Consider the following 56002-nt stretch of genomic DNA (forward strand, 5'->3'; position numbering starts at 1 on the left):
TAACAGCACATGGCATAAGCAGAAGCCAGGCAGCTCATATCTATTGCAGGGACAAGACGGGATCTCCAGACAGGAGTTTTGAAGCACAGCCATGTTTCTCAGGTAGAGATCTGGGTGGTCTTTGATGCAGCTTGTGCTGGTAATTTGCAGTAAAACACCATCTTGGCAATGCACCGCAAACACCTTCCTACTAAATGAAAGCCCGACTTTGTCCCTGGAGCATACTGTTCAACCTGACACAGCTGCTCTGAACACAGTCCAAATGCCCCACAGAGGGTGGGAGGTACTTGGGAAAACCCTACAGAAGTATAGGTGAAGCAACCTCCTCATTCCCTCCAAACTGCTCAGCTTACAGCCCAGGCACTGCTTCTGCACTGGTGGTTTAACCACACCACAGCTGCTCCATGGGTTTATTCCCAGCTGATCATCCCAAAGGATGGAAACATCTCTCTGTCTGAACTGCATCCAGAGCCTCCCCAAAGCTGAGCTCTGAAATGACAAGTTTGGTGAACAGCTGCTGGCGATTTGCCCAGGACCCCCCTCAAGCTGGGTGCTTTACACCCAGGGAACAGGAAGCAGGAGCCAGCCAGAGCTTTAGCTCTTCTGTGTTACTGCCTGTTGTGCTTTAGCAATCGATCACTGGCCTCCTCCATGCTATCATGGACCTCTGAGTACACCGTTACAGATGGATCTCAAGACCAACAATATCGGCATTCACAGGTGTGGGCAAAGACTAATCTGAATGCAATTCCCCCTCCTCCAGATGGCATTACTGTCACCAGTTAGCAGACACTTATTTCACATCCAGCAAATTCCCCATCTGAACAACAGGCTGGATTTTTAAAAGTGTGCAGCTGTCGTAACTCAGTTCCCAGCTATTCAGTTTTTGGGAAGATCCACCTTCATGCTTTCTAACCCGAGCATTTCACAAGGTGTACTAAAGGAACAAGATTTTTGAGAGAGATGTGACTTCCAATCCAAATATGTACATTGTAAAATGGTTAGGTTTTGAGGTAAACTATGAACTTCTGAGGATCAGACATGTCACACCAGGCACTCCAGATCAAGAGCTGTGTTCAGAAGTGCTGCACTGCATGCAAAAGACAGAAAAAAAGGATCCCCCAGGAATATGCTGAAATGCACAGAATGACAGAGGGTTGCAGTTCTGCCATTTAACGATGTTGCTTCATGGTCATAGCTTCCTTGAGAACAGCACAGCAGAACCAGCAGTAAATCCCCAAATTCTTTGACTAGGACATGCATCCTGTTACACTGCTTTACATCTGCAGAAATTAAGGCAAACAATGGTCATGTCATTTACACAAGGTCACAGTGAATCCATGCCAGATTTCTTTCAAAATAGTTGAAAATCCTCCACGAACATCCTCACCATCTCCAGACAGGAAGTTTGAAAGGAGATGAGCTGGGGAATAGTACAAGCTCCACCAAAGAAAAGGAATCCTTGCAGAATTCCTCAGGCATGCCGAAAAACCTTACAACTCATCCCAATATTTTTTCTGCTCTCTTGGTGATTACTAATCTTTATGGAGTTTACATTCCAGCTATCATTTTTATAACCAGAGATCAGAAAGGGATTATGACCAGGGGGCTGCAAGCTATTCACACAGGGACCCTGCTTATCTAAGTGAAGAGAGCAGGTCTTCTACTTTAACCATTTATATGATGGCAGAAACATTACTGTCCTACACCAGCAATTTAGGTGGTGCCATTTGCATCAGCAGAAGCATCTCTAAATACACAGCAGTCACAAACAACAGCAGATTGTCATTTCACATCCAGTTTACATCCAGCTTTTTTTTTTTTTTTTTTTTAATTAATATCAATACTTACATCCCCTCTCCCACACTACTGGAAATGCTCTGGGAGCTGGAAGTGCTCTGACGATGGAGCTGTGACCCCAAGACCTTTGGCAGGCACAATTTAAAAAAGTCCCAGTGCTGATCTAAATTCATACTAAAGGTCAAACCATCCCCTCGGGGCTCGCTGCAGCCAAAGCTCAGCTACAAGAACTGGTCTGCTCAAATTGACCAGAAAGTAACAGTAAAAGTCCAGCCCACGCTGCTGAGTTGAGTGTATTTCAATCACCAATGCCTGCTCCCTTGCATGAAAAGGTTGGTTATTTAAGATGCAGCTGCCACCTCTTAATGGTAACAAACAACGATGTCTGAAACAGTTCCTTTGATCCTCAGCAAACATCACAGCCCTGATATCAGAAATAGTGTAGCTCTGAGCCAGAAGGTTAAACAATAAAAATATCAAACAAAAAACTACAAAAATAACCAAATACAAAGAGGAGCAAGATCTTAAAAAAAACCACCAATATATCTGTAAATATTCAGTGGCTAAGAAATGAAATTGATTCCTTGATTCATGAGATCATCTTCTTCAGTGTCAGGAAGATCAGCATCTGCTCTAATCTAGAAACTTACATGTAATAAGAACACAGCAACTGGTAAAGGGAAGGAAAAGGGACCTCATGAGACTTTTTGGAGCAGGAAGGTGTCCCAGGTTTGAGCAAAAAGAGAAAATCAGGGTTTAATGCTTAGAAGGTCATATTGCAGACTTTGTGGGAATCCAGATTCTTCCCTAGTATTTCCTTGCAGAGTGCCCTGATACCTTTGAAATATTGGAGAAATTATACAATAACTGAGAAGACTGGGACTTGATGGCCTGATAGGCCTTTACCCTGGTTTGAAGAACACTCCCTCTGTACAGATACTCACATATTACTTAAAAAAAAAAAAAAAAGCTGGCATCCACTCATTTTTCCTACCAGGTGTGTTTTTCACCTCCTGCCCAGCTGTTGTCTCTACTAGCACATTGCAGCTATATCCTCAGCAAACATAAGGCCCATGTATCCCACTGTCACTCTGAGGGGCTGGATAGCAGCTGACCTGCCAGTGCACAGCACAGGACCTTGCTTTTGTGCTTTGTTGTAAGATAAACCACCCAGACTAAGCTGCTGTAACATCTGGAAACAAGCATTAACAAGAAAATCTGAACATGCACACCCAGGTTCTCAGTTGATGTGGACAGGAAGAGAACAACAAACCAAAACCCAGTAGCCCCAGTCTTTAGACAGGAGCTGTCTGCTTGCAGACATCAAGACTGGGAGGTGCTCTGCATCCCCAGAAGGTGACCAGCAGTCTTCTGAAGCAGCTCTCAACCATCCCCAGCATGATCAAATCCAGCACAAGAGGTCCCTCCCCAAAAATGACTCTGCTGTGGGTTTGAGTTCAGCTACTGTTGGTACTTTCAGAGCAGAGATGAGCTGTGGTGCTGCTCGCTGTGCAGGACAGTGCTCCTTTGGCTACAATACACCCTGCCACAGTAGAGCCAAGGCTTTCCAGGGCACCCTCTGCACACTCCCACCCCTGCAGGTAGGAGCGCCCACTGAAATCCACAGCCCCTCCCCATCTCTCCCACAGCCTATTGTTGAATTTGCAGACAAAAACAAGCCTTGGGGACAACCGCAGACAGCTCTGGAAGGCAAAGGTTACAGGTGTGCCCCGTGCTCCCTCCTGGGTGAACCAACGTTGGGAGAGTGATATCCAGCCCCCGGGTGACAGCTTGATGAATGACATGCCACATCAAGGCTGGCAGCTCCTTTGCCTGGGAGGAGCAGAGGGGTTCATGAGCATTTTTCTCCTCTGAAATCATTCCCCTGCCTGACTACCATTTTTAGACCCTGTAGCTCAATTTTCCCTAACAAACTGTCTTAAAGGTAAAAGGTATCAGGAGAAGATCCCCTCCTTGAGAAGATGACAGTCAGCACTCCAGGGATCTCCATGCTTTGTGGCAGGTGGTTTTATCAGTCACCTCCTGGCACAACAGGTGGCTGTGGCAAAGAAGACAGCTGCCAGAGGGGACTGGCACCATCTTCTCACCACTTTCATAGCTGTGCAACATGGAGAGATGGGACAGATCCCTATCCCACAGATCACTCCTGATTCTTCAGAGCACTGTAGTTAGTGGGTGTCTGCTTTGTCTTCTTCCCAGCTTGGACAGTGGCTCCTTTTACTTCTGAAAATAAACCTGAGGGGCTGTTGTGGAGGCTGGTGACTACCCTTCATTTGCAGAACCAGTAGGAGCAGAAATCACTGAAGCACAAGCTAGTAACTCCAGTCATTCTCTTACTTCAGGCAAAGCAGAGAGATGCTGCCTTCTCTAAATATAATTTTTCAGAGTCCCTTTCTGCTGTACACAGAGGCACTCTAATGGCAGCAGGAGACTCCCCAACCACATCAGCAGCTATGAATGAAACCAAGAGATCTATCAGCCCACAGTTCATCCCTAACAGTGTTGGATCCTAACCCAAGTGCAGTGCAGTGCCATTGTGACACAAGTGTCACACAGCACCATGGGCATCCTCACAGTTCCTCACCTCAGTTCCCGTGCTCAGTAAAAAAATTGCATAAAAAGCCAAGTCAGTGTGTATATATATATAAATTTTTTTTTTCTTAAAATGAAGATGCAAAATCATCAAGAGTGAAGAATTATTTTTACTAAAGAAAAGCAGACAAGGCAAGAAACATCAAGGAAGAACCCAGACACCTGAAACTACAGGCATCACTCAGCTCCCTTGTGGCATGGACACCAAGCGGATGGAAAGTACAGCCTGCAGTTCTCCACCACATCCAGGAAGGGCCAAGGCCCATCCCCCCCCCTGCTCTGGCAGTCTCAAGTGACATATCTGACTATGGCTCATAAATCTCAGCTAACCAGGGCATTTCCTTAGGCCCCCGTATCTTTGTTTAATCACTTTCTCTAGACCATGCTGACTTTCCAGATCTTACATGCAACAGCTCAGCAGTTCCAGCAAGTGACATGAGCAAATGTGCCAGCACAACAGACCACCCCCATGGCTTGGGAGGCTGCTGCTGCCTTTGCTCATGGGGAAGAACAGGCATCTGCAGCCACCCTGTGAGCTCTAGCAGGGCTGCTCCACAGCAGGGCTCCCCGGTAAGAGCTGGCCTGGACAAAGGTTTACTGTTAGGTATGTCCGCTTGTGCGGTTTAACATGCACCATCTACCCTGCTGACAAAGATTAAATGAGTCATCCTTTAGCAAGTGTTCAGCTGGCCAAATTCAATCTCATGGGGATCTTTGACTGAAACTCAAGCTACTTGAATCTGTTCTACATTAGGCTCCCATCAGCCCAAATGGCTTAATTTCAAACGTATGTTGGGGTGTAATCGCGTCTTTCAAAGTGAACTTGATGAAGCCCAAAGGTGCCTGAAAATCCAATGTGGTACAACTGACTTCCTAAATGTATCAGCCAAGCAGCCTGCTCTTCTGAGAGGGCAGAAATCCAACTCAAAATGCACCTCGGTTAGATCATGTCTCTGTCTGATACTGATCCATGGGAAAAAGTTGGTATTAGTACAAGACACAGTAGCAAAGAGTTTAAATTGTCCATGTCTGGGGGCTGTTCTTTGAGTTTTCAGTGAACGCCTGCTATTAAAATCCCTGTGCTGTAAATAGTCCAAAATCAACTATAATTTTAGTCTGTGACTCAAGCAAAACTTTTTAAAAGCAAAACAAAAGATGCTTCACTTTCATTTCTGAGTTACAAACCAGCTGAGTTGGAACTGGGGGAGGGGACACTAATTCACCCACAGAAATAACAAATGAGACAGTAGATTATATTTCACAGCTTTAAACATTGCTGGCCTTGAAACTCCAGAGAATACAATGTCCCATGCATCCTGACATTTTCCATCATTGGGAAAAACAACCCTAACATTTAAAAATTAGAGGTAGGTATTTGAATGGAATAATAGTTTAATCTTTTTATCAATGAAACTGCCTGGCTGGCAGTGGTGGCGAGGATTAGGTATTAAGACGCGTTTTTATAAATGGGGACAATCAGTCAGAGCTGTCAGGATGGCTTTCCTTAGGATTACCAAAGTAATATCCAGAAGTGAAAGTGTTCAAAGGAAACCAGATGCCAAATGCAGCTGTGCTTTGCATTGCAGCAATTGGCAAACATGGGAAGATTAATTACAAAAGAGACTCAGCACGTGTGCACAAATATTCGCAAACAGAAAAATATACAGTCACAAAATTTACTGCCCTAATGACACTTTCAGAAGGCATCTAGTACAGATCTCATTCTTATGCCAATCCCACTGGCTACCCTAACCCATGCTGAATATTTACACCAACAAAAATCCATTAAAACAATGCTCTGTGTGTTATTGAACACCACATTATGACTTGGTGAGTTACTTCTACATGCAAATGACACATTTGGGCAATAAACTGCAAAGCAGTTGTATCTCCACACTTGCTCCTCCCTGGAGCAAATGTGCTTGGAAGGGGCTGTGCTGTGGGCAGCAGTCCCAGCTAAGACACAGCCATACCAGGAAGAGGGGGAGAAGATTTTGGTCTCTGAAAGCTGTCCCCTAGACCAGCTCCTGAAGTTGGCACATCTCTCCATTCAGTTTAAAGACACCACACTTGTCTGAGCATAAGTTAATCTTTCAGAACACTTGGGGGGAAAAAACCCACCACAGATGGTACAAAGGGGATATTCTCACTTGCCTCCATACCAAACACTGTAGCAAAACCACAGAAACACAGACACAGGGTGAAGTCAGCATTCACAGGCAGCCACTGTCTGTCATCAGCACAGCAAATGGCCCCTACAATTAAGAGCACAGGCTCTGTCTGGTCTTGGCATCATTCATTCCTAATGGCTGCTGCCATATAATATACAGATGCTGTAGGTGAAACTAAACCCGAACACCACCACAATTTATCATTTTTATCCCCATATCTGAAGTGAAAGGTATTCTCATGCTGGAATGCAACAATTTCAGTGTTGTTCCTGTCAATTTCAAAAGCATTCGCAGTCAAATTGAGCTGCCCAAACTAATCTAGTCCATTTGAAAAATTATGAGTAATAAAAATAGCGTTAGATGATGAGCAGAGGAGACATGTGATCCTGAAATGAATGAGCATGTTACGTCTTGGGGACTTCTCTCTGTCTCCTCATGCTGTAATAAGTTGCTCCTTGTAATATTTTGATGTATGTGGTCTTGACTCAGGAGAACAGAGGCCAGGGGAAACAGTAGGAAAAAAGTGATGTAGGAAAAAAGTGGTGTCTGAGCAAGTCTATGTCTGAACAGTGGGAAACACTGGGGTGGAGGCAGGGAATAGAACAGGTTTTGTACAGGAGAACCTGATCTCTGAGGGGCTTCTGGTGAGTGACCTGCAGAGCCTCTTCTCCATGGCTGTGGGAGTCAAACAATTCCTTTTATGTGGGTGAGTGACTCTTTCCCTCCCCATTGCCCTGACCAGCCCGGGAGATATGAGGAGCAGAGAGCACCCTGTGTTCACAGCCCTCCCATTCTCACACACCCTTTTTCCATGTGGGAAGCCTGAGGGAGGCCGAACAAAGGGATTTTTCAGATTTCATGTACTGTACGTACCACAACTACAAACAGGATAAAACCAGGGCCCAGCCTCTCTCTCACTCAAAAGACACTTCTGCAGAGGCACTGCCTGTGCCAGTACAGCCGCACGTCCTTCATCTTTGCAAACAGTGTCCCCATATCCTCATTCAGCCTGTTACATCCTACACAGGATTTAGTTAATCATATACAGCAAGAACACAGCCCTCTTTGTCACAGCCTGCAAGTGTAAAGACCATTCAGGCACTGGGTGGGCATCATCTGAAATTATGACACTAATGAGGGTCAAACGCTCCTTGTTTCCCTTCCATTAGTCTCATCAAGCCTGTGTAATGCAGTGGAAAACCTGTATCTGGCCACCTCCACACACAGGGCAGGGCAGTGCCCATAGGGGGGGTCCCTAAGAATGCTGGGGCTGGTCTCCAGAGGTGGGCAGGCTGGAAGGAGTCTTGTGTGGATGAGCACAGGGATGCCTGAACTCTTCCCCAGCAAAAGCCACCTGGCACATGGTACCAGGAGGCTAGGACATGACTCCTGGCCCATCCATCACTTCCAAGACATTTGTCTTATTTGTCTTGGAAGGTAACTTAACACATCTGCCACCAATGCTACCAGACTGGCTGTCACTGAATCTGGTGCCTCAGGTTTACAAAAGTGTGTGCCCAGCAGCATCCTCCAGCACAGAGGAGATGGAGCAATTTGGATTCCTACCATAAACTGTCACAAACTGCAGTAAGTTACTTCATCCCTCACCTTCCCACTGGGTATATGGTCTCCCTGCTTTTGGGGTGGGTCTTCAATGCTTAAGTAACATAAAGGGGGGTTAGATGTAAACGTCACCAACCTCCTCTCAATCAACTACATCCTGACATCTCAGCTCCTTAGCCCAATCTCTGCTTGAAAACTTAATGGATTTTGTCTGCTAGAGAGGCAGCAACTCAAGCAGTGGATTATAGAAGTGCCTTTGTTAGGACTGAACCTTAAAACAGCCAAAACAACTCCACAGATGCACCTCACACCCATTTTTGTTTAACCACAAAATTTATGGGGAAAGCCCATGATTGCCTGAGGTAAGCCCAAAGTGGATGTGGTGACCAAAAGGTTCTGTTCCCTATACTCCCATAATGGTGTTTTCAAAATAAAAAATTAGGAATTAGGTTATGTTGGCTTGGCTGGTACATGGCCACAGGCAGCCCTGTGTGGGCCAACCTACTGTCATCCCAGGACCTACAACAGCCAGAAGAAATGTTGCGTGGGCAGAATTCCCAAGTCCACAACTGGTCTCAAAATTCATATAATACCATGGGAAAACACAGGGATGACCCCTGGGGGAAGCAATCCTGCCTGCCCAACAGCCTTCTTGAAAGCAGCTCTAAAGCTGCCTTCATTGCACAGGATACCATTAGTCTCTGTAACTGCAGTAGATACCCAGCTGCTTGGGAGCTGACTGCCAAACACACTGCCTAGATCTGAGCAATTAAAAAAGTATATTCTTGTAGCCAAATGTTTAATTGTCAAGGGTATTGAGCACAGCATGCTACTAATAGAGAATCTTTAGATTTTCAGAACAAGCTAATCTCTCTGCTCGCTTTATTGGAAAGAATCAGGGTACATAAGGGGACGTGAGCTTGATGTATTCCTGTTGGTACCACTCATTCCATGGGCTGTGATGGAGATGCCACAGGGCTGGGGATGTGCTCTTTGGCATGTTCCTGAGGGAAAAAGTGGGCTGAACTCCTTTTAAGAATTGGGCAAGATTCTCATAATGGAGAGAATTCCCTTGGCAGCTTTGGACTACCCTGTTACCATAGTTGGCTTTATGTCATCTCTCTGCCCTCCCTGATCTGCAGAGAAGAGTTTTTGGTGGTCTGGAAGAGGGCAGTGCTGAGCCCTGCCGTTTCTGGGGGATCTCACACTCCTCCAGCACTGGAAGCTCTCCAGGGAGATAATGCTGTCACTGACTGATGAGCCCACTGGGATTGCTGACACAGCATTGCTTTTCAAGTGTAAACAGTTATTCATGGTCCAAGAAAGCATTTCACACTGCCCAGCCCAAAGATTTAAAAAAATTCTTTCTCTCCCTGAGTCTTGTTTAAGAATCTCAATTTAATTTTCATTAAGTTAATGAACTCTGCTGTTTTCATCTGCCTTTTAGTTTCTGGGCCATCTTTGGGGTGTACTTCAAGTTTTTCCCTACAGGCTTCATGGGTAGAAATGCTATTTAGAAAAAAAAAAAAGGCAAGTAGAAAAGGAAGCTGCAAGTAAAACATCTGATATTGCAAGACATGATAAAATCACAGGAGCTGGCAGAACTGGCAGGCTGCCCTCTGCTCCTCCATCCATGACCTGGGTCCCTTTCTGAATTAGCCTTTGTTTGTTACAGATTCACTCTAGCAGTTTCTCACACCAGAAATTAAGCCCTATTTTATCCAAACCTGGCCCAGAGGGCCTTTGGCTCCTCGCCAGAACATACACAGCATTTATTTTTATTTGCTCTTCTTTTCTTAGTCTCTCTCCCTTCAGGGTCCTGTTATTATTTTAAAAATATTTTTTAAAAATCTTGGATTTTACTGATTAAAATGCTTACTTTTATGTTGATAACATTTGTTTTGTACTGCCTGTGGGGTCATTAGGAATTACAAATTCATTTGGATTTAAAGGGAGCTGGGAGAAAGCTGAGGAAAAGAGGGGATGTTATCAAGCATTCCTTTGGCACTGACACACAGGCACTGATATTAGCCCGGTGGTGATTCAGGACCAGGGCGGGAAATGGTATTTGGATAAACCGAGATGGCCTGTGATGTGCCTGCAATGGGCTGAGGGAACACGCTGTTATCGGCTGGGCCGTGCCAAAGGACGTGCTGCAAGTGTGGTGGGACATCAGGCCCTGTCACAGCTGCTGCAGGGCTGGGGACAGGCAGCATGCCTGGGAACAGGCCCCCAGAACAGAGTGTGTGGCCGCCTGGTCCCTCTGCCGGGCTGTGCTTCCTGAGCCTACCTCAGAACACGCTGCCCTTCCCGTAGTGCCAGAGCTGTGACATTACAGGGAAAACAGCACCCAACAAGCTGGTCCCAGCACAAGCCTTGCATTCCAGAAGGGAGAGAGATGCCTGACACCAGGGACCATGACTCTGCCAGATGTAGTTGCCTGCATCTGGCACACACATGCAGCCAGTCTGGGCCAGATTCTTGTCCTACCTTGCTGTGTCCGTACTGCAAGCTGCTTCCAACGGGGCTGCTCCTCTCCTGCTGCAGAACATTGGTTTCTTGGCTTTGTTCCTAATGAACTTCTAGGTGGCTGCTGCCGCACACCATCCCCTTTCCAGAGGTGGGCACAGAGTCCCTTGCTGTTTTGCTGCTGCCCTGAAAGTTAAGAAAACATCAGGTGAGGAATCTCTACATGGAGATGGTCTGAGCAAAGACAACTTGCCCTCCCAGCTGGAGGTAAATGGCTTGACAGTGGGATGGAAATCTGCATCTGAGAGACAACCAATTCTGCCTGTCTTCCATGTGGAGGTCTGTCATCAGAGGCTTTTCTGGTGCTAAGCTCACAGATGCTGTCAACTCTCTGATTCCCCAGGTTTGGGGAATACTGTGCAAGTGCAGTCATAAGCATCCCAGAAGCCACTTACTGTGTCCTGCACGCTCACTCCATACAGGCATCTGTGCTCTTCAGAGATGCCAGCACCTTGCTCTGACCCTGGCCTACCTTTGTGGCTCTAGTTGCTCTCAGAGACACCAAGACGTAGGGTAAAACCTCGGAGGGGGGAGAATAACCAGAATCAAATGGGGAAATATGAAAGGATTGGAGGACAAGAAAGGTCTTCCTGAAGATCTATGGGTTTTCCTTCCCATTCTCCTCTTGTGTGCTCAGTTCCTTCTTCATATCTTGTTACCATTTCCACCTTCAAGTTCTCTTTCCTGATCTTAGATATTTGACTGTGTGCAGGCCACTTCCAACAGATAACTAACTCCTACCTAACCCTAACCTAGTCCATTTCCTTCCTTCTCTCCTGCCTGTGAGACAAGACCTTGTGTAATTGTCTGGTTGCTCTCCCCTAAGGGCTGTCTGTACCAACTTGCCTCTGATAAGACCTGGCCCCTGTAAGCATGTGCTGAGAAACATGGAAAAACACCTACAGCTACACAGACCTCAAGCAGACTACAGATGGTATCCTTATCCAAATGTGGAGTCAATTGTCTTCTAAAATCAATTTAAACTGAAATAAGATCCATTCCCTCCTTGTTCCCTCTTCAAAACTCAGCTGTAACCACAGGGCATTCTCAGTCTCATGGAGACTGGAGACCAGAATGTGCCTCTGAAACAAGTACTGGGCAATTTATCACAGGAGATTACACACAGGGAGGGTGCTCATGTGATTTGGATTTAACAGTCAATTAAATAACACCAACATTTCTAACAACGAAGCTGGGATTAAGGAAAGACTTCAATATGACTCCTTTTCCTTCCCAATTCTGATACCAACCTTGGGAATCTCCCTGTTATTAACCCAGGTGTCCAATTAAAGCCAGCTGGAACAAATAAAATTGCTTCTGAAATTTCTCTGTGATGGGAATCAGACAGTCAGGTCTGCCCTGGAGGCAGCCAGGCCATTAGGAAAGTGTTCATAGGAAGCTGTCCTGTGTCTTGGACTTCATCAAAAGGATTCCAGCTATGTGTTCAGTGCAAGTGATTCTGCTGTTGCTGCTCAGGTTATTCCTAAGGAGCAGAAAGGAAAGCACTACTTCTTTTCAAGATTAACCCCTACCAGACAGTGCAGATGAATGTGGTGCTGCTGGTTAGAAGGTACACATGCAGCTGTGACTGCCCATGCATTTACCAAGAAGAGGTGGCAGTGCCATGCGTGCAAGGTGACCTGAATGTCTGGGCCCCATATCATGTAAAAAGGCACAAAAGCTCTCCCTTCCCAATCTCTTCCAGCAGGCAGCAGTACCTTCCTCCAGGTCTCGGTGTGACTTTCCTTGAAATTCTCCCCAAGTCAGAACAACTGAGCTCACCCCACAATGTGGAGACAGAGGCATGAACCTGTGGGACTTGGTGTCAACCAAGCAGATGTATCAAATCTCTGTGGCAGCCTGCAGTGCATGGGGGTGGGGGGGTGGAGAAGGGAAGGTGGTTTATTCTGCCATATGAAGCTCAGTCTTGTTTTGTAGGTTCATCCAGAATGTCAGAGTTATTCCCAAAATGTCAGAGTTATTCCCAGCATCCTGTTCTGGACAATTCTTCCCAGCAGTGTATGACGTGGTGTTTTCCTAAGAGAGTATTTTATGAGCTCACTTCAACATCTAGTCCTTGTTCTGCAAGGTCATGCAAACGTCATAAAAGAGGAGGCAAAATCCCATTATGCTCTTACTGGTGTGTACTGGAAACTCTTTGCTGGAAGAGATAAAATGTGGCTGAAAGAAATCCACAGATTTCTCCCTAATAGAGTTGTTAGAATTATAGCACAGTCATGACTCCCTCTCACTCCTAATAATTGTTGCAGCACAGGGTGGCTGTTCATAATACAATTTTTATTTATTTTTTTTTTTTTTTCATGTAGCAGGTAGGAGTTGTTGAGAAATCACTTGGAGCATGTGAGAGTCAGCTTAACACCATACTTGGGATGAACTACTTGCCAGGGATGCCCATCTTCTCACATGCACATCATTCTTTAACAGCAAATCCAGTTTTTCATAACAAAGCTCTGGGTTGTTTTTTTTTCCAAACAGTAAAACTAAATTTTCTCCCAAAGGTCTGCTGAATATTTTTTTTTAAGCCGTAGTACCTCAAAACAAATGCTTGAGTCAAAACCAGAGTTAAGATACAAGATTACCATGGTGTGGTCTCATGTCCTTCTCCTCAAGTAATCTTTATCTGCCAAGATGCAGGGTAACTCTGCCACTGCACTGATGACATCAAAAGGGTGACATTGATGCAGCAAAGGTGATGTTATCTGAGCGTTCATGCTTCAAGGAGCATGGGGCTATGAGGTGGCTAGTGACAAGTCCCAGGAGAGACACTAGCACTGTTTCTTAATGGAGACTTTTTCATGTTCCAACAGACACTTCAGATTAGAAAATCAGATCACAAAGTAACATTTAAACATCCTTCAGACTTCTGGCGAGTTATTTTTGTCAATATAGATTGTTTTGCTCATTATTGCGCTTCCCAGCCACTTGAGTGACAGCCAACCAGTAATTTGGGGCTGTTTATTGGAACAGTAACAAGTTGTGTTCCTTATCCCTAAGGCCACACAGGCAATCAGAATTAGCACCCCCCGAAATATTTTCCAGGAAATAGTGACTTTTGGAAACCCAAAAGATAGAATGGAAGTTGTTGATCAGAACAAGCAGCTGTAGGTCCCTTGAGGCGACGCACAATGCAGAACGGGATGCTGCCTGACACTCTGTTTAAATTGGGTGGATTTATGAGCTTCTCTGATAACAACTGTTATCTTGAGTTGAATCAGTTACCGCCCCCTTTGTTGCAATCTCCCTTGGTTTCTTCTGTTCCCAGCTCTGAGAGCTTCTGGAGAATGTTCCTGTAGCTTTGTCTTTTGCAGATTCATGAAGATGGGAATCTGAGTCTAATGGGATCCTGTGAATTTGCATTCAAGGCTCCATTTACCTCAGAGATGCAAAAAGTCTTTAGACTGGCCAGAGCAGTAGGACAAAACATGGCAACTACAACTGTGTGTCCTGGAGTAGCAGTGGGTTGTACAATGGTCAGTCCTTTGTGCCATCCATGACTCCTGGGTCCCAGCTACTGGTAGAAAAAATGGTGACTGAGAACAGGCTTCCCAGGAGCATTGCTTTTTGTGTTTTGGAGTCTCCAAATACCAGAGGTATTATCTCAAGCTGCGAGGATTGTAAATCAAAGTCACTCTTTCCAGCAGCCAACTTTGATATGACCCTCCCTCTCATTACCCATCCCCTAAAGGAAGAAAAAATACTCAGATGGTCCTACCCCCATACATGGTACTGGATTCAAAAAGAGAAAAAAAGGTACCTATATTATTTTACTTGCGTGTGCAGAAAATTGATGGTGTAAAATTTCCCTGCTGAATAGAGAGAAAAATCAGGGGTTAAAATACTAAGCTAGGACACCTGGCTCTGACTCAACTCTACTGAGTTTACTGCAGATCTTATTTAAATTATATATTCCTTGTATTACAGTTACTTGGAGAACTGTGCCGCCCCATGATTGCATTTTCTGAGCACTCTGCAAATCAATTCCAAGCTTCCTACTTTTTTTATTACATTCATTTTAGAGACAGGCAAATTGTCAGTCTTGCTCAAAAGAAGTGTCACTATCAGAAGTAGAAACCAGGTCTCCTGAGTCTTGGCCCTCGTGCTCTAGTTCTCCTGAATGCCTGTGATGCACACTTCATGGGAAGCCTGCTAGGAACAGCTCTCTGCCAGGTCTGGTATCAACCACTGAGTAGCCAAGATCAGAAGTGAACACTGGCTGTAGTGTCACTGGCAGGTAGGGACACAGCCACCTGTCCCACTCCTGTAAAGCCTCCTGTTGCCTGCTCAAGTGCAGTATTTGGGAAGAGGTCAGAAAAACCTAATGAGGTTGCCTTCTTTTACCCTGAAAGGCTCTGTACCAAATGTGCTCACACTTTGGCAAGAATGTGACAGCAGAGCCATTGATTCCCTCTTTGATCAAAGGAACCAAAGCTTGGCACTGTTATCTTCTGCAGGATGCAGGCTCTCCAAAGGCAGTGCTGCCCCAAGATGTGCTGGGTTTCCAGAAACATGAGCTCTGCGCTGCAATGATCAAGCTCCCTCTCAGGTAATATACTTTGCAGCCTGAAAGCTGCTTCCTTAATCTGGCTATTGTGGTTCAGGTTCTAATCAGCACCATCTGGGATTAGCTTCCTTTCATTTACTTATTTTTGGGTACAGGCAGTTTTAGATCCTCAGATTTTGTTCAGCCTGCCTGGAAACTCTTCCAAGTTCGAGATTACCAGCTAACACACCGAACTCCGAGGTGATGGTTCCAGGCGCTTGAGAGCAGACAGCAGCAAAAGTGACCCATCAGCAGATGCTGAATTTAACTGCAGAGCTGACTTTTTAAGGTCGTTGTTTCCTCAGCACAGCTGGCTTGTGGGCTGCACAGTCACAGACTCAGCTCATGCACTCGGCTGAGTGATGCGGCACAAATGCCCCATTTTCCCAGGAATGCAGAGGGAGTTCTCTGTGAGCATGGCTCCATTGGCCAGGACAGAAATCAGGCGTGTAAATCCCTTTCTTTTAGTCTCAAACTAGTCAACGGGAGAATTAAATACCCAGCTTTTCTAGTCCTTGTAGAGGAAAGAACTGAATGAACCAGGGACAAGCTGCAAGTAATGATCTCTGCCACCTCCCTAGTGCACTACCCAGCTTATTTTGAAGTGCTATTTTTATTCAGCCTCAGACATTTGAAACACTGCCTAGAGCATGAACGATCACATTTCCCAGCTCAATAAGCAATCCATACTGCGTTGTGCTAAACACTTTATGAAAAAGCTGTTTTGTGACATAAAGAACACAGTATCTTAGCATTTTTGCTCAACTTTCCTTACCTGACAGGCACTGCTGCTCATGAGGGTGAATCACAGTATGAGTAACTTCACGTCAGGATCCCAGTGGCTTCATTCCCTTTTGGTATGCATCAAGAGGTGGATCAAGGCTCTTCTCAGAACTTCGATGCCCTGTGAACACAGTGGAAAGATTATTGCGTTTAAAGCCAGATAAACAACAGCTTAATTTCTATGGATGTGGGGTGTCCTAGTGCACGGTTTACAATCAGCTCATCAAAATGCAAAGTGTGACTTTTCCTTCCATCCCTGCAATAATTCCCCATGGCCAGCCAGCAAGCCTGGCCTGCCTGCACAAGGATCTTCCTCCATCCTCTCAGAAGAACATCTGCCCTGGGTTAACTAACAGATAATATACCTACAGCTCTGGAGCTGCCAAGATCTGCATTTTAATCCTGTCTGACAGGTGGCCATACCTCACTTTCAGAGCGATGTCTCTTTCCCAGAGGCTACACATGGACAAATGTTGGAGGGTGGTGAGACACTGGCCAAGGTTGCCCAGAGGAGCCGTGGCTGTCCCATCCCTGGAAGTGTTCAAGGCCAGACTGGACAGGATTTTGAGCAACCAGATCTAGTGGCAGGTGTCCCTGCCCATGCAGGGGGTTTGGAACTAGGTGATCTGTAAGGCCCCTTTCCACCCAAACCATTCTGTGATCCCATGAAGTAAACCCCACGCTGGTGGAAATCTGCCGCGGGAGAAGCCCGACACAAAACCGAGGCACCGCCGAAGCCCCTCGGCAGTTGTAGCACCACAGGTTTGTATTTTAATTACCTTTCGGTGGAGGTGAGAGTCCTGCCGGGTGCAGGTGCCTGGGCGGGAGGGTCTCTGTGAGGAGAAACGAGAGGGTCTTTGTGAGGAGAAGCGGGAGGGTCTCTGTGAGGAGAAGCGGGAGGGTCTTTGTGAGGAGAAACGAGAGGGTCTTTGTGAGGAGAAGCGGGAGGGTCTCTGTGAGGAGAAGCGGGAGGGTCTTTGTGAGGAGAAACGAGAGGGTCTTTGTGAGGAGAAGCGGGAGGGTCTCTGTGAGGAGAAGCGGGAGGGTCTTTGTGAGGAGAAACGAGAGGGTCTTTGTGAGGAGAAGCGGGAGGGTCTCTGTGAGGAGAAACGAGAGGGTCTCTGTGAGGAGAAGCAGGGCTGCCTCAAGCTGGACACAACTGGACCTGGCCGCTTCCAGCCGCCCCGCCACAGGGCACAGCTGAGCCCCTCGGCACTGCTGGGGACACTGCTGGGAAATCCTGTGGAAAACTGGGCAGAACGGTGGGAGTGGAAGGCGGGTAAGGGTGAGAAACAAATGGCCCTGTGAGTGCTGGGGCTGAGGGAGGACCGGGAGGTCCGGGCGCCAGAGCTGCTGTTCCCCTGAAGCTGAGGCTAGGAAAAGGGGGTGGTGGGGGTGGGTAGGGGTTTCTCACCATCACACTCTGTTTTAATAAACACCACATTGATTTTCCTGCTTTGCCCGTGATGGTAATTAACAAGGGGTCTCTCTGCCTTCACCCATGAGCTTTTCCATCTTGTTTTCTGTCCTGTTGAGGAGGGGGAGGAAGGGCAGGGCTGGGTGGGCACCTGGCCATGGTCAACCTGCCCCAGGACAGAGGGTCCCCAACCCTCAGCACAAGAGGCACGTACCTGCTTCTCTGCAGCCCCAGTCCAGTCAAAAGACACCACAGAACAGGATGTATTAACAGACTAAAGCTCGGGTGTGTTCTCTGCAAAACAATATGCCTGGTTCAGCCTGGCCACGTTTGTTTTACTTGCTGTCACCTATCTGAGAATAGAGGTTAAAATAACACCTTTTCATCATAATACATTAAAAAAAAAAAACACACAAAAAACCCCACATTGACCTTCTTAATTCTTGAAATCTCAGTACCTGCAGTTCCTACTGAGGATTTAGCCAAGAGGCACTCCTGTCAGATACCAAATAATAGTGTAGTTCCCAGCAGGAAAAAAAAGCCTAATCAGTATTCTATGTTTTTTCCATGGCTGATTAGTCTAACATACATATGGGGAAGCTGCCTCCCCTGGGACGCCTCAGCACAAAGAGTCATTAATGAATTAATTAAAATCAAAACCTCCCTTATAACCTGTTCAAAGTAATAGTTTCAATAGAGGTGTTTTTAATCTCTGTGTATCACTAAGAGTGATAGCAACTGAACCAAACAGGAGATGGAAATAGACAGTTCTTCCTAACATGCAGCTGAAAAACAAAATTGCTGCCAAATCTAGTGTTACAGCTTAGCTCAGACCTCTAGGTAGACTTTCAGCAGCCTCCAGCATCACTGCAGACTTTTGGAAAATGAATTATATCCCTCACAAGCTGCCCCAGGTTCCTTTCTGTATGGAGCACTCGTGGGACAGCTTCTGCTCACACATTCCTTGGAAGCTTGAGCCAGGAGGCAGAGAGCAACTGTAACAGGTATACGTGAAGGCAAAAGACACTCATGGCCTTTTCTATTCCTCTTCTGAGTTACAGTGCTCCTTTCTGCAGAGAAGCACAAGTGATGTCGGGGAAGCACGTTGCCTCTTGTCTTCTCCCAGCCTTGGCAGTTTTGCCTGTTTGGCACCTTGCAAGCAAGGCTGATGTTATCAAAGCTGCTAAATCTGTGCCCACAGCAACTGAAGATTGAGTGGCCTCCTAACCCTGGCCCTCTGATCACAGCACACAGCTGAGATTGACTAAAGCAGCTTTTCAACACCATGTAGTTCATTAAAAGAATGACAAGGCTTAGAAGAAGAACCAGTATTAAATATCAACATGCTCCTATAAAAAACAAGCAGGTGTTTCAAGGAGTAGTTAAACTCATCTGAGCAGAAAAATTGTAGCCAAAGACACTAAAATAGCCCCAGTTAAGTCAGATGTCTTTAGGATGCCACTGCCAAGTCCTCGTAAGTAACAGAAAAGAATTTCACAACTTGGTGCAATGTAACCATGTAAGGACAACTCTGTCCATCTTGTACAGTACAAGTACAGTCCATTCCCTTTCATGGTTCTACAAGATCTGAACTATTCCTGTCCCAGGAAAACAAAGAACTTTTTTACATCACAATACTAGAAAATGCAACTCAAAATTGATTTTAAAGGGACACGTGTTCTCTCTTGATGGGATGTTGCAGAGATTTTTCTAAGACCTCATGTGGTGTGCAGGCACATGAGCTCCAGGAAGCCTTTGGCACAGCACTAATCCATTTCCAGCTGAACCTGGTTTTAGGATATGGCACCATAACATTTCATAAGCTTACTTTGACAAGAAATCAATGAAAAACTAATTTGACTCAATTCCTTAAAATTCAGAAAAACAAACAAATCAGTATTACAAAGCAAGGAAAGTTTTAAATTACACCATCATTCTTAAATACTTAATCAAAACAGAAGAGTGAACTTGGTGTAGCTGTCTGCTAATGGAGTTTGATTGCTGAAAAAGACATCTGAGAGACCTCAAGCTCATCTTGAACTTTTAAGCTGTCAGTTCACTTTGGCTTATGGAGGAATTCCACTGAAATCCACATGGATGAAAAGAGTCCCAGGGGATTAGAAGTAAGTCAACAGTATTTAAACTCTCTGGTAAACTAGGCATTTATCAGCAGTAAACAGTTACTGATTTTATTTAAAATTCTCCCCTAATACCAGGGCAGAAGCAGCTAACTTAAGACATGGCAGAAAGAAACATCAAGTCCAATTAGAACTTATCTCCTTTTACTGTGTACAAAGGAAAGTAATGAGCATTGGACATAAGCCAAGCAAAAATCTCTCCAGTTTGGAGACTGTATTTGTCTTTCCAGAAAGTGTTTTCAGAGATTTATCTGCTGGAAAAATGAATTATTTCCAGGAGAATCACAACCAACAGTCACATGTCCCCCCTCCCCCCCTTTTTTTTTAGCACAGTGTTCATGGTTGACTTAGATGTCAGAACAGCTCACAAATAAAATGTGGGTTAATTTTTTTTTCTGCTTGTGGTATTTAAAATGTATCTCTCTCATGTGCTTTGTCTGATTAAGTTCAACATTATTTCAAAATGAAGCCTTTTTTCAGTCTTTTTAGCTGAGTTCCCCCATACTTGAAATATCGAGGAGTTTATGGTCTAAAAGTTCTATCAGCTTGAAGGAGAACTGGTAAATTCAAGTGTTATCAGTGGCAAGACAGAATGTGCAACCAGAGATGTTTTAGCTTATATTAAGCTACCAAGGGCCAACAGCCTGTTGATTTTGGTCTTCCCTGCTGCAATTGCTCCTGAAACAAAGGCTTGTAGTTGTGTACTTCATTACACCTATACAGTGTTTTGCACTTAAAATCCTAATTCACTTCCTGACTTGAAAAACCCTCAATTCAAATGAAAATGAACCATCCCACACTGCCACTACACATCGACCCAGCCTGATTTGCCATGCTGAGATTCACTCACTATCCATGGTGCCCAGACAGGATCTTCCCATGAAATAAGCTGCATTTTGACATGTCTGAGAAGTAACAAAAATACAGGTAATGAGAAGGACACTACACTTGGCTAGTTCAGCCATTCCCCTTCCTAGTTGAGGTGATAGCATCCCTGCTCCAGGCTCTACTGAGAGAATCCTGATACTGTGGTTTCCCACAGCCACAGCAAACAAGTCAGAAATAAGCCATGAGGAAAGAGCTCTACATGGGGACAGCTTACAGCATAAACAGGAAAGCATCACCAGGACAGCTTCTACCACTTGAGAGAGGAGCTGTGCAGAGATGCAAGGACAACTGCAAACAATGTAACCTGGATATAACCTCAGTCATCCTTGAGAACACAGGTCAGAATACACCATCTGGAGGGCAGCCCATGTAGAGCTGTAGATATTATGAAATAGGTGCAATGCAGCTGACAATGGGAGTTTTCAATACTACTCATGTCACATGAGCATATTTCAAACCTACCCAAACCATCCATGACATTCTATTTCAGTGATAAGCACCAACTGACAAATAAATCTGCTGGGTGCCAACACAATCCAGCAACATGAAGGCTGCCCCTGGCAGGCACAGCTTCTTGGATCCTCCTGCAAGACACAAGTCTGAGAGACAAGAAACCACCAGAGCCCTTGTGGAATTGAAGCCACAGCATCCTGTCACATCCTTGTGGAGTTGAGAGCCAAAGAACGTTAGAAATCTCTTTTCCCAGGAGGGCTGCCTAGTATTTTAACTAGTTACTAAGACACCCAAGTATGAAGTGTCTGCTCTTCTCTGAACATCCTTCCCCTTCCTCATTCCCAGATTTTAGTGCCAGCAGCTGCTTCTAGCTTAGCACTTACTGCAACCCCTTCCTCCACTTCATACAGGAAAATACTGCAGAGAGCTTTTGCAGTTGATTCAATCTGCTAGCAGGCCAAGAAGTATTTCTGGTAAGTTTCACATCAATTCCAGTTTTAATAATTTGTTTAAAGAATGTCAGTGGCAGAACAAATATTGCCTCTATCAAAAAAAGAGCTGAGCTAAAATAGCAAAACTTATTAAATCTGGAAAAGAAAGATGATAGTGAACAGATGAGAGGGAATTCTTGACTTTCAATTCTGTCTCTGCTTTACAAGCTGATTTAAGAATTCAAAATCAGAATCTGTAAACCTTCTGAAGACAAATTTCTAAGTCTTTTGAGACTAGCTATAATAAATCCACTTATGTTTACGACTTGAACAGAAGACAACACAATATAGGTTTGAACTGTTTATTTTACAACAGATGTTCCATACTGGAGTTTCTTCAGTTAGAAGTTCCTAGAAGAAAATGAAACATTGTTACAAACTTGTTTGCTTTGACAACTCAAGTAAATATTTTTGACCAACTGTGTAATCATCCTATAAATACAGTGTATACATTATCATCCAAAAAGCTGGAATCGGGTATGGGAATTACCCTTGCAAGAGTTAAAAGGGTAAGAGAAACATACATACTTGGAGACAATTCCATCATTTTTTGCCAGACGCAGAATGGAGTCATCTGATTCCCCCTTAAAAATGAGAAAGTGACCAAATCACTGCTGGTTCACACCAAGAAGAGAGGCAGGTGCCATGTTGGCAAGGAAACACACTCCACTGCCACAGAACACTACGTTTTATATGCACAGATCAGGGATTTCAAAACAAGCTGTTAAATTATTTGTAATCCTTTAGGGTAAGAAAATTGTAACTTGGTAAAACACACACTTGCATTACCAAGATCTATTTCTGGGTAAGCAGATTTCTGGCCAGCTCTAGGAAGCTTCACACCATGTTTAACAAAATGAAGCTATGGTAGTACCATCTCTAATGAGCAACAGATAAAAACCAGACATTAGTAACGTGGTACATTCTCAAAAAATTCCACTTGTGTTCTTAAAAAGTATATAAACACACATAACTACAAACCAAAGGATTGAAGGAAAAAACAGGGTGATCCTTGCAAGTGAATTTTAACACATCTTCACTCTTGCTTTCACAATCCCCACGTTATCACCCCAATGTGAAGGCACGTGGTGTTTTCAGGGCCAAACAGACATCTAAAAAATTACTGATCAACACAAACCCAGGCACAATTACTGTGCAGCTCAGGGAAGCACTTACCATTCTACGGATCGGCCCACAGATGGCGTAGGTTTTGAACTGGCCATTTACTCTGCCTGTCACCTTGTCAACCTGTAATTACAAGCAGGTTACTCCATGCAGATCCTTATAAAACTACACTTTACAGCACTTGTTAAGATTCTGCAAGTATTTTTTTGCAAACTGCAAAAACCCAAGGAAAATACTGGACTTAGAAAGACACTAGAGGGTAGTTTCACAGCAAATTCAGAGTTTGTTCCATAGTGCAGCTACAACATTTAATGTAACTGGCAGCAGAACAAGAACACCATGGAAAATGGCAGCTAGAAGAAAATGCTTGAGATCTAATTAAAATAATAAATGAACTAAAAGTCCAATGTAAAGCTTACTTGTGGGTTTTACTGCTTTTGTTATTTTTTTTCCATGTTTCTTTTCTCAAGATGAGTATCAAGGAAAACTGAAGTGAAAATGGGAAGGGCACAGCCTTGCTACATAGGTAGAGAAATGCCCACACATGGGGGTAAAAAAAAAAATCATGCTAAAAAGAGTTTAAATTAACTGGAGTCCATGTGCCTTAACTGGGATCCTGCAGGAGTCAAAGTTCACTGTGGTTTTCTCAGCACATCTGTTAAGCTTGGAGGGATTTGCAATAATGCTACCTTGAGTAGATGAAATTCCAGAAAAAATTCCAAGTGCTACAGGAAGAAAACCAGATGTAGAATATCCAGTCACAACAACCAACCAGCACACCTCAGGAAAATGGCTGTTTGAAAGCTCCCAACCTTTGCAATTACAGTCTCTAGGGGCATGAGAAGCTGTTATGGCTCTTCACCTCTGTCAGAAGCTTTAGCAGTGTGGCTTGTTCTGCAACTTACCTCAGAAATATTGATCTGAATAGAGGCATGATCCTTAGCACCAATTATTCGGTTGCTGGCAGAGCTGAGGAATAAAGTAACAAGACATATTTAAGCAAAAGAAAATGGTGACAATGAAAAAAACCTAATAAAGCAAAATCTACATGCAAATTAAAGCTGCACAAGAAGGTTGGGCAGTAACAGTTTAAGTTTTCAGTGCTTAGCAAGTTAGTTAAGTACATTTAGGGGAGACTTTCATTGGCTGCCATCATGCTAAGTCACCAACTACCCCTTCACTTTGTTTTTCACACGTGTAGCTCCTCCCCACAGTCTGCACAGCAGCACAGGCCTTCACAGCACACAGAATATTGGCTTTTCTTAAGTGTAAAAAATGCAGCCACCAAGAAAATGCATGAGAATGAAGGTTCTATGCCTCTTCACTGGGAGCCATTACAGCTGTCAGAAGACACTCAGGTTGCAAAAAACCATTTGATTGAAACCCACTGAGATGCACACAAGCAGCTGAGTTTGTAGAGACGTTTTTAACACACACACATTTACCAAATGCTCATCACTGTTCACCTGCTACGATCTCAAAGCTGTGTTTAAGATGTGCCATCAAGGCAACAAGCAGACACTCAACAGGTTCACTGTGAGAGCTTGTAGCCCTGGAACACAAAGGTGCACATCGACCCCTGAAAGGCCCCTCTGTGAGCTGCCACTGCCGCCAAACGGTGACAGTTCTGCACAAGATCAACATCATTCCCTTCTCATCTTGCCTCTACCGCCCTCTTCAACTTTGGCCTCTCATTCCCGTAAGACACGTAAAAATAGAGAAACGGGAAGAAAACGGGTTCATTTGTTTCTTTCCCACAGCCACTGGCTACTACAGAAACAGCCGCTTTTGCCGAGCCCGGAGCAGCCCCAGGGCCGCCCTGCCCGGGGCGCAGCTCCTCGGCCCCGCCAGGCCCCGCTCACCATTTCCGCGGGACGTAAAGGTCCACGAACTCCCCGGCGTCGTTCTGCATCTCCCTCGACTCCTGCCGCGGAGGCCCAGGCACCTGGAAGCGGGAGCACCTGGAAGGCGCACGGCGGGGCTGAGGGGCCGGCGCACGGGGCCGGGCTGGCGTGGAGCGCAGCCCCCGGGCCCGCAGCAGCCCCCGGGCCCGCAGCAGCCCCCGGGCCCGCAGCAGCCCCCGGGCCCGCAGCAGCCCCCGGGCCCGCAGCAGCCCCCGGGCCCGCAGCAGCCCCCGGGCCCGCAGCAGCCCCCGGGCCCGCAGCAGCCCCCGGGCCCGCAGCAGCCCCGGCCCCAGGGACGGGCCCCCCCGCCGCCCCCAGCCCCGGCAGCTCCGCCATCCCGCTCCTACCTCGTGAGGCGGCCGGAAGGAAGGGAGGGCGGGCGGCGGAAGCGGAAAGACGTCAGCGGGAGCCGAGCGCTTCCGGCGCGGAGCCGCGGCCTTCCCGGTGCTCCGGGGCGCGGGAGCCGCTCTCGGGCTCCGTCCCGCGGGCCGGGCCGGCCCGGGCGCGGCTGCGGCCCCTCCGGCCCCTCCGGGACCCCGAGCCGGCCCGTGCCCCCAGCGCCGCGCGGGGAGTGCGGGCACCGAGCGGCCCCGGCGGCGGAGCAGCCCCAAGCAGACCTCTGGCTACAAAACGTGTATGAAAACAGGTTTTATTTCACAGCATCTGCATCCCACAAGGCCGTGGGCGACGAGAGAGAAAGGAACAGGTTACAACTCAGCTTTTAAATAATGGAGTAAGACAGAACCGTAGCTGTTCTTGACATAAACACGTACCCGGCCTCTCCGGCTGCAGCCCAGCAGCACCTGCACAGCCCGGGCCCAGCCTGCCCCTCTGAGCCGAGCCCGGGAGACAAACAAAACAAAAACCAACGCCAGCACATCCATCTGTTGTTCTGGGTCCCACGCTCGTTTATTGATGGACAAGGTAGTAATATAGTCCTTTGCCACATGGTGGCAGCTTTTAGGTGAAAAAGCTCAATATTCCCACCCAGGACTGCCCGCAAGCTCTGCTCCAGGGAGAGGGGAATCGACAGACACAGGCAGACAAGTCGCATCTCTGCAGAAGGGCCGTGTGTCTGCACAGAGAGCAGGTCAGAAGGACAAGCTGCACGCACACTCCTCGGGGCAGCAGTGGCTCTGCCAGAGAGAGTGTGTTTCACCCCAGCCTTTCTGGCCTGTGCTCCAGCTTTGGAGCTCAAGAACACTGCCTGCACCCCAGGCAACGTTTAGAGTTACCCTGAAACGACACTGGGCATTCTGTAATTTCATGCTCCTTATCCAAATCTGTTCTTCTGAGAGAGAAAACAAAAGCTTGCTGGTTTATGATGTGAAACCAGAGCTCCTGGGAGTGGAACTCCCAATGGTCACTGCAACAAGACCCACTTCCACTGAATAGAGACTGCAAAGTGTTGCAAACAAAAGAGTGGTGTTTTTTTCCTTAGATGGTTTGAAAGGAAGGTTAATTTTGTTACAGAAAACTCTTTATACACTGAACAAAGAAGTTCCCAGAGAAAGATATTTTCTGATTTAATTCACACTCACTGAAGTGTTTTAGTAGTTCTGGAGATAAAAGTGTGAGAACTTTCTGTGCTCAGTTCTCCCTCTTTCCCCTCTAATGAGGTTAGGAAGTGGAGAACCACTTCAGTTGTCTTCAGCACTGTTTGCTAAGTTGTAGGCTCGTTATATGCTAGATGTTTAGTACAACACTACTTCTTGCATGCAAGGACAGTTATATTCAGTAGAAAGTTTAACTAGTAGGCAGTTTTTTTAAACCTTTTGGAAGATAACTGGCAAGCCTATTGTCTAACTTACAAGCTACCATCTCACTTTTGGAGACTGGAAAGTCCTTCTGTGTTAGAGAGAAGTCACAAGCATATTAAATTTCACACAAATAACTTGAAGCTACATACAGTTGAACACAGTTACAAAGGATTTGATAGTAATTGTAATTATTATATACGAAAAATACATTTTGATCCCTAAAGGGGAAGGGGCTCCAGTAAAGTTTACTGCAATTCTAATGAAGCCCAATGAGCTTCAGACAAAACAGAGCTGAAGAGCAAAGACTCAGCTTTGTTTTTGCCTACAACCAACATTTAAGACAAGGAACAAGAATTTACATTACTTTACATATTAGAGAGCAGGTCCCTCCCCTCAGAACAAGGCCTGGTGTTTCATCTAGGAGTCAAACTCAAATGACACTTCCCCCTGGTAACAGCCAAGCATCAGCTTTGTGCCTTGCAAATGGACAGTTACTTGTATCATAATATTGCTTCAGCACATCAACCCAAGAGCCAGTATCACAGAAGGTTCCACCACACAGAATTCATTCCCAACCTGGACATTTGAACAATAAATAAAGGAACAGCCAATGGTCAGAGAAGTGATTTCACCTCGGCGTGAGCTCGGGGCGCTGCTGGGCACCAGCCACCCAGGGGCTGCTCAGATGTGCAAGAAATGCCAGTTTCATGAGGACCATCACAGTGATGCAATGTTTGGAAGAACAGAGTCAAAAAGTAGCATTTTCAACATTGAGCAGGCTTGGTGTCATTGGCTTGGTTTGGCAGCAGCAGCAGCAGCTCTACTGACAAGTGTGTGCTCAGGGCACGTAAGACCATCTATAGCCCAGTCCTACTGGGAAGGTGCTTCTTTCAGGCAAACAAAAGTCAGAAATGATACATTTGACAACAAACTGCTCTTAGTCGAGTGCTCATCTTCCACTGAAGAGGGAATGAGGATGGAAATCACTTTGCTGCTGCTGCTACCTTGTCCAACACGTGGTATTTAATGACAGATTTTCAGTTTTTTCTTTTTTAAATAAAAAGTATATTCTTAAGGTATTTGTGTTTAACTAAACTGGAACAGCAAAATCTCAATCTTGCTACTTACAGATCTATAGTATAGACAGATGCCCTGTGTACCATTAGTGCAGATAGACTGGAATTGTTTTCCTTATATGCAAGGCCAATGCAGGTAAAGGATAAATGGCTATCCAAATTCAGGATTTCTCACTAAATAACATAACTAACTTAAAAAGCACTGGTACCAGACCAGCCAGTTTTAGGCACATCTTTAAAAAAATAAAGTATGCATTTCATTAATGTAAAAATGCAAGAAGATTCTTAGAAACATTTCAACTTTATGGTGCACTGGAATGGAAGTGATGCTTCCTTTAGTTTCAAGGAGTACAATAAAGGCTTAAAAAAAATAATAATAAACAAACAATACCATAGTATTCTTCATAGGGAAGAACAGTTTTAGTAAAACTGAAAGGATAAATAAGGACTAATAAGCAGCCAGGACAGCTGACTGGTGAGTGTTTGTGCTTTAAATGTCCAAAGGAAAAGACAGTTCAGTAACTCTCCTCGTACCATCCCCAGACTGGGCATCCATAGTGCACACCTCCAGAGTTCAGGAACACGCTGCAGACTCCAGGACTAGCTGTGGCCATGGCAGGATCCAGTTGCCAGTGGCAACTTCCCCAGCAGATTCCAGGGCTGGGATCCCCAGCCCCACTGGCTGCCAGCTGGAGCCCAGCTGGGGTTAGGACTGTTGTGTGAGCCGTCTGTAATGAGGTAACACTTGGTTTTCAGGAAGATAAAGAGCCAGTTCCAAAGCTACAAGGACGGTGAATTCAAAACCAATCAGATCTCTTCTGTTGAATCTGAACCTCTCTTCTAGTTTCTGTGATAGTAGCAAAAAAAAAAAAAAAAAAAAGAAAAAAAGAGGGGAAGAAACAGAACCAGTTAATCCCCAGGATACCAACGCAGTTTTAGATCAGGGCAGCAATGAAGCAGGAGCCAGTGATGCACAGCCAGAGCTGAACCTACAGAATCGAAAGTGTTGCACAGGATCAGCCAAGTAAACCAGCTCATCAGCTCAGCTCTGACACCCACATGAGTTACACGTGTGCCTGAGAGACACTGAGTGCAAAAATAACCTCATTGTAGGATCAGAAGGACATTAGACTGCACCAGTCAGGTAGTTTTAATTAATTAAAAAAACAAACACCAAAACACAAACACATTAAAGAGCCCTAGTGAAACATAAAACGGACTGAAAGAGCTGGTTGTGAATGCAAACATGCACTGCTGGAAATCTGGGCTGTCTGCTGGTCTGTGAAAGGGAGGGTTTTGGCAACGCCTGGAACAAGTCTCACAGTACTCACATCGATAAGGTGTTTCACTTCATGTTTCCTGAGATCACTGCTGATCTTGGCTGCAAGCAGAACACAAGCACCAGCGCACAGTTTGCGGTTCTGTTTGTTGAGTTTGCCTTGGAGGACGAGCTTCTCAAAGTAAACATAAGCCATGGAGACAGTAACGGGCTCCAGGCTGCACTCCTCACTCAGGTTCCGCATCTCTCTCTTCAAGCTGGGAACAGGGAGAGAGAAACCCTCTCAAACATGACAGCTTTTATGAAATGCTCTAGAAACACTGCAGCACAGGAGCTTGGAAGAACATACGGGCAAGACTCCTACTTGGAAAACCATGACAATTATTATCCTAGACTGGAAAAGCCCAGCTGGCAGCAAGCTGGAGCTGATGCACAAACTGATTTAACCTGGCTGACAACATCTGCTGTGGAAGAACAGTTCCTCGTCTGCCCATAAACACCAGGGGCTTAGCTGCCTCACTGACACACAGGCTATTGCAGTATGGTTCCTTCTGGGCTCCCAAACTGGTTTGTGATTCATATTGTAAGACCGAACCACCCTGACCTAGAGAACAGCCCCTCAAAGATGTGCAGATCCCAGCAGCTGCTGCATGGAGACCTGCCTGCCACACACCTCGTGGAGGAGCCAGGTCTGAAGGGGAAGGCAGACTGGATTGCCCCCTGCCCACAAGGGCCAGCCCTTCACTTCAGCATTAGGGCAGACCTCATGGTGGGTGCTGCCCCTCATGGCTGCTGTGCTGCACCTACAAGATCTCTGTGCTAACACTCAGAACAGCAACAAGATGTGTATGGAGGACACCAGCAGGACATACTGCCTAAGCAAGCCTTCCACTTGGAGCTGAGCTACAGGTAGCCCTGGTGATTCAGCAGAATCAGATCTAAGCTATTTCAGCAGGCCCTGATGGCATTAACTGCCCTGGAACACTAGCAAGATTAGAGCTCTCAGGAGGCACAACAGAGCATCTCACTGGTGAGTGGCCAGAAGCATTTCCTGGAAGATGAGCCATTTCATGTGGCATAGTCCTGCCTTTGTAAAATGCTTTTCTTTACTGAAATCCCCCAAACCTAACACTCTTCTGTATCCTAGAATCCTGTTGCAGTCCATGGTCATCACTGAATCTGGTAATTGAAAGGGAGAAATAGCCAAAGGGTCCAGAAAGACAATCCAGTTAGAGTAGGATTGCCCTACAGCTGAACAATCAGGTTACAAGTATTTGTTTCAAGGTTAATGCTGCTTCTCTGTTAATTGGCTATGAGCATCAGGACACCACGGTTGGTGAAACAAAACCCTTCTAGGCTGAACTATAAAAACCAACTGTCACCCTTTCTCAGCATCCTAAAAATTCCTCTACAGCATTGCCATCCTACAGTCAGCTCAACTGGCAACAAGAGATTAGTGCTTAATCATTTATACTATTAATAGATCTAGTATTTGCTCCATACCAGTGGAAGATAAAAGCATCCTTGTAGAGTGTATATGTTCTCATTAGCCAATGCTTGTTTCTTACCTCCTAATTTTGCTCAGTGTCAACTTGATATGAGGAAACTTCTCTCTAAAGGTTTCATTCATATCCTTTTTAAGGTCCGAGGGTTTCACATACTCTATGACTGTAGTCTGGAAATCAAAAGGCAAAATGAATAATTTCTTCTTTGAGTAGGACTGACAGCCAAACAAGTCTTGCAAAGACTCTAATGCAAAGGCAAACCCCAGTTTTACACTTCTCAATTTAATACTTCTATAGTGTCCTAAGTAACAGACCACGTTGAATCTCATCCAAAAGCAAATGGTTACAAGAAGCAAATGACAAGATGGAGATCCATGTCAGGCAGGTCCTCAACAAGTTAAGTACATAAACCCAACTATTTGTATTTTTCCTGAACAATTCTCAAAAAGCCACAGCTTTTTTTTTTTTTCTCTCTAGAGGAAGTTTTCTTCCTTGGGGAAGTTATAAGAGGATCTCCCAGGTACTCATTCACTCCTCTGTTCAGCTGTGCCAGGCACTCACCATGTAAGAGGCAAAGATGAGAACACGTTTGTGTTTTCCACATGGCCACTGAGGATCATCCAGAATATTCGGGTCATACTCTGTAGCTTCTCCAGCTTCAGTTCCTGAGGGAACAAGGAAAGCACATTGGGTCATAAGATACAGAGCTTTAAATTCCCTGTTTCCTCTTTAAAAACGGTTTCAAACAGCAAACATTAAAAGTGTTGGCAGAGCCCATTGTACAGTCACCTGTTTGCATTTCATAAATGCACCAGTCAGGTATTAGAATTATTTTTCTTTTGCCTATAGCCCAACCTAACAGACAGCCGAGTTGTCAGGTTTGCTCTTTTACACACAAGAAGGGATTTCTTGTCACAGGCTGTTTGGCTTCTGCCCTGTTACTGTGCTAGAAGGCAAGGACGACCACCTGAACGCATCTACACCAGATGTTTCTTGTTGAGTAGCAAAAAACGTCACATTTCCAAGGAAATGGCTCTGCGCTCCTTGGAATTGCATAAACAGAACTAGATTTACAGAGGACATTAGGAATGTGTGCAACTCTCCATCTAAAGGCTCATCATTTCTACTTCACTAAGGAGACTTCTTTGCTAGGCTGTGCTAAAAAGTCTCCTCCTCTCTTCCCAGCTGCAGCTCATCCTGCCTAACAACGCACTCCACCACTTGCAATTGTTTCAGGCAAATATATTCCTTTTATGCTTTTCCACTGCGTGCACAAGTGATGACAAGGCTGGTGGCTGTCCTCACCCATCTCTGTTCCTGCTGGTATTGTTTTTGCTGTCACAGGTTTGTATCTGGATCCAGGAAGACTCCGGGAAGCAGTAGCTCGGCAGGAGGGAACGGCAACGTAGCTGTCGGCTTTGCGAACAACCAGGGCATTGGTTGGGTACAGGAAATTTGCATAGGACACAACCTTAAAAAAAAGAGAGAATTGTAGGGCACAATTTATTGAACAGGTTATTTCTGGACATCTAGGATTTTCCAAGTCTGAGTCCCCTGGAGTTTGTATTTGGGGGTGAGGACCTTGAATTTGTGGGACAAACTTGGAGGAGGAATGCCTTGTTTCCATAACTTCAGTATGGAAGTGTTGTAGAAGGCTTGGTGGAGTGGCAAAGAAAAGGGGAGAATCACAACAGCAAAATCTGTCAGTATATAAATTTAACTAAAGAGGTACACATTTCGCCCACATTTCTATCAAAACATCACTCATGTCTTGCCTGAGATACCGGATTCTCCAAAAACAGAGGCAGAACCAGTCACAGGCTTCAACAGCCTCCTCAAAAGCAGCTGTATCACAAACCAAACACTTCAAACTTTTATGATCCAAATGAACTTCCATGATGGAGAGTTACAGTTCTCAATGCATGCAGCAGTGCTTTGCCATCCAGAAAGGCATTTGCCTCAGCTCATGAAATGGTCCCAGGATAAAGCACCTACTAGCTCCAGGCAATGGTTTTGTCATTGGCATTAGAGATCAAGAGACTAAGGAAAAAAATGCCTTACCTTGCCATCAGCACCCAGCTCTACTCCTTCCAGTCCAAGCACCATCTCAGTGGAGACTGAAACTCCCCCAGAAGGATGTCGCTGCTTCTGTCCTTCCATCTTTAGATCACTACATGCAGATAGAAAATGCACTGTTGGAAAATGCAGCATAAGCCAAACTTTCCCTGTGGTGAAGACCAGGTCCCTCCAGCAGCTCCAGCCAACACCACCAGGTCAGAGTTCTGTGTGAACAGTACAATCCTTCCACCCCATCTCCAAGAAAGCACCAATTTTTAAGTACTCTTATTAAAATACAGAAATGTTCATGAACTGAAGAATCATCTCACATAATTTTAACTCAAATCTGTAACTACACCTATCAAATGTAAACTTTTTTTTTTTAAATATAGTCTTTCTGCACGAGACCATACCATTAATTAACACATTAATGCTCAAACACTTGTCAGCAAACATCACATATTTCTAGCTTTCCAGGATTAAAGACTTGCCTTTCAAATGCAATTTTCCAAGCACTGCATGCAAACTGAAACTAAGAATTAAGGCTGCCAGCAGAATCCTGCTTCAGTGATGGCAGCATGCAGCTTTGGCACCCATATTCCAATGCACAAAAGCAGCTTTCAGTTAAAGAGCTGCACTGCCAGCTTGCAGCCAAGCAGCATGACCCAGTGCTCAGAACTGCTCTAAAATAGCTGCAGTGACCTCGCTGCTTTTCTATCAAGTGTGAGAATATTTTTCCCATCAACTATTTTTACAGCAAGTGCATTTGCATACAATGCAACTCCCACCACTAAACATCCGTTTCCTTTGTCCATAAGTTATGTGCAGGACAGAAGTGACAACACTATTGTTTTGCCAAAAGTGGGTGAGAACAAAATTAGTATTTTCTGTGGTCCACTTGTAGATCACAGACCTTCACAGAACCAACTCAGACTTCACAAGGGCCTGAGCAAAGCTGGAGGGAAATCCAGGTTGCTGGGTTGGCTTCTCACAAGGGATCGAATTGACAGTTCTATCAAAGGTGTAGTACAAACACTAAATGCAGTTTCAATCACTGAAAAGTGTTTCTGTTTTTTTCAGACTGAAAATAGTGACATTCACAGCTTAGAGCTGAAGATACAGAAGAGCATCTGAAACTTATTTAGATGTAACTTCACTATAAAATTGTGAAGGTTTCCAGTTAAGGCAGTAGCATCCTTCCTTGATGCTTTATATGTTTGGTTTTTTTGCCAACACAATTGTTTGTTGCACTGAAGGCAGTTGATTTCTGAGCACTTTAGCAGCATAGGAAATGCTACACAGCAACAAATCACATCATCACCAGGACTGGAGGGCTTTAGAATGTGACTAAACAGCTGTAGAAAGCTCTACCTGTTCCACTAGTTTTCTCTTGGAGTTTGAATGAATTCTATGACACTGTGGCCACATCTGATTTTACTGCTCTTATAGCAAGTTATTGCCCTTACACATTAATGGTAAAGTTAGTAAATTCACCTGCTTCAAAGCAGGAGACCTACGGAAACCATGCTAATTTAAAAAGATCTTTTGCAAGTGACAGGCAGTGCAAGACCAGACACCTCACAAAGCAGTTACAGGTGACTCACCTGATCCGTAAACTCTCCCCGTAAGGTAGGATAGAAAAAGCCACACACAGAGTTCGTTTAGCACAGATTAACACTATCCTGTGAGCAGATGGGAGAGATCAGGATAACAATTAAGATTCAGACATTACAAAGCAGGTTATTATGGAACCTGAACACAAAGCTCCCCTTAAATTGTTCTGTAAGTTAAGCAGATACTGCTATAGATTGTGTTTTCAGAAAGCAGCACAAAACCAGACATTTCATTCTGACTCTGTAGGTCCTGAGTCAAGTTCTGTGTCAACCCCCAGTGCTCTGTAACTGCCATCACCTTGGGAGTCCTTCAGAGGAGATCCTAGTCTTTAAAAGTTTATCCATGTTTATGTCATTTTTACATAAACCTTGTGAAAAGATGTAGATAATATTTTACATGTAGATGGAAGTCTCACACCTCCATTAATAATAAATATTAACATGGCTGCCTCCTTTCTCTTCTGCCCAGCAACTATGAGCCAAGATTTTGGCTAACCCAAGCCATTCTCCCTAAATGCTCCCCAGCTCTAAGCTCCCTGTGTATTGGAGATAAGAAAGGTGTTAAAAGAGAATGATTTAACCTTCTCAGATTAAATCAGGATGACAGAACCAGCAGAACATTGCTACAGATGCAGCAGATATGAGCACCTACTGCTTTTGAGAGAACTATGTATAAAATTACAAGGATCCCAAGAACAACACCTCATTCCCACTGCCACTAAATGACTAATTGCATTGAACTAGAGTCTGCTGCTGAGCACATCCTATTCCACCTGTGTAGAGGAGGCACCTTGATCTCCAGAAGTTACCTGCTGTTCTTGGTGTCATACTGCCTCATGTTCTTGATGAAGTGCATCTTCTTCAAACTTTTGTGTCGTGGAGACCCAGATATATGCTTGGCTCTGCAATTGTAAAAAAAACAAAAACAAACAACACACAAAGCAGAACAAAACCTGTTAAGTGCTTTGAAAAAAAACAACCCACAAACCACCAGTCATGCCAGTTGTATGATCAGATGGCAGCACTAGCATGCAGGACCTCAGAGATTGGCGTGGAAGAGGGTGGAGGGAGGAGAGGACTGCATGCAACGAGTTGAGATTAATGCTGCTTTTGAAAAAAGTACCTTCGTACACTGGCATATTCCACTATGTCTTCTAAAAAGTCTAGAGAGCAGCGCTGGGAGATAAAACGCCTTCTGCAAAATGTACAACACCACGAAGAGTGAACAGCATTAGTTCATGGCCTCTGAGTTTCTGAATGGCAACAGATCTATGAGCTCTTAGGACCAATGGCAGGGGTTTGGGATTTATCACTTGCTGTTGGAAGAGTGCTTGACTAAGAGTTTCAAGTTACTAAAAAGGCCAAGAACTTGTCACCCCCTCCAGAACCCTTGAAGTATGTATTTATACCAACTTAATTAACAAGAGCATTTACAAATGAATTGTGAAGCTATGACTGCAATTTCCATAGGAACAATGCACTCAGACTCAACTGCCAGCAGCAAAACACTGACACTGCAACTGCCAGATTCCTTATTTTTGTTATGCTTTTGTTTCAGCATACATTATGCTGCATTTTTAGCACAAGCTACAAACATTGAAGTCCAAGGTCTTCTTCCAAAGTGAAACAGTAACTCAACTAATGGACAATACTACCATGGAAGTCAGCATAGGTGCAGCACAAAGAGACCAAAGTTGCAGGACTCTGGTTTGACAAGATCTCTGGAAAAAAATTCAGGCTTTAAGCTGCATGAGAGCTCTGGCAGCCACAAGCAGCCAAACTGCCCAGACAGACCCAGGCCAGGTTCTCATACCTGGAAGTTAACATTCAGCACCAAAGCAAAAACATGGCACCTTGGGGTGGTGCAGGCAAAAACAAGAAAAAAAGGGTGCAAGACAAAAATGGGATTTATTAATTGCTGATATAAATGTCTTTATACAACAAAGCCACTTACAGCTTCAGTTGATTGAAGATTAAAAAAAACAACAACAGAAGATACTTGGGATTTAAGTCTACTCTTGAAGCCCAGCACTTGAGGTTTTGAAACAGCCTGACAATCTGCTAGTCCCAGTGACTTTGCCTTTCATCCTCTCCAGCCTGAGCTGGGGAAGAAACCAAACCACAGTTTTGTTGCTACATAAGAGAAACACCACAGTTCTAGAGAATGAACAAAAACTGGCTGCTTTTTTAAGCATAGTGTCTAGAAATGCAAATTGTTTGAGTGACAAAACAGGCATTTTCATCTCTTTTCCCTCTTCTTGCAAGTTATTACCTTCTGAGCTACTTGGAGAGTAGGGCTGCCTGCCAAAATCTGTGCCCAAAACTATCCAGAGGTTTTGAAAAATGTCACTTCAGTCTGAGTATTCCTGAAACCTCATTCCTCACCACAAGTTCAAGAGAAAATATTTGCCATCTTCTTTGTCTTCAAGTACAAGAAGAGAATGAATGCCAAAGTCTGCTTAAAACCTCCTTAATGAAATCTAATTAGTGCCCTTTTACAGCAAATTTGTATAATTTATACTCCCAAATAAAACTTTATTTTTTCCCCTAGTAGGAAATTGTCTTCAGATTCTCAGCAGTGATGCTCAGGCATTCTTTAAGAGAAAAAAAGACCACAACTCAGGTAGGAGGATGAAAAATTAGTGTCCCTTTCTGTAAACAGAAGAGAGGTAAATCCTCCCACAGGACTAACACCTTCAGTATTGCTGAAGACTGCCACCCACAGATCAACAGTTATTAAGGGTGACACTGGAGAACACTCCTGGTACAGCTTCAATGCCCTTCATCAGCACGTCTGTTTTAAAATTATTATCATTATTATTAGTTTGTTTTTCAGTGAGAACTGCAGAGGGAAGTCTAATGCATACAGACAGTCCTCTTTAACATCTAACTTGCAATAAAAAAAACCCTTAATGAAATGTGGAAACCAGTCTCCAACCTCCTGCCGTGAAGGCAGCTGGTAATGTCCCCAGTCTTTCTCCCTCCTAGGAGAGACCTGGCTGGATGCAAAGACACCAAGTAAGGTGAGCAAACACAGCCAACACCAGTGACAACAGCCACTGGTACAAAACCAGCATGTGGTTCTGTAAAAGGATGCTGGTGTAAGTAACTGGATGGACTGGGAGAGCCATGGCCAGATCTTCCCTAGTAACACCCCAGTGCTTTAGGTCTAACTGCCCTCAGGGGCAACAAGGATGTTCTCACCATGATGGTGGAGACCCACCAGGAGCACTACACCTTCTGAACACCAACTCCTTTTCTCAGTAACAGGGATAAGAGTGACAAACACCTAAACTCACTGCTCTGTATGAGCATATCTGGAATTACAAGGCCGTGGCAGTGAAGATCCTGCCCCTCAACTCAAAACCACAATGACTCATTCCCACTCTGCCAACAGGAAGCTGCATTTTTAGCTGTGCCTCTCAATAATACTTTCTGTCCCCAAGTGAAGCTGTCACCTTGAAGGAATCCCAGATATTAAGCAAGACACTCTCCCTCAAATCTCAAAACACAGTGTACATAAAGAGGTCTCACTAACCCAGATAGAGCACCTGAAAGTTCGTGTGCTCAAGCCAATGTTTCACAGCAACGTGGCTCCCTCACTGCAGTCAGAGACCTGCTGGGTTCCTCCCTACCACTAACGTACAGAACTTGTTCTTAGGTGCTGCAGTACTTGGAGTTTGCTGCAAAATTTAACACTTTTTGAGTAGTCTACACTTATTTTTATATCTATGCACACAGGCACACAGATACACATTTAGTTGGAGTGCTCTTCTCATGCAGCCAACCCACGCTTCACCAACAGGCAGCACAGAATCTCTTCAGGGGCTGCTAGTTTTGATTAAAAAAATGTCAAGTCACGTATCCAGTGCTAAGCTCTTTCACCAAGGCTACCACTTCTCACTTGTGCTCTGATCCACTGGAATTCAAAGGATTTAAAGTCATTTACACCAAAGTTTGTTGCCAAATGTAGCTGAAACACTAAAGCAGAACACCAACACCTGTAACTGCAAGGTACCTTAAGCACACGCTTAACGATGTGCTGCCTGCCAATTAGAAATCTAAGTATCCAATATTAAAATGTTAATGAGTTCTGTGGAGCAGGCTGTAATTTCAATAGTATCCTAAAGAAAGTCCAGACATGTCCATTTGCAAGTACGAGCTATTTCCTTGACAAGCTAGGGAGGGTTTGCTTGTTTGGACGTCCTTGGCCAGGAGCACTTTTGGGTGCTTCCCTCCCGCTATCTCAGGAGCCAACAAAGCAGGACCCTCCCAGAGCTTCAACATTAAAACCAGCAACTGTGTTTACACAAGCCAGCACCTCTGAGGGGACTCACCAAGAGAGAAAACACACACAGCACATGCTCAGAGATAAGGGGCTATCAAGCAGAGGAATTCTGGATTATGCCCTTGGCTTGTTATCTCCATGTGCACACATGGACGTGCACAATCCAACACCACTGCTGAATCCATGATGAGCTAAACATGCACTTAAAAAAAGGCCCACAAAAAAAAATCTTGTGTTCAGATAAAAACCCAACAAATTGCTGTCAGAGCTGCATTTTGACTCCTAATATATGGCAATAGCCACTCATAAATCCCTTCTGATGGGTTCCCTACTGAGGAAACCCAACTTTTGAGTGCTTAGAGCTCCAGACTTGTCCTATTCTGGCCTGCCAGTGCTCCACTGAGCAGAGAAACTCTACACAGAGGGCAAACAACCACAGACAAGCAGCACAGAGGATCCCTGGCCCCAAGGTTGACCCAGCTCTTAAGTGTTCTCAGCAGAACAGGACACAGCTAAGAGCAGTCTATGTATAGCACCAGTAATCCCTACGTCTCATGAATGAAAAGAAAAAAGCTGGTTAAGTCACAGCTCCAGATGAAAGAACGGTAACCTTTCTGATGGCTTGCCAAGGGTATTTTCCCCTTCCCACTCACAGGCTGGGTGACCTGCAGACACCCAAGAGGACAAGGGTAAAGTTTGAGGATGTTGCTGTAGTTGGAAGTGTCCAGGTCGATCATTCTTTAGCACATTTTATAGTTGAATGCAAAATACACCAACCCTGTACTATCAGACATGGCTTCAGGCACATGCCAGCCTTTTCCTACACCTGCTCCTGGGCCAGTGTGTCCTCTAAGGGACAGTGGGGCAGCCCTTTGGACACATGTCCCTTCTCAGCACTTCCAGGCTTTGCAACAGTCCTCATGAACCTCATTTTAACTTCTAATATCGCACTTTAAATGGCAGTGGCCAACGAGCTTACTGAAGCCACCGTGTGTACTGGCCCTTTGGCCGTTTTCAAGCTTCTCTCTGTTTTGCTCTTCTGGCTCCTGCATTTCTGTGAATGGTCTGGCTCGTCTTGCTCCTCCCTGAAGGGTTACACCAGAAGCTTCTAAAAAAATCTTGCTGGGATTCTCCTCCCATCCCAATTAACCCCCACCTCTCACACTGGCAGTTTTGCTCTCCAAGCCAACCAGGCAGCCAGAGTTCAATCAGCAGTCAGCAATTTCCACTCAGGCAGCACCCTGAGTTCATCCTCTGCCTGATTCCTTATCCTCATCACTTCCAGGATCACCAAGCCCTGCAAAAGGAACATTCAAAGATGCTGCAAAAGCCAGAGAGCAGCATGACATGAGACTTCCTCCAGCCAAAGGCCCTGGTGGGGCAGATTGTTACAGATGGAGTCACATCCCTTGCCCTGCTGCACTCACCCACGCAGGGACACAGCCCCTGGCACTGGGCTAAAATTAGCAGCAAGGCTTAGATCCTCTGTTGCTCTTGAGCCATCCATACTGCTAATAGATGGGGGGGATGGGGGAGGCCAAGGATTTTTAATTACAGGGTAAAATTAGGGCCTAATAGAATTTGGTTTCCTATTTCTCACTCAAAAGGGTTTTTATTTTCATATGGATGTCCCTTTGTAAGGTGCTTTACAGGCCTCATTATAATCACAGCTGTCAAAGGACTGAGTTATTAATATAACAAGGACAAAAATCATTTATTGGTTTTTGGAAACACTAGCTCAGTAACAACAGTCAAAGGCAATTTGCACAAGAATCCAGATCCCAAATCCTGTTTACAATAGGAAGACATACCTGTCAGATTTGTTTTCCCAAGACATATTTTAAAGATTAAGTTGTATCATTTCCCTTCCTCCCGGGTGAGCCAACAACCCAATGTGAACTGTGCTTCAGTTTGACGAGGTAAAACAGGCACCAAGGGATTAAGAAAATCAGTCCCAGTATTTAAGCTTAATTTTGCAACAGCCCAGGAGACGTTTACCACTTGCAGGTTTGCATTTCAGAGCACATGGGTGTGAACATCCCTGTTCTTATACCAGTGCCCTGCACCTCACCCCCCTCAGCACTTACATTAATGAGTTTCCTGCTCAAAAGCAGATGGAGCACAGCTCACCAGCAGCAACAAGTTCTTAGTAATTAAAGTCAAAAGAAGCCAGAGAGCACACATACTGAATCACCTTGAAACCACATAATTGGTGAAACAAATAACTTTACTGAAGAAACTATGCTATGAAGTGCACCAGGCAAGCTACTTTCATGGGCAGATGGTTTCAGCTCTGATGTTCAGTAAGAGGCAGTGGCAGAGAAGACACCCTGCTTAACTGACAGCAAGTGTATCCTTATTAAGTCAGCCACTCACTGTTTTATGGCATCACAAAAGTGCAGTTTGCATTTCAGGCCACTATTCTGACATTTGTTGAAGCATCAGACTGCCAGAGAACAATTACAAGTCTCACAGCAGGGCTGGTTTAAGTTATTCCTCTGATAATCTTCATTTGAAAGAGTAAATCCAAATTAGCCACATGAGCGTGGAAAGCGCTTTTATGCTTCAGAGCAGGTTCCTCTGCACAGCCTCAGGACAAGGTCTAATTCCTTCACCTTTCTGTTCTTATTCAAGGTTTATTTGCAAAACTGATGGGGCAGCAGGGCCTTTTCCTGCTGATCTCAAAAGCCAGGAGAAAATCCTGCACCCCTCAAACACAGCAAAGCCATATGCAAGGAAAAGAATGTGTCATGCAGCCTATGGGACAGGAGAGAACAGAACTGAAGCACAACCTGAAAGAGGGTGGAGGCAGAGTAAGTGGGAAGCTCACTAAGCCTAGAAAGTTTTAAATACTAACAAAGAAAGAAATTAGATACTTTTCACAGCAGCTGCTACTTCACTGCTGATTCACAACCACATATGATTCAGTCCTAATGCTACTAAGAAAGGAGTTTTGTATTCATTGCCTTTCATAAATCCCATTGTTTTGGTGCTAAGAGTGTTTATACAATCCGAGGATAAAAGAATGCCTTCCAGTGAGGATTATAAAAGCCATCTGTTGTAATAGAACCACCAAACCAGATGAAAGGTTTGCTCTGCCCAGAGCCCACTTCCTCTAAAGCCCACTCCTAAAATTCCAGCTGCTTTTCACAAAGCAAACTAGATGTGCTGGCCAGGACATAAAAAGTATTTCCTCAAATTTCTACCAGTTTCTGGAGATGTTCCTAGTTCACCAGCCTGGTTCCCTCTGTGTTTTGTGCTCTGCTCACTTAGCACTGAACTACTGACCAAACCAGGCAGGTGTAACGCAAAGTGTGTCCTTGATAACGCTGTGGGAATTATGCTAGAAATATTAATCCACTTCCCTGAGAGATGATACTGTAATTTCATCATGTGCCTTGTTAAAATTAAAGCCTTCAGCATGATAAAATTCACAAGTTAAAGAAAAGAAATCCAAAGAACAGGGAGAGCAGCTTTTAACTGGGAAGGAGAATAAAACCCAAAACAGGTGACTGGAGGAAACACAAAGAAAATGTAGAGGTCTCACAGTGTTTCTACAGGCACTTGGTTCTTTCCAGCACCTTGGTCATCCCCTCCAATCCACAATCAAGAGCTTGTAGCCTCACTAGGGCAAAATTTTACACTTAAATTCAACAAGCCCAAGAGAGCAAGTCTGTCCATGCTGTGAAGCAAGAAGCAGTTCAGCCCGTGCTGTGGCTGGCTAGCTAATGAGATGGCTACCCAGCTCCCAGGCAGGTCTGCAGGTGATGCTGAGCTTGGGTACTGCCATGTCCAGCTGCAGAGCCTGGGTGTTCACAGCTCCTGGGGAAGGGCAGCCAGGATCACAGCCTTAGGCAGGGAATGAGCTGGCAGCAAGCTTTGAGTTGTGGAGGCTCCATACATCTCACCAGTCAGGGGGCTATCTCCTGAAGCACTTCTGCTTTGCTTGCTCTCATTAGACCAGCTAAAAGTTCTTCATTTAGCACATTTTTCAGAGATTAAATGATAAGCATTTACAATAAGTTATATACACAGCAGCTATAAACCAAAGGTGAGGAGTTTAAAGCTCTGCATTTGAAGAGCTAGAGGGACAGAGGGACTTCAGCTAAGCCTCCTCCATCTGCAGTCACCTGCTTTATCAACAATACCTTGTGCTCATTAAAGAATCCAAATTTTATTACGCTCCTGTGCACATCAGACTGTGCATTTTTAAGCTCAAACTACAGACAGAAGACTTCAGAACAATCTTCAGAAAAGGGTTCAAAAGCATCTTCAAGCTTGCTCAGCCCGACAGCTTCAGCTGGCTGACAGATGGAAAGAAGGGGGAGCACAGGACAACTGAAGTTAAGTCTTCAAGATTTAATATAACTAAAAGACACATACTGCAGGAAATAATATTTCATACAGGATTTTGTGATACTCGCTTCCCCTTCCTCCGTAATGTTTTCCCCTTCTAAACTAAGCTAACCATACCCAAACCTGGAGCAGAAGAGCTCATCTGTAGCTCAGAACTACTATTTAAAATGGAAAGCAAATCCCTTCCTGTCTCATCCACAGTTCATAGTAAATGGCAAAAAAACCCACAAGAATCAGTGCTGGAAACTCTTCTGAACTGGTTCAGTCCTGGTGCTCTGAGCACACAACAAAGAAGCTTCATCCCCAGGTAGGTAAGACTGCTGTCCAGCTGGCTGGCAAAGCAGAGGCAAGTTTGGGCAGCCCACATCTCTGCAATTATCAAGAAGGACTTTGGGGTGAAGCAAAGTTATGGCAAGGAGCACAGACAACCTGAACACATCCTTCTCACCAACAGCCCCAGGACTCAGCATACAGCTGCTGCTCAGTGCCAGCTCCAAGTGCTCAGACTGATCAGCTGAGATCAGGAGGAAGGCAAGGAGGAGAAAAACTATTTTAGACTGTGAATCAAAGAAATGATGTATTGAGCCAGCACACCATGATCCTGCAGAATTCCAAGTCAAGAGTGATATTTGAAAATAACGGTCCGATAAAGCTTGTGTTAGTTTTCCTAACCCAAAGGAAGCCTGTGGAGTAAACCTTGCAAGTAAAACATTAAGAGAAGAGCCACAAATGCAGCGTTGCTACGTAAGGTTTTGGCAGCACATTCAAGTCCACACCAGAGAAGCACCAGGATAAGGACAGGAAGCTCCAACTGTATCACTCCTACAGGACTTGTTTACTGGAGGTCTGAAATGGGCCCTCCCATCTCCTCTCCAAAGCTATTTAGCTCTGTTTAATTTCATAGCATTTCCCCTCTCAGCTGATGACTCACTGACTGAAGCAAGGCAACACCAATTCCAACCACCCTCATGGCCTCCTGCAGAGAGGAACTGTGAGCTCACAGCAAGCCAAGATGGAACTGGAGCATCCCCTTTCCCTCAGCATCCCAAAACCCACTGCTGGGACTGCTGTGCAATCACTTGGAAAAGCTACAGAATCTGTCCACAGGTAAAATCAGCTGCAAGTACAAGTAATTCTGTACAGATTACTCCTGCCTGGAGTCCATAGTTACTTTAAAAGCCTCTGGACTCTTTTAAATGAAGAGGTCAAATAACTTTGGCATTAGCTGTGTTTGGGTTCGTTTGACACAGACCTATTCACAGAGGTCTGCACCATACAAGGATGTGGGTTTTCTGACCTCCAAGTTTCCTGCTAGGCATACAACTTCTTCTGGAAAATATACCTGCATGGGAATGTCAGATAATAAATGCTACAAGCACCTATAAATTATAAATATTTAATATTGGACACATGCAATTCACCTGCAATTGCAAATATGAGAGAAAGCTGTAGAAGCAAACTGCTTGCTGAGGAGAAGATTGCAGCCTTAGCATTTCAGCTGAATTTTAAATAAAGCTCAGGTTTAGAATATGTCCATTTTCAGCCCCGAGCAGCACATCCCACTCATGTGTTCATGGCTGAAAGGTCAAAGCTTGTTGGCTCTGACAGATCTTCCTACTTCCTGAGAAGTACCATGTGTGCTCAGGTTATTCCAAATAAGGCTAGAAATGAAAACTAAGACTTTTAAACATTTCATCCATCTCAGCTAAATCTGTTCATTAGTAGAGGGTGGGGTTTTAAAAAAAATATTTGTATTTCTTGAAGTGAAAACAGCAGCTAGGCTGACAGTAGGACAAAGTAACACGTTAACCATCATTAAGAAAAGCCTGACCAAGCATTTCTGCTATTCCACCCAAGGAACTGATCTGATCACACCTATGTCAGCAATCCAACATCCAGTTAACACTTAAAAGCAGAGCTGGTCCAAAATGCTGCTGTTATCAACTACTGTTAAAACTCCCACCCTTAAAATGACCTAAATTAGCTCAGTCGTTTCTGATTTATCAGCAACCACAAACATTCAGTTCAGCTCCCTGACCACTGAACACCAAGGACATTAAAGCATCAGTTGCATATAATTTAGTCTCCATGTTTATTTTTAGATCCAGGGAAATGCAGCAAATACAAGGCAAAACCAGCTGCTTTACATTACACTATGTTGAAACCTCAGAAGCACAACAAGCTTTGACATCCAAGGCTGTTGTTCCCATTCTTCATGCTTTCATAACCTGGCTATTTTCAGGGCCTTCTGTTATCTGTTTCCCCAGAAACTCTGCCAGTTTCAGACCCAACTGCAGAAATTCATTAAAAAAAATATCTGTGAATGCTGATTTGTTCACTATTTGCTCCCTCCCTCCCTCCACTGCTTTTTGTGAGGCTTGTTCTTTGACAGAGCAAAAGAACAGAGCAAGATGGAAAAGGAGAAGGGAGGAGGGATGGCAAGCAGACTGGTATAATGCAGCATTGTGACTGAAGATCCTGTAAACAGAAGATTCCTTAGGAAAAGAAAAGTGGAAGATTAAATCATCAGGTTTATAATGCTCAGCCAGCAGTGCAAGGAAACCCAACATCCAGATTGAACAGTGCCTCCAAGGGAGCCTGCACCACTGAAGTTTCCATCTTAAAAGACTTGTCTGCTACTGAGCAACTCCAAGAAACTCCATGTTACATCAGCTGAGCAGATCACTTACTCCTTGGGCTCACCTGAAGATCCTGCCTGTTGCTAATTAATAACCCCCAGCTCTAGCAGAGGTCACAACCTGCCCTGAGCTATGCTGGTTGGTCTCAGCTACTTCCAACTGCTCAATCAAGATCAAGTTTTGCAATGAAACTCTGCCCAACGAAACTGCCAGTTCTGGATAAAGTGATCTCCACAGATCGGGACAAGCCCCAGCCTGATGAAATCCCCAGGCATGGCACGGGACTGCAGCAGCACTGGTCATGGAACACAGAGCAAATCTGGAGCCCCTTCAGCCGTGCTCCTGGTGCATCTGAGGGCAGCTCCACAGAGGGTGATTGAAACAGCTCTTGACAGTGACTAAAAAAGAACTCTGAGAAGAGCAGCTGCCTTGAGTGGGCACCAAAGATTAGATGTCCAGAGTCACAGCGCAGATTCCACCTCCCCCCGATGACTTCATGTGCCTGTATATTTGAATGATGCCCAGAGTTAAACTATCTGGAGAGCAGCAACTTTACTGTACAGCAAACTGATACCCAGATTCCCAAGTCTCAATAAAAGAAAACCCATTTTGCAACTGTCTGTTGATTTCTGACTCTTGTTTTGCAAGCAGCAGGCCACACGCAGAAGGGGAAGCAGCATCACCACCCCTGTCCTGCAGGATAAAGTCCCTGAAGCACTGCTCATGTATTCACAAGAGGAGATGCTGCCGTTCTGCAGGGATGAAAGGTTGATCTGTCACAGAACAAAACGTGGAACTGTCCAGCAAAAACAGTGCCTCAAGTCCCTCACCCTCTAAGTTGTAGGTGAAATTGTAATTACAAAGGGGTGGTCCCTCCCTCCCACCCGCTCCTCTCCCCAGTGCGACTGGGAGGAGATACATTGGGTCTCACACACCCCCACTGACAGCATAAAACTGTCCTTTTGTCAGAAAATACGTGTATTGCTGTGTAAAGAGCAGAATCTTCTGCCTTATAGTTTCAGCTGATGTTCTCCACCTACTCTTTTCTTCTTTGAAGACAAAAAAACAGACAAATTCTCACTCCAAGTCGTAAGTAATACAAAAACTGATGAATGCAATACAATACACTCCTTCAGCCATCTCTTCCAAGCTGAAAAATCATGGCCTGTTTTGTCATTACTCACACAGAAGCCCTTTCATTCCTCCAAGTATCATCCTCACACTTCACTCTACGTTTTATTTCTGATTCATTGTTTTCAGATGAATTATTAGAATTATCATAGTGGAATGTAACATCTAAAATAAAATGCCAAGGAAAAGGTGGAAAGGACATCAAAAGACAAGATCCTGGACTTGGCATGGGAGGGGGAAGGACTGAACCATTTCCATGAACATCATTAGTCCAGAAGTCAGTATGCACAGAGACACCATGTGTCCCACCTGCACAGGTAACTGTGCTTGTCACACTCTTGATGCAAAACTCACCCTCAAGAGCTTTGCCTACGTTATTAGAACAATGAAACGAATCGCACAGCACCTGGTGTGCTGGCTTTCATGGACCAGGATTGCTCAGAAAGAGCTGTGCCAAAGCAACAGCCTCACTTCAGGCTTTCCTGCACAAACCAACAACGACAGTGCAATCTGTGCACTCAGGGCATCCACAAGGCAGGCCCAGCCTCAGTTTCTCCATGTGAGGACAGAAAGTTCTCTTCCATTACAAGAACTGTCATTTATCACCCCTTGCTTCTCAAGAAGGAAAGAAATCCTAAACAACAGGAGAGATCAGGAGGCCCCCGCACCACAAACTACTTCTCTTTAAATTCACCTGACCCTCCAAGCAGCCGTTTCCCGGGCATCAACCAGACACCTCCACTGCAAGATGTACACCTAGAAGAAACACCCATCAACTGCACTAGCAGAGCTCCCCAGCTGTAGAGCACAGACAACATCTCTACTTCAGCTCACTAACAAAGCTCTGGAGGACACTACGAAGACCACAAAGACTTAAAGCCCCTGATACTGCTTGGCCTATCTGCAGGCTCAGGGGGCCAGCTCAATTCACAAAGCTGTTTAGGCCAGAAGCAGCCTGAAAAGAGTTCCTTCAGAGCTCGGATCTCCAAGATCTGAATCGAGAGCCTGTCTTCCAAGCGATCAGAAAGTCAGCACTTCCAGGCTGACAGAAGTCCTTCAGAAATGCCGTGGTAATCCTGCACTGAAGGCCAGAACATCCTCCCCTGAGGCTGACTCAAAGTTCCCAGCGTACAACCATGCATTAATATAGAGTTACTGCATAGACAAGCAGCAGAGATTAGGAGAAGGGGCATCAGCAGAGAGGCCGCTGCACAGAGGAAGAGTCCTACCTAGCAGTGACTCTGTCGGCTCCATCTGGAAACAGAAAAATGCAAAAAACGAGCGAGGGGAAAGCAGGAGGCAGGGCTCAGGGCACCGCAGAACTGCAGCCAGAGAATCAACGAGTGAAACGCTCCGCAAATCCCGCTCACCAGGCACCCGGCAGGCTGGGGCAGCCCCGGCAAGGGCAGCCGCGCATCCCAGCGCTGAGCCGCGCATCCCAGCGCTTGCAGAGGCAGCGGGCAGGGCAGGCAGCAGCTGCCTGCGAGGCTGAACTCCCTCCCTGCCTCCGCCGGGGCTGCCCCGGGGCAGGGGCTCCCTTTGCCGGGGCCGGCACCGCCTCCCCAAGGCCGCTCTCCCCGGGGGCGGCCGTTTCCCATGCTCCGCTCCCCACCCCTCGGAGCTGCCGGCCGAGGGCCCTGGGAACAGAGCGGCTCTTCCCAGGACGCCGGGGGGTCCCGCCGCTTCCCACGCCCCGCGGGGTCAAGGCGGCCAGGCCGGTCGGAGGGGCGGGGGGTGCTGAGGGTGGGCTGGCCCGGCGTGCCCCGTCCCCTCACTCACCTCTGCCGCGGCGCCTCCAGCGCGAAGCCGCTGCCCGCCGCGCTCTGTGTGGGGCTCAGCAGCCCCGGGGCGCCCGGCTTAGCGACCGCCAGCATCCCCGGCTGAGCGGGCGGCGCCGGGGGCGGCGGGCAGAGCGGGGGGCCCAGCAGCAGCTGCGGCATGAAGATGCCGCCGCGGGACGCGTCCGCCTCCCCCTTGACTCCGGCAGCGGCGACAGGGGGGACGCCGGGCAGCAGCAGGGCGGGCGGCGGCGGGCAGGCGGGCGGCGGGGACAGCAGGCGCGGGGGGGCTCCGGCCGGCTCCGCCACCGCCTCCTCTCCTTCGCCCGGGCCGGCGGGCGTCGGCAACGGCGGTTTCTCGGCGGACGGGCAGGGCGGTCGGCCGTCCAAGGAGATGTTGTTGAGGAAGAAGAGGGCGGCCTGCCGCCGCCGGGAGTCACCCCGCTTCCGCGGCGGCGGCTGGTCGCGGGGCGGGCGGGGAGGCGGGGAGCCGCAGGCAGCGGCCGCGGCCATTCTCCGAATGAGCCGCGACCGCCTCGACAGCCCGGGCGGGGCGGCAGGGAGCGGCGCGCGGCCGGCAGCTCGCACGCTCATTGGATGCGTCGCGCCGGGATGTAAATGAGATGGGTAGAGGCCCCACGCTGATTGGCTCAGCTGCCCATGACGGGTGGCCCCGCCCTCTCCTTTGCCGGTGGGGTGCTGCTGGGCCCTAGCGCCGGCGCGCAGCGGCTGCCCGGGCCGAGGCAGGTGGGTGGTGCCCCCGGCGGGCGGGCAGGGAGCGGGCAGGGAGCGGGCCGCGGCCGGGACCGCTCCGGGCTGGGCTTCTTCCCGGGGCCGGCACGTAGGCAGCCCCTTCCGAGCTCGGGTATGGCCCCTAAAACAGACACTAGCCCGCCATGTCCCCACATAGCTAGCACCGTGTCCCCACACAACCACCCACCATGTGCCTATGTAAACACTCACCATGGTCCACACAACCACCCACTGTGTCCCCACACAACCACCCTTTGTATGACTTTTTAAAAACTTCTCCTCCCCGCCCAGCTTCCCCACTCACTCTGACAGTCACCCGTTCCCAAGCCCTCCTGCCTTCCTGCAGGCAAGGAGGACGCATCTGCTAAAACCATCGGCCCGTGGCCCTGCACATCAGAGTGCTCCTGCAAAAGCAGATGAAGGCAGCTCTTCCTCTTGCTCCAGCCCAGAAGCCTGGGACTCAGCCCTCCAGCTTGTGGAGAGCTTGCCCTGAGGGTGTGGATCCCCGTGGATCCCTGTGCACGGCCCCCAAACTCACCAGCAGCCCCAAAACCCAGGCAGAGGGGTGAATCCCTGTGCCTCCTGGCCCCTGAGGGGAAGTCGAAGCAGTGCTGATCATGGGCTTTATATGGGCAAGGCAGGCCTGGATCTGGGAAAGCACAAACTTAGCATTTATCTCCACAAAGTGACTCAAGGCATTTCTGTGCAGCACGTCGCTTCCCGGACTGGTGTGTTTATATTGCTTGGAATAAACATGCCCCTTAGGCACTTGAACCCACGTCTGCCACATCCTGGGAAGATGCTCTGACTGCTTGCCAAGTAAGAAAGCTCTGCCCTTTCCGCTGTCCCCGGGGGACACTGCTGTGCCCTGAAGATGTCCACGCCATCAGCCCTGGCAGAGGGGCCTTGGGAGCTCTGCTGGGCATGACGAAGCCTCTGGCTCTGTGAGCAGCAGGATGTGGGTGCTCGTGGCCCCTGGGTTCCTCTGACACCGAGGTGGCCCTTGCAGGTGCTTCCCACCTTGTGTGCTTGGAAGCAGCTTGTGCTCCTCAGTGGGATTTTGCCCATAGACATGGACATATCAGACCAAATTTGCCATGAACGAGGCACTACTGAGGTGTTCACAGTTAAGCAAGTATTAATGTCTTTGCAACACTGGACCCTTAGAATGGTAAAGGCTTTTGACAAATACATTTAAAGAAGTTACATGACAACTCTTCACATTGGCTGCAGTTTACAATGGTGTCTGATGATATGACCTGAAATGTGGGCACTAAATGAAAGACAGATTTTGAAACTGTCCTATAAAACACAGTCAGGCTTTAGGTCTTCATATGTCTGTTTGAAAAGATCATTTTTTGGTATACTGTTGCAAGAGGGTCATCAACACTTGTCTTATAGTATTAACAATATTTAATAATAATAATAGGATTAAGGTAGGAAACATAAGACCATATTTTCTTAGAGGCTTCAACTAAAGAGCCTACATTGAAACATACACTTTCCCCCTTAAAATCCCAGGAACATCCTCAGCATCTTATGCTATTCAATATAGGTCAGATTTTGAGCCTAATTTTTTTTTTTTTGCAGAATCATCTCTTATCACAGCTGTGGAAAAAATAGTTTTGGATAAAAAGGAATTAAAATCCTTCCTGATGGCAAGATCATCAAAGAAGCCAAGGGATAAATGGGCATGGATAAATGGGCATGGAAACCTAGCTAGGCTTCCTGCAAACAATTCTCTAGAACCTGAGATTGGAATAAGGAAAAAAAGAAAAAGAATAAAGTTTTTTTTCCCCATTCTTTCCTTGCAAAAACAGCTGTAGGATGTAAATCCTCCCACTGAGGCAGCACAGGGTGAGGCAGAAAGAATCCAGCCTCCATAGCTTAGTGGGCTGCTGACTTCAAAGCTGAATGGAGTGGCTTGAGAGTTGCTGCTGTTAGTGCTGAGGAGCTTTCATCTACATCTGACACGGAGCTCCCAGTGGGCACGTCTCTGTGGCTCAAGGATCTGGCACTGAAGCAGATGGGCAGCACATCAGCACCGTTGCTATCGATGGCAGGGGCTGGGTATCACCCTGAGCAAACTTTGCTCCCTGTTTCCTGCCACGAGGGAATCCCAGCAGAGGGGGACAGAGGGATTCACACACAGGGATGCTGCTTTGGAGAAAGGCTGGATCCATCCTGGTGTTGCTGAACAGCAGCTTCATGTTCTGGGCTGAAGGATGTTCCAATCTTGACTTCTGTAGCACCCCTGGACAAAGGGAAGGCAGGTAGCCTGGCATTTGCAGCAGCATTATTGACCAAATGTAAAGCCTTATTCTGAATCTCCAATGATCAACCCACTCTCATTTTGCTCCTAGAGCTCCTGCTCTACCAGAAAGGAATCCCTGGGCTGTGTGGATCCATGTCTGAGAGGTCAGGGGTTGCTAGAATAAGGAGCTGGTCTGGAACAGGCCAAGCCTGCAAGCCCTTTTTCCAATATTATGTGGGGAACAGAGTCACCACAGTGACCAGGATTTCTCTGTATGCAAGAACTGCAGGATTTGGTCTAAGCATCTGATATGAAGCAGCATTTTCAAGTACATACGTAGGCTGGGTGTTATATTTTTTTTGCAAAATCATGGCCTAAAATCAAGCAAAGATAAACAGGTCATGAATGTATTTAGGCTGGGAACCAGAAGAACAGCCTTCCAGTTGGAGGAACTGCCAATGTTCAGATAAGGCACCAGAAATTTCTGTACACATTTTTCCAGTGTAAGCAGGGTGTGAGTGAGGAACCAAGAGGCCTCACAAAGACCAGGGCAGTCTCTGGAAGCCTGGGAGGATGATGAGTAAGCACAACATGCATCCAGAGTTTACCATCCCCCTCTCTCCTGATCAGGTTCTAATGCAAGGACCTTGTCTCAGGAATCCTACCACATATCATCATGTTAAATCCTCTCCTTAAATCAACACACCCAGGGGGACCAGCACTCTTTGGAGCTAAGCTTCACACTCACCACATCCACCTGAAGACCAGCCACCAGGTTTTTGGGACTATGCATTCTCCTGAGCTCATCCTCCCCCTCCTCTTTAGTACATCTCAGAAAATGCCCAGAGGAACCATTCCCTACGTGTGTTATGTATGTAAGAAACTCTGAAACCCACCTCCATTGCTCTCCTCCTGCATCCCAAACCCATGAGCCAGCTTTGACTCCAGCTGTTGGTCCCACCAGTACATCAGCTCTGTGACCTGCCATGGTTTTAATCCACCTCCAGTCAGTTCCAGTTGGGAGTCCTGGTTTCTCTTGGGTGCTGCAGCAGCAGAGTGTCTGTGTCCCTCAGATTCCCAGGTTCTCACCAGCAGCTGGGGACACAACCCACTGCTCTCCCTGCACATTTCCAGTTACAGCAAATAACATGCTGAGCCCCGGGAGGCAAAAGTTGCCAGCAGACCTGTGTGCTGATAACTGTGTGACTCAGAGAATGACTCAGGCTCTCCTGCATGACATGAAGTATTTAAAAACCAGGAGCTGGTTGATTTAATCATATAGCTCTGCACTCAGGAGGGCCGTGTGCTCGAGTCATGAAAAATGTATGTGGTGTTTATGTGGGGATTTGTGAATGACTGAATCAATCAAACTCTCTCCCCTGAACCACGTGGCACTGCACCACCTGCTCTTATTAGTTCATCAATAATTTTCATGGGAGGAACTTGCAAAATCCATTTTCTGGAGAGGTTCCACTGGAGATCAGCACATCTCGCAGCAAGTTTGGTAAGAGCAGGGTGTGCAGCACAGCTCATCCAGAACTGGGGAACTGTGGAAGGATTGATGACAATGTTCAAGGCAGAGCAGAAAACCGTGGTGCCTGAGGGATGCAGGAGGAACATGCACTTTGGCTCAAAAATTCCTACCATAATTTCTGCTTAAGACAAAGAAACAAAAGAACTCCTAAAATCCCTCCTTCCCAAGAACCATCACTGCATGCTGGGCTTGCTAAACTTACCCATGACTTCAAGCTCTGTTCTGAGCACTGGAGTTGTCTGGGCTCCCAGCTGAGCACCACAAAGATGCACACGAGGCTGCTGGGGCCAAGGTGCATCTGAGCTTGAGAAGGATCTACACAAAATGCTCAACCCACTTAAATCCCCCAAGCAGAACTTAAGCGAGACTTCAGTAGTGACTGGAATGAGCTTTCCTGCAGTGAACTGAGGAGAGAAGCTGTTTCTAAAGCCAGCACTATAAATGGGCATTACTGATCAAATCCTGCTTAAAAGCATTTCACTAGAAGTGGTGCTCAGTCTCATGAGAAGGGCAGGAATGAAGTCACCTTCAAAATATCTACTGCCATAGAAGCAATGCCACTGCAGAAGCCTGTAAGGAGGTGGAATCTATGTGCATTTCTCTATTTTTGGTTGCTGCATTGCAGCCAGCACATCCCCAGCACAGTTCCCTTTAGCTTCGAGCTCATTGGACTTCCTACACCCACAGCACCATCTCCCTTACACACACAACAGAGGAACCTTTGTGTGGTGGGTTTTTTTCCCCCAGCCCGAGGTGGAAATTTCTATTCATGGCTAGACTTGCACAAACTTATTTCTTACAAAATTTTGCAAATGAAATCCCGAGACTAGCTGAAAACACCAGTTTACTGCTGAGTTAAGTGGGAGGCTGATGCACAGGGGGATCTGCAAGATGAGAACAGCAATCTGTGGTGCTGAGAGAGTGATTCAGCACAGACAGATGCTTAAGGATCAGCAAGGAAAAGAGTTGTGATGGTCTGTTACTGGAATTGTTTTGCGTGATGGGCAGTAAGGGAGCCAGTCCTTGCTATTTCAGATGGAATAAAAGTGAGTAGAAATGCTTACATTGTTGCTCTACCAGGTTCATGTGCCCTTTCAAATCCAAGTGAACCTGAGCTGTGCTCTGAACCTGTTCCTCTGGGAAACCAGTTCGTCAGCCTGGGCGTCCTACCTACATCATGTCAGTGGTGACATCAGAGCAATAATTTGTCTGAACAAAACAAACGGGACCTGCCAGCCTCCCAGAAGGACTGGTCTGCTCACGGGACAGCTTCTCTTCTGCTTTTTTAGTCTGTGGGTTGTAACTCTAAGGGTAACTTCAGTGACTTTTTGGAGATCATTGTGCAAAATGATCCCTCTAGTGCTGAACGGAAATGTGGCAACAAACGGGGCTTAACTCTGCACAAAGCCTGGATCCCTGGGTCTGGCACACAGATGCCCCTTGGAGTCATTAGCCAAATTCCAGGGAAATTATTAAGAGGCTGCCATGCTCCCCGGGAGGGCAGGATCAACCCAGTAAGGTCCTGTAAACATGTTCCCTTCAGCAGAGCTGAGCCCACGGGTGGAAGCCTCTGCAAAGCTCCAGGGATCCTTACAGCTCTCAGATTTCTTCCTTACAGCTGAACAGTTCAACTCTGAGGCTGCCTGCATCTCCCCAGATCAATACATGCATTTGCCTGGCAAGAATGACTTCAACAAGAGACTGACAGGCACAGTCACTAGAATTAATGGACTTGACCAATTATCTGGTGTTTCTGTGCCATGAGGGGGTGGGGACAACAGCAAACCAGGGGGCTGAGCTGGAGAGGAGTTTCCAGAGATGGACCAAGTGCAACCTGTAAAGTTTTATTCACTTCAGCAACTTGCTCAGAGCTGACACAGCTATTTTTTGTTTCTATAGTTATGGGATTGCCCTAACTATGAACTATGTGTCCCTGCCAGCCCCTCCAGTGCTTCCTGCACCGAGATACGGGGCATCAGCTGAAACTGCCTGCTGGAAAAAGGCAAGAAGCTACATAAAAGAAAATAAAAGTCCAATAAATGGAGGCGAATTCTGTGGTGGTCCTGTGCAATGGGAGGAATAAAAAAATAATCTCTGTGGGATAAAAAATAAATTGTGGAGTTCATTATTTTTGGCAGGACTTCTGCACATTTTGCTTATCAAGGGATGGTCATAGGGAGGGGATTATTTTATAGTCGCATAAAAGTTCTCCCCTCCTTCTGTTCTCCCAACCCCAGGCTGCCTCCCTGCAGTCTGAGGGGCCTCTTGATGGGATTACACTTTAACTTTCCTTTTTTTTAATTTTTCTTTTTTCTTTTTTTTTTTTTTTCTGGATGGAGTATTTTTAAAAGCCAGATTTTTCCATCTCACTGCATGTGTTTAGTGCTGCTCTGGGTATTGCTGCCTCCTGCGAGTCAGTCCCAGCAAGGGACAGACACAGTGCTGGCTGCTGGGGACAGAAAGGGACCCTGATGCACTTCCCCATGGCCGTGACCCAGTGAATGGTTTGAACTGGGATGAGCTGCAACCCTGCACCCTCCAGCTGCCCATCCCCTCTCCCTGCCAGCTCCTGTGTGCTGTGTCCACATCACAGCACTGAGCTGCAGAATGACATGGACCTTACCTGGGCTGAGCTGGGCTCCAGGAGAAGGTGCTGTGGAAGGTGGGGACTGTCCATCAGGTGGTCATGCCATGAGAGCCCCAGGCTCCCTCCTGCACTGCCTGGAGCCTGTGGACACAGGGCATTGCAAGAGCAGCTGGTGCTGGGGATGGAACTGCTGCTTTCTTCATTAGACCCATCACCACTTGATAACCTGTCCACCTCAGGAATTTCTTCAGGACAACAATTCCCAGAATATCCAGTGCTAGTGGATATCTCATAAGCTGTCACTTTGCTCTTCAAGGCAGAGCACATTCCCTGGACATCCCTGCACCCTTCCAGATCCTTCCCTGGTACCAGAGCTGTCTTAGCCCAGCTCCCTGCTCCCGTGCAGCTGGGACTTTTTGGGGTGTTTTTTATTTTCTGCCTGCTTGCTCTTGGGAGGTGGAAACGGGCTGTAGTGTGTGCAGAAAGGATGCTCTTGACAGGCTGGGCACTTGGTTTGCTGTGGTTCACCCTTCTCATGAATAGGCAAACAAAACCATGTGTAAATAGAAATAACTGTGGGTAAAGAAAATGTTTGAGCACCATAACAAAAATCTCTGGCACTTCTGGTCTGTTTCAGCCCTCTTATCTGCACATGTGCTTGGAACAACCCAGTCTGGCTCCTGGTGCAGTGTCGAGGCTGCAGGGATGCAGGCTGCAGCCCTTCCCATCCCATCCTCAGCTAGAGAGCCCTGACACTTGATGCTGAAGGAAAAATTGCTCATCCTTAACACACCAGAAAAAAACAATGCTTAAAACCAGCTTATCAGCATGAGAACAAGCTCCCAGCAATCCTGCTAAGGTCGGTGGGAACTGCTGAGCTGGTGCTGGGTCTTGCAAAGCTGCCTTTTCCAGGCATGCAGGACATGTTGGGGTGAAAGAGCATGCCAGCCCTCCC

General features: G+C 46.2%; 2 protein-coding genes across 2 annotated transcripts; both read right to left on the minus strand.

Annotated features, from left to right (window-relative positions):
• Positions 1-21695: 21695 nt before the first annotated feature.
• On the minus strand, positions 21696-24820 carry RPS21 (ribosomal protein S21). The gene is made up of 6 exons (XM_051633362.1): positions 24784-24820; positions 24395-24493; positions 23438-23501; positions 22584-22655; positions 21936-21991; positions 21696-21758 (listed from the first exon to the last, which is right to left on the minus strand). The coding sequence occupies exons 2-6, from the start codon at positions 24442-24444 to the stop codon at positions 21749-21751; spliced, it is 252 nt and encodes an 83-aa protein (XP_051489322.1). The 5' UTR covers positions 24445-24493; positions 24784-24820; the 3' UTR covers positions 21696-21748.
• Positions 24821-27197: 2377 nt separating this feature from the next.
• Positions 27198-48432, minus strand: CABLES2 (Cdk5 and Abl enzyme substrate 2). Its single transcript, XM_051633254.1, has 9 exons — positions 47921-48432; positions 34537-34629; positions 33719-33796; positions 32118-32226; positions 31362-31527; positions 30618-30721; positions 30120-30226; positions 28604-28808; positions 27198-28119 (listed from the first exon to the last, which is right to left on the minus strand). The coding sequence occupies exons 1-9, from the start codon at positions 48430-48432 to the stop codon at positions 27979-27981; spliced, it is 1515 nt and encodes a 504-aa protein (XP_051489214.1). The 3' UTR covers positions 27198-27978.
• Positions 48433-56002: the final 7570 nt, after the last annotated feature.

The sequence above is a fragment of the Apus apus genome, chromosome 15 (assembly GCF_020740795.1).
Source record: "Apus apus isolate bApuApu2 chromosome 15, bApuApu2.pri.cur, whole genome shotgun sequence".
NCBI lineage: Eukaryota > Metazoa > Chordata > Aves > Apodiformes > Apodidae > Apus > Apus apus.

Bases quoted from the DNA above. Each gene is read 5' to 3' on its own strand.
- RPS21 (XM_051633362.1), bottom strand. From the start codon at position 24,444: ATGCAGAACGACGCCGGGGAGTTCGTGGACCTTTACGTCCCGCGGAAA. The intron at 23,502-24,394 runs GTGAGCGGGGCC...TTTATTCCTCAG, and splicing joins CTTTACGTCCCGCGGAAATG to CTCTGCCAGCAACCGAATAA. The intron at 21,992-22,583 runs GTAAGTGCTTCC...CTCATTTTTAAG, and splicing joins GTGGGCCGATCCGTAGAATG to GGGGAATCAGATGACTCCAT.
- CABLES2 (XM_051633254.1), bottom strand. From the start codon at position 48,432: ATGGCCGCGGCCGCTGCCTGCGGCTCCCCGCCTCCCCGCCCGCCCCGC. The intron at 32,227-33,718 runs GTGAGTCACCTG...ATCTGCATGTAG, and splicing joins GGGGAGAGTTTACGGATCAG to TGATCTAAAGATGGAAGGAC. The intron at 28,120-28,603 runs GTGAGTACTGTG...CTACTATCACAG, and splicing joins AAGTGAAACACCTTATCGAT to AAACTAGAAGAGAGGTTCAG.